Here is a 56,394-nt window from a genome sequence, read left to right on the forward strand (position 1 = left end):
AGGGAAGGGAAGGGAAGGGAAGGGAAGGGAAGGGAAGGGAAGGGAAGGGAAGGGAAGGGAAGGGAAGGAAAGGACCAGTCTTGGCTCCAGCACCAATCCAGCTGGTAGGGTGTTCAGGGATCTGGGGCTGCCTCCTGGAACAGGAGTGAAACATGCAGCAATAGAGCCACATCTAGATGCAAATGAGACAGATGTAGGTGAGGAAATGGATGGGCCTTTCTACTTGGGGAAAAATGATGTGAAAACAGAGAGAATAAGAGTATACTTTTACAATGTAGACTTGGGAAGGAATTCTCTCAAAGAGGATGGGATTTTTGGAGAAGACATTAATATAGTACATCCAAAATCATACCATCAGAGAGGTAGTGCACATATAAATCTAACTGTAGCTTCTCTTACAAATACAATACAACCACCTTTCTTGGAAGTATATAAAAAAGGAATTGTAGCTGAGTACTCAGTTTATTCCTTCAGAACTGTTCCCAAGTTCTTCAATTCTCTAATGGAGCTGATTTTCTTCTTTATTTTTGCTTCTTATGATGCAAAATTTTGATAAATTTATAATTCCACAAAAAGCTGCGTAAGTCTTGCAATAATTATGCATTCCCTGTTCAACATAAAGGTCACATCTAAGACAACTGTCTCACAGAAGTCTTATTTTAAAACTATCTTTGATAAATTCACCATTTCAACAGATGGAGTAGAGAGAAGACTAAGATACATAATGGTAAAAACCCTGATGCAAAAAAGAATTCCACAAAATTTCATGTCATATGAATTACACCTTCTATACAGCTATGCAACCCAGTCACTCAGTGTATGGTAAGTAAAATAGGAAGCAAAAAGTAACTAATAAATATAAAACAAACATGACAGTGCATTTGATAGCTCTGGCATGTTTATCTAGAACAAAACCAACACCATAGTCAATGCTGCATTGTTAAGAATGCAGAGTAATGTACACACTCAAATGATTAGTCCATGATGGCAAAAAATGGACATAATTCTATGGGTACTTCATTAGTACAAAAATTATATTGAAATACTGTTGAGTAGGAGTTTCAAAATGTTCACGGTTTTGTGGGAACTCTTCTCCTTCTGATGAAATGATCTCACATTTTACTAGCTTTTTTCTATCTTCCATGCACTGCATGTTTTTAATTCCCATCTAATTTTGGTGTTCATGCCTCAACAGTGATCAGAGATACCTCAGCCTGACTGGCATTCTTTAGACGTACAGCATCAACCATACCCTTCAGCATACCCTTCCCATCTAATTTTGGTGTTCATGCCTCAACAGTGATCAGAGATACCTCAGCCTGACTGGCATTCTTTAGACGTACAGCATCAACCATACCCTTCAGCACAGGCAGTACTTTTAAAGTCTGACATTGGTTTTGGCTTCAAACTCACTGACAGGACCTCTGGAATGAATTATGCAATAGTTTTAAGTCAGGACCATGAAATTAACATCTGTATCGATATATCAGACTCGCTGCATTTCATTGTATTACATTTGTATTGAGACAAAGAAACTTTTGACAAAAAACATTCTTTCAGAGTAAATTTGATTCAAAGATGATTATTCACAAATCCTCTTCAAAGCTTTATTTCAGTGCTTATGTTTAGTGCTGTGTTTTGTCTCCAGTTTTATCTTCCAGACACTGGTTCCTTGGAACTTTTTCCTACTAACTTAGAGACCATTGTGATACCTACTTTTTTCTCCCAGCAAAGATTAACAGCAATTAAGTTATGTCTCAAGCATCTTTTTTCTTTTCTCTTTAAATTATATGGCATTTTGTTCAAGTCTGAGGTAATTTTGTGACTTTCTCATGTGTTTTAATGTCTTGGTTCTTTGAAATGAGTCATTTGCTGTTGACTAATTTGAGACTCCCCAGCACCACATGTAAAAATAAGATCATGTCTGAGCCCCTACTCACTAACCACATGATTTTTATACATGAGAATTGAATAATTTGGTTTTGCAATGCCATCATAGTTCTAAGTTTCGGTCCTTAAAATCCTCTCATATAAATCTCAGAGTTTCCCAAGATATATCAAGGTTCTGGAGCAAGAAAGACTTTTTCTTGGTGGATGAGGGTAATGTTAGGGACTATTTAAATAAACTGGACATACATACTGGACCTAATGGGACACACCCACAAGTATCTTTGGAAGGTTGTGGCCACTGGGACTGATAACTGAGGACTGTAAGAAAGCAAATTTCAGAGAAAATGGTTCTCTCTTCAAACATCCAAAACAGTCCTAGAAAATGTCTTTTCTGGCCTTTACAGGGTATTCTGCAACATATTTTCTCAGAAAAGGTGTATTTTATATAAAAAATCAACCTGAAAATAATTCCACAATAGCATTAGAAAATACTTAATTTAAAGTAATCAGATCCTACCACTTTTAATATGTAGCAGCATTCACAAAACCAGAGTTTAATATGCCATCTCTGTAAATAAAAAGGGAAGTATTTGCTTTGTGGAGAAATCTTGAAATATACCTTCAAGCTAGATGCTGTGGGTTTGCTGAATGGAAATAATTATTCTTCTCAATTGTAGCTACTGTCCCTGACCTACAAGCAATCAAACTTAGGAGAACAGCAAGGGGACAGATGGCAAGCAGTAATCTAGGGATCTGAAGCCCCCACATATCAACTACTCATCAGTATCCCCCTCTGTGTCTAATCTTACCTTGTGGTAAAAGTGAGCTCACTGAGAGGTGACCTGTTTACCACATTCTTTGGAGGTTAAACCAGACAGGAGTGCATGGTAACATGGGCAATTAGGCTAAATTCAGAGCCCATCTTATCCCACAGTAACTGGCTGATATGTTCCTCTCTTCAATGTACCCTCATGGTATAAATATGTGACCACATGTGGTTTCTTATCGGAAGACCTGGAAGATAAAGACCAGGGCAAAACCAGATCTGATGTTATTGGTTGCTCGGCCAGTCTTCTGGCCAGCTAGTATAAAGCATTGTGGTTCTACACCTGGGAATTCAGATCCCAATATAAAAAACAAAGTTAAGTGTAATGGTTTCAAATGTGAGAAAATTTTGCTGTGCCTGCCTAATGATGGGTGAGAACTAGGCAGACTTTTAAGGTGCTTTGTGGGTCTTTTTGGTGAAGAAATGTAATAAATCAGGGACTCAGATATCATGACCTCAGAGAGACAGCAAGCACTTTTTTTGACAAAATGGGACTTGGGGACTCAGTATTTTGTAGAGTGCTCACAGAACAGAATATGCTCTAAGGAATGGGATTTGTTCAACCATGGACACTTGATTCTTTAAGTTTAACATGGAGAAAAAAAAAATCTTCCTTCCTACCCATTTAGATTATGTTGAATTTCCTCACTACAGTGAATAATTCACTACTGTTCTAATAAAATGTTAAAATCTAACTTCTATTATTTTTAGTTTTAATTTATTTTTTGAAGTAATAACCCTGGTGAATAAGACAGCTCTTATTTGTAATCTGTTTCTCTAAACCATCTTGAAAGTATTAGATTACATTTTTGTATGAAATAGCTGGTAGTGAGGCATGGGATATGCCTGTATTGGTTAGTGGCTGGGCAAGCAGGAGTGCCTGTAAACACTCAGGATCTAGGATTTACAGAAATTATAGAGATCATCTGCTGAAACCAATTTCAGCATCCATACAGTAGATTTCCTTTACATCACTCATTGACAGTTCATATTAATTGCTAATTCTAACATATCCCATCATCTCCTTTGCACGCTTTTTCTTTATGCTAGCTCAGTCCTTGAACTTTGCTGCTGCCTTGTTCAAAACTCAGGCCATCTTCAATGGGCTCAGTACTTTCTAAACATCCACTGGGATTTAAGACATTAATAGCCTGAAGTTTCCAACATAATCCTTCAAACAGTGTTAAGCCTGAAGGGTTCCTGACAGGTTTCTCTATTTGGAAGACAATTCTATTCTTTCTCTATTCGCATCTCTTCTTGGTGTTACAGGATCTTAATTTTTCTCAATCAAGATATTTCATTTGGTCATAATTATATTTCCTTCTCCTCACTGCAAATGGGGACAGGTTTTTCAAACTAGTTTTCATGCTCATACACTGGAGCACCACATGGCTACAGAACCTCCTCACTGAGAATGAGGCTAAGTGCCAATGTCCTGCCAAGTAATCAAGTTTCAATCAAGTAATCAAGTAAGTTGCCAATAATCAAGTTTTCCTAGTGTATATGTAATACATACTAGGTAGAGTCAAAATGCCAGCAACCTTGCCTACCTGTGACTGTTACTCCAGTTTTGAAGGATTTAATATCAGTGATGTTAAGAACATTTGCTTGCTTAAGACAATGGTCTTAAGGTCTTCTAAAGTGTCATAATCTTGAATTTCGACTTTCCCAGAGCATAAGGTAATAAACTGGACAACTGATGGGATTTCTCTGCAACACAGCATCAGAAATGTGCACTGCCATGGTGATGCCCCTTCGATTACTCTTGTATTTTTCTCCCTGGGGACAAATCCTCTTGTGATGCACCCTAGGTATGGGATAACTGTTTATTCACGGCCTTACTTTTAAAAAGAAGTTTTGTTTTGTCTTGTCTTACCTCTGGGTATCTATTCCATGCACAATGTAAACAAGTGTTGCTGCAAGACTACTGCATGTAGGTCAGCCCTTCCAATGAGCCTGGAGTTACCTTGGCAGGCAAGCAAGAGTAATGCTCTGCATAGCATAACCCACTGCCTCCACTGGCCTTTCCACATGCTCACCCACAAATGGGATGGACAGCAGCAGCACTGGTAAGAACCACAATGTGGGCTGTGCTCTGGGTACCTCAAACAACTACAGTGCTGATAATCGTACCACCAGCAGTTGCCGGGGCTATCCAGTGATTATCAAATACATTCCTTACTGGCCCACACTCTACTGCCATATCTTGACTGCTATTTTACCTCTGCTTACTGGATTATCCTAACTTGTGCATGTCTCTTCATGCTGCTCACACACCCAGTGGAAAAAGGGTGGACAAAGCCTTCTAATCTTTTGTCAGTATCGTGTGTCTGGACATTTGCTAATTGCTAATTTCAGCTCTTGTACCTTGGATTCAATCGCTCCTGGTGGTTGTTTCCTTCGTGCCATAAATCTATGGGTTACTTTTTGATTAACCTCCTCCCTTAAGAAACCTTGGGAGGAGGTGTTGCTGCAGTGACTTAACACAAGCACAATTTGCTACTGAAACTATTGTTCCTTTCCTAATTTTCTGCTGCTTTCATACTCCATCAATTAGGGAAGCGTGCAGTCAACCTGCAACATCTGATTCTCAGGGAACTCTCCTGATTTTTCATTATAACCTTTGTTTCAAACCTGTCAGGACAGAATAGGAGAGACGTCTCTGCACAAAATTATTGTAATCTCTTAAATTTGTCATATTCTTATGGAGAAAGCAACACTTCGTATCAGGCAGTAGTCACTATTGTGCTATATAGGTATTCCTTAAAAAATGCTATATGGGTACCAGAAGCAACAGTGACAGCATGGAGAACTGTGCAGGGTAGTGCATGGCTTCTCAGCTCAACAGTTCCCAGCAGTGCATGTGAACCCATGTTGCTCTATGTTGCTGCCCTTGGACTGCTTTCAATAACCAGGTTAGCTCATTTAAGATGAGCTAAAATTAAGAGCTATAACGAGGATGTCCTGAGGTGGATCTTTTGGCACTCATGCTGGTATTTACAGCTGTGATAAAAATCACTTACATATTTTTCTAGTAATAAGATCTTAAAATGTACTTCATGTTTGTCAGGCTTAGATCCAATTTTTTTCTTTTAAATATCTCCTGAGGCTCCATTCTGGGCAATCTGCCTACTAAAAACTTTCATTCACTTTGCTTTGCTATGTAATCTTCAATCATATTTTCAGCTAAAAAATGCCAGTTCTTTTTGTGGGAAAACACCACTCCGTATCACAATTTTTGCCCTTTCAATAATGCAGTATTGGGGACGAGACTGTCAGTACTGGTATGTCCTTTGGACAATTGTCCAGAAAGACATCTGGAGATTTGTATTCAGCAGTACATCCTGAGAACTGGATGCTAGATCACAGTCACTTTTTTTTTTTCTGAAAGAGATAATAAAAACAACAAGGGACCAACTAATGTGTTGCAGTAAAACTGACGATAGCAGCAAGCTGCATTAATTCAAGCTACATAAATTGTTGCTTGAATAATAGCAATTATAAGTAAATCTAATCAATTTCTTCTCTTCAAAGAAAGAAGAGTTTGAAGAATGGGACTGAAATGGGCATCTCTTGGAGCATCACAGAGAAGACCATCCACATCCCCCACAAGAGAGGACTACACCATCCAGTTCCTTCTCTTGCTTAGTTTTCAGTCTCTTCTGAAAATTAACAAGTGAAAGACAATAAGAAACAGTATCAAGTTGTGCCAGAGGAGGTTTATATTGGATGTTAGGGAAGATTCTTCCCCAAAAGGGTGGTCAAGCCTTGGAACAGACTGCTGGGGATTGAGTCACCATCCCTGGAGGTATTTGAAAGGCACATAGAAGTGGCACTTAGGAACATGATTTAGTGGTGGACTTGGCAATGCTGGATTAGTGGTTGGATTCTGTGATCCTAAAGGTCTTTTCTAACCTAAACAATCTATGATTCTATGTCTTTTTCCTTCAGTATCAATTTTTTGCTTTATGTTTTACAGAAACAACATTTAAATCAATTTTGAGTCTATTCTAAAATTTCAGTTTGCTCCTCTTTTGCTGAAGTTTAAAATCTATTTTTAATGCCAGCAATGGAAACAATCCCTGATATTTCTAATCTTACCATTCTTCACTGTTTACATATTATGAAAACACAAAAGGTTTTTATTTCTGTTTATTGGAACATATCCCAAAAATAGCTGAAGACTCATTCAGTTGTCTTAAATTATTATCTTCTGTTGACTAAAGTTTTATTTTTTCATTAAATAGGAAAAAAAGCTTTCATTTACAACCTATCACACTTAAAAACTCGCAGAGAATATATTATTTTATTGAAACATTAAAATTCAAACCATAAAATTCAGCTCAAGGGCAATACTAAGAAAACAATTTCTACACTATGCGTTTTGTGGAGAGTGTTGATGAGATTTTATTTGGCTGTATTGGTAATTAAAAATCTATGTAACTCCATCTTAAGCAGTATCTACAAGCAGGTATTTTTGGAGACACTTTGAATCTCAGGTCCTGTCTTCCTCCCTGGTAAAATTTGACTAATCCCCATTTTCTATAGGACTGGAAATTACAGGCTTCTCTTTCTCAACAATACATATGGACAGTAATTACAATGTACATCCAAAGAGTGCTCAAGACAATTAATAGCAACATGATGCAACACAAAGCTGACCTATCTGTATGGTACTAGGATCTGCTGTCATTTTAAATATTGGTCCAATTGAATGTTATGGTATGATACTTTCCTACTTCTTGTCTGTCTTCACAAATAAATTAATTAGATTTTGCTCCTATGTAATTTTTTTTTTACCAAATGCCTGCATTTTTAAAAAACTCTTTCCAAATTGTAAATATCTTTGTAATTACAATAACTTTGTGATGAGGTGGTAATCAGGAGCCACCATGATGCTTTTGATGCAGTCTGTCCAGGGCTGCTAAAAAAGATCAGAAAATTTGAATCGGATCTCTCTCCTAATTTTGGCAGCAAAAGTTTTGACCAGCTTCTTTGTTAGCAGATCATTAATATGTTGGATAGTTGTGGTTTGTGCATGCTCATGGGTCATCTAACACAGGAAAATCTCCTGTTGAAATGAGCAGATGAGTGCTTTGTGTCAGTGGAGTCTTCCACTAAAGCTAAGTGTGAGACAAATGTCAAATGCTGCATGCTGTTAACATCAGAGTTGTTTTCTCATTATTATCAGCAGAAACAGTGAGAACTTTCAAGGCAGAAAATAATGTATCCATTTCCAGGGTTAGGAGATGATTTTGAAAGTAATTGGCCTGGAATGTTTTGATCATGCTGCTGAGAAAAGGGTGAGCCAGTCTGAGATACTCCTTTCATCCCATGGCCTCAGGTTACTTTCCCTGTAGCAGACTGCATCAAAAGGAATGTGTATTTGAGCTGCACTGCTTCAGTGGAGCATCCCACTTTCACCAGGATTGAAGAACTACTCTGGATTCTTTATCTGCATTATGAAAATAGGTACCTCCAACAGAAACAGGAGAAATCAGGTAAGGGGTGAAAAACAAGATTCATGAGAACTTCTTCAGAGTTCAATTGCATAAAATGCCATTGCTTTGGGGGGCAGTTATGACATACGTAAGTCCTTGTGTAACATCACCTTCACTTCCCTTGCAGCATTACTGATTGCCCACTTAGTTGTTTTTCTTTAATGCTTACAGGGTTTTTTTTATAATTTTGTTTTCTGATCTGGTTTAATTTTTATTCTTCTGAGGTTGTTACATGTTACTTCTATTCCAACTCCTCCTAGTCACTTTTCAATTTCACTAATAATTTATTTACTTCCGTCTTAAGGCCATTAGTTAAGGTTTAATTAATAGGTCAGAAGTGCAATCTCTGTGGCTTAATGATACATTGTTTGAATGCATTGATAATTCAGAGGGTGGAGTATTAATGGCTGAGTATTTAAATAAATTTTGAACTCTACTTCTTCTAGTTATGAGGGGACACTTTGTCCCAGTACAAATATATTTTTATATATGCAATAATAAGGGTAACTTAATTTACATATTCATAATAGTATCTTCCACATGAGGCACTGAGATGATTACAATTCCATTACTATCATCATCATTTTTCATATACAAGGAAGAAGAATATACCACACTCTAAGCCTTAGCTGTATGTTAGTAAGACAGTGGAAGACTTGCAAAGAAAACACAGGCCTTTTCCTTATTAGCTTTTTGTCAGCTCAGTTTTTATAAAATTATTGAAAATGAATGCTGAGAAAAGAAGTAGCTGGCAAGTAAGAAGTAGCATAGAAACAGGGTCCAAATTACACCTGAGAAGCAGGGCAAATGTTACTATATGTTAGATTTATTCTCTGAAGACCCTGTCTAAGCTTCTGGGACCTTGACTGTGCTTTCTTGGATGTAGTTATCCTCAGATACATTCCATCTCTCTAATTCTCTAATTCTACTCTTTTTTTTCCTAGCAGATGATTTCTGGAAAATTAACCCTTTTGTTGTTGTTGTTCTTGTAGGTTTTTAACTTTTTTTTCTGTTACTAAATATCACAGGTACACTGGCTAATAGAAGCTGCCTATAAAACCAGTCTGATAAGAAATGGCTTCTTAGTTAAATATTTAGAAATAATTTCATGTTCCTGTGGTTAAGAGCTAATTTAGGTTACTGAAATCTAGATATTAACATCACTTTTTCAGGCCCAAATTCACAATTATATGCAGTATCTTTTCTTACTTTCACTGTTTGTGGTAAAGGAGACTTTTAACAGTTGCAATGGTATCAGCAGTCAACAGTCTGTGGAGCACCATGGCCAACACTTTATAGCTCTCCCAATTTCCTAAAGACCCCACATGGCCACATGGACTCACAAATTAGCAGAAACAAATCTGTATCCTATTTTCTTTGCAAGATCCTATGATCTGGCAAAAAACAATGTGGTTTGCTATTAATATTTTTTTTTTTTTTTTTAGACAGTGAAACAAGAAGTGTCTGATACCATACCTGTATGTCCCATTACAGCTATAATGGTGATTGCTGTTCAGATGTCTATTACACCTCTTTGGAAAGAAACATGTTAAAATGACTGATACACATTATTGCATTATGGCCACCTCCTCTCTGAAATACTCTAATAATGCAATGAACAATAGTGATATGTTGTAATAACTTTAAACCCTAATCTGGTGTTGCACACAAATGCATCTTTCACCCATGCACATCCTTAAATTTATCACTTTGAGCTCCCCAAGTAAAACTACTTTCACTTGGTTCTTTCTGACCGTCTAAGTATTTTCTCCAAAATCTAACATTAGCTAGGTCTCAAGTGAGAATTTATGAGGAAAGATGTCAAGAATATATGTTGAAAAAATTCAGGTCTCAGATTTCTTAAACTGGGTGACATTCATTGATTATATCCCTCTGCCCACACCCCTTGTTTTCATCAAAAAGTAAATGGGAGTCTCTCAAGGCTTTCTCACTCTTTAGGGAGTGGCAGAAATAGATTCAAGTTTCTCTTGCCATGCTTAAGTAGTCACATAGGAACCACATGCAGTCTAGGGGCTGTGCAGATGAACTCTGCACAAACTAGCATACGCTGCTTTCTAGGCAGGTGTCAGAGGACTGTCCCAGTACAACTGTGTCTCTTCTGAACTGGACTTTTTTCATGTCTCACTAGACCAGAATGTAGACAGGAAAGATTATAACATGTGTCTATCTAACTAATTTGCCTAAACTGATCACTTTTACCAAAGCTTTAATCTCAGAAGTAGTAGTCAGCATTACTTACAGTTTTAAAGATCAAAACTCAGATTTAAAATTTCACTAGAGAATTGAATTGCATCCTGTGTAACAAGCTTGATAGGTTTTATTGCAGTTAATATATATATTATCTGACAATTTTAGAAATATTCAAGAATACACTAATATAAAGTATGCTGAAGTACACATGGGAACTGTACCATGCTTAGCTTCTACAAAATGGACACTGTAAAGGAAATTTCTGACAGATACACATATACACATATATATATATGTTTTCTTTTGTTTTTTTTTACATGGACATTCAACAGAACCCATGGATCCATCAGGACCCAAAGCTGTGAACCTGCACAAGCAACATTTTACGATTTCTCAACTCTGTTCTTCTCCAGTTATTTCCAGCCCACATAAATCTGTAACTCAGTTTGGTCATAAATGAAATAAGCTGCTGAACAGCACCAGCTGGATCTGATGAAATCAGTGTGTACAGCTGGGAATTATCCTCCTACTGGAGGTACCACAATTCTCCTATCATCACGGATTTCCTGTGTGGCCTCATACATGCATTATACTGGCCAGATAACAGAACAAAACACAGAAGAGCTCCAGCTGAAAAGCCATCCATGGCAGATTACTAATTATCTAACAGGCAGGTGAGCAATCATCTTGTTTGTTGTACACAGTGTCAACCTGGTTTACAGAATCCCCTGAGAGAATCCTGAGGGCAAAGGAGTCCAGGATGGTTGGACATTCTTCAAGGAGGAACTCTTACAGGCGTAGGAGCAGGCCATTCCCATGTGCCAAAAGGTGAGCCAGATGGAAAATCAGGCCTGGTAGAGCTTTGGCTGGAACTTAGGGTAAAAAAATAGGGTGTATCACCTTTGAAAGAAGGAGCAGGCAGCTTGGAAAGACTACAGGGATGTCACAGGGTTATGAAAGGACAGAATTAGAAAGCCAAGGCCCAGTTAGAACTTAATCTAGCCACTGACATAAAAGAAAATAAAAAATGTTTCTATAAGTATACCAACAAAAGGAGGGCTGAGGAGAATCTCACAGAATCTCACAGAATGGATGAAGTTGGAAGGAACCACAGGGCATCATCTTGTCCAACCTCTCTGCTCAAGAAGGGTCATCCTAGAGCACTTTGCACAGGATTGCATCCAGATGGGTCCTGAATATCTCCAGTGATGGAGACTCCACAACCTCTCTGGGCAATCTGTTCCAGTGGTGGCCACCAACACAGTGAAGAAGTTCTTCCTCACATTTTGCATCCTTTACTTGATGCAGGGGAAACATAGTGACAAAGGATAAGGAAAAGCCTGAGGTATTAAATGATTTATTTGCCTCAGTCTGCAATAGTAAAACCGGTAGTTCTCTCGGTATCCAGCCTCCTGAGCTAGAACACATGGACCAGAAGCAGAACGAAGCCCCCATAATCCAAGAGGAAACAGCAATCTGCTACACCAAACAGACACACACAAGTCTATAGGGCCAGATGGGATCCACACAAGGATACTGAGGGGACTGTCAGAGGCCAGCCACTTATTTCAATTATTTGTCATCCATATATTACAGGTGTTCTGGAGTTCCAGTGCAGTCTGGATCACTCTGTGGCAGATGGCAGGCCTGTGTCCCCACTCCCAGGACAGTCAATCCCAAGTGTACTGGATGCCCTGTGAGCAGCATCCTGCACTTTGCTTACAAAGGACTGAGGAAAACACACTAGCAATGTCAATTGTGATATGCTTGTTGGCTGCCTTTGACTTCAGCTTGTGCTGAAGTTCCAGCATGTCCAGTATGGCAGCACTGAGTGGTGGTATGACTTCATTCAGGCCACGATAGTCCATTGTTTGTCTCCTTTCTCCACTAGACTTTCACACTGTCCATATTGGACTATTAAAGGATGAGTCCCGTTGATCGCTCCTTGGCTCTCCAATTGATGAGTCAGCTCATGGATGGGAATCAGGGAGTCTCAGTTGGTGTGATAATGCTGCCAATACACTGCAGTGGTAGGAATCAGCACCTGCTGCTCTTCAGCCTTCAGCAATGCAACAACAGAAGGGAGCTCTGAGACATCTGGCAAGGTAGACAGCTGCCTAATTTCCTCCTTCTCCAAGGCAGTTATACTGAAAACTCACCAATACTCTTTTAGGTCTTTGAAATACCCTCTCCTGAGATGTCTACATGGCAGATGCACAGAGTCTCTGGGCCAGTTGCAGAGGGGGACTGTTGCCACTCATTCTCAGTTAGACTTAATTCAACCTTCAACACAGACAGATCCTGTGATCTCCCATTACTCCAGAAACACAGGTGGATTCTGCCTCTTTGTGATCTGATGGCATTAGTGTACACTGTGCACTGGTATTTCCTAGAGCCTTACACTCCCGTGGATCTGATGTACCAGGCCATTGGGATCCACGTAGTTCAGTAAACCAGGCTGTCCCCTTCTTTTGCCCATTTGCAGGCAGGGCCCCTCTAGTCCTGGTGACAGATGTCTCCATTGACTTGTAAAATCAGGATTAATTCCCATAGGATCAGAAGACCAACCCTTCCACTCTGACTGGGGAACTGCCCACTGAAGACTAGAGCAGCAATGTTCCTGGAAGAACCCCCATTTGTGATTGCTTTTCTTTGCAACCCATGTACCCATGTCTCTAGAGTCAAGGTAGATTTTCCATCCTATTTCCTCATGTCTTCTTTGTGGTCCCTCAGGTAAAACCACAGGGTGTCTTGTGGTGTACACCCTCTATATCCTCCCTCTTGAGCAAAAGAATGCTCACTGCAATAGCTGAGATACTGGTCTGTACAGGTGAGGAGTAGGACCTATCCCCTCTTTGTTGCTGAAACTCCTGGAACAGCTTTTCCCAGTTTTGGACAGGTTTTCTATAGCCAAGAAACAGGTTCACAGGGAGGAACAGAGATTTTCTTCATATTGCTGGAGTTGGTGAGACACTAAATCCATCATCAGTGCCTCTTTGTCTTTCCAGATAATTACTGCCAATGAGGTACCATACACAGATAGTGCATTCTGTACAAATTTCTGCCACATAGGTCATGTACATTAGATTTCATCTTGATCTGTGGGTGATTGCATATTGTTTGGGTCAGAATAAATAATCTCTAGCATGGCTAATTCCTGAAGGTACTGGATACTTGTCTTCATGGTGGTCCATTTGTCTTTCTTGAAGGGATTCCTTTCCTTCATGCCTGACATGCATGACATCTCCACCAAAGGCTGAGGACTTGTGTTCCCCTTTCCATTTGCCTTATCAATACTCCCTTTATCTACAAAGTGATCCCAGCTGCTTGGCTTCCTTACCTTCTAATTCCCAGATACTAGATCCATTATCCCAGCACTGGAGCAGCCAAGTGACAAATGTGCTCATCTGGATGATCGCTGAAATCTTCTCACACATCCTGCAGATCATCAAGGATAGGGATCACAGGGTCACCTCTTGCTCTGCTTCTTCCTCCTTGTTCTTTTGGTAACCCTGCTTTGTCCTTTACTAAGTGTGCTTTCATGTCCATTTCTTTTTGTCTACAGGAGCATCTGACACCAGCACAGGTTTGTTCTCAAGTTCAGCTGCAGTGCCTGTCAAGGGAGATGGATTAGCCATGGTATCTGTCCCCAGGGTTGGGGTAACCACAGTGCCTGTTGTTTTGCTCTCTCATCCAGAGACTATTTCTTCCCTGCAGAGTACTGAATAGTAATGAACTTGGTAGGTAAAAAAGTTATCATTATTAATATTTCCAATAGATGGCTCCCAAAGTACAGTGGTGACAGCGATGCTGAGTACAAATACTAGATTTGTTTCATGACCAGCAATTCTGTCATACCATAAACCAGTGTCATACCAAAGTACAGCAATGTGATAACTTTAGCTCAGTTCCCATGGGTGAGATACTGCAAGTAAGGTATGACATAGCACAACTAAAAGAACAAGCACGCCAACTTTGAGAGCAAATAAATCAACATTGTGACCAGTGACTATTAAACTGATATAACAAATTATTGTAATAAAATTGTTCGAACAATTCTAATCAGATTTGTCATTGTCTCAAGACATAACGCTCCATGTTGGGAGCAAAAAAGAACTGCTAAAGACTGTTATGGTTTAACCACAGCATCTCTCACCACTCCCCACCCCACCATTGGTGGTATGAAGAGGAGAATCAGGAAAAAAATGGTAAAACCCATGGGTTGAGATATGTACAGTTTAATAATTTAAGTAAAATAAAAATAAAATAACAATATAATTTTAATGCAAAAAGGGAGACAAAAATAAACCAGAGAGAAATAAAACCTAAGAGAACAAAGTGGTGCACAATACAATTGCTCACCACCTGCTACCAAATGCCTGTCCCATCCCTGAGCCGAGATCAAGCCCTTCCAGCCAACTCCTCCCAGTTTATATACAGGGCATGATGTTCTCAGATATGGGATATCCCTTTGGCCAGTTCAACTCAGCTGTCCTGCTCATGCTTCCTCCCAGCTTTTTGTGCTGCTCCTCACTGGCGGAGTATGAGAAACTGAAAAGTCTTTTACTTAGGGTAAGCACTACTGAGCAATAAACAAAACATCAGGGTGCTATCTACATGATTCTCCTACTAAATCAAAACCACAGCACATTACCAGGTATAAGGAAAATAATTAACTCTATCCCAACCAAAACGAGGACAATGTGGCACTTAGGGACATGACTGAATGTTGCACCTGCTTTTCTCTGTGTCAGTCTCTCCCATACAGAACCCGTCTCTAATTCCTTTTTCTCCATTGGTCCCAGTTTTGATAAATCTACATTCACATCTGGCATGGCTGGCACCATCACCAAAGTGACCTTATACATCTGTGGTGGTGGTATTCTTGATGTGCTTGTGCAGGTGCTCTTCATGGTGTATGATCCTGCTACACGACAGATGACCTTTACAAAATATTCCACTTCAAACACCTGTGAAGTTTGGCTGTCCCTCACACAAAATGTCCCCCATAACGACATGTGAGATCCAGCCAACTTTCACAGTTTGATCTGTAGTTTTCATCAGCTGCTTATGTTATGCTCAGCAACTTCTCATTACATTCTCTGTATTTCCACCTCCCCTCAGTCAGCCTAACCTCCATCCAGGCCCTAGTCAAGAGCCTGATCATTTGCCTGCAGCCTTAACATCATCTTTGTATCAAGTTAATCAGCAAAAATTTAAAATCACCACTATAATACACACATCACTGTTACAGCCAATCCCTGTGGTATCCTTCCTGCCATGAACAGCTTGAACACTTCTTATTGACACTTCCTTTTTGAAATGTTGACTAGCCAGTTTTCTACATCAGTATTCTGTGTGCATGATAAACTGTGTATTTTATAGACCTCCAGCAGAAATTGAATCAGACAACACAAAGAAGCCCAAAAGTTCAATGGTTCTTATTATTTTATTGATTAGATATGACCATTAATATAGAAAAAAGGTTTACTTTCCAAGTCCAGTCACAAAGCATGCATCCATTCTCTAAATTAAGAAATACCATAGGTTAGATCCACTGATACGCAAAAACAACAAAAAAAATTTACACATTGCCGCTGTGCCCACCCTGAAGCTCCCTGGCTTCACCTGCCCGGCGGAGGCACGGTCAGCTGCAGGGGACAATCCCCTGTTTCTCGAGAAGATTCGGGGAGCGGCTAAGACAGAGCACTGCTCTGTCTGCCTTGTATGGAGGAGAGGTGGCGTGTGAGGAGGTAATGAGGGAATTGACTCATGGCCGGGGAAAAAGTCTCAGGTTTAATCCGAGCTCCGAGAAGCTCCGAATGCCATCGTATCCAACAGGTGAAAGTGCCCCTGAGGCTTTTGCAACAGCTCAAATACCGGGGCAGTAACCAGGGGGAAGGGACGCCCACTAACCAGTGGGGGGATTCAGGGGAGTGGAAGGCAGAGGGACAGACAGACACACAAACCAATGGGGGAAGTTCAAGGGAGGGGTCCCTGGCCCTCGTCCAGTCACTCGATGCCCAAGGTGGAAGATTCTGGGAGAGTGGGATGGGGAGCTGAGTGATGGACAGGGTACCAGGGAGGGGACAGGGGAATGACTGAGCATTTTCAGGGAGATTGGCATTGAGGGAAAGGCGGGAAAGCTCGGGGTGGAACCACCGGGAGAAAATGGGGGGTGAAGGGGCAAACCATCACAGAACTGTTACAGAGATATAAAAACACATTACAACAACACATAAATCTCAAAGTAGTCAGTAGTGACAAATAGTAGTATGTCATGGAAACATAACATGTAGGAGGACTGACAATACTAGACATCTGGTGATTGTTTTTGCTGCTCAAAATCTTAGTAGTTGTTACTTACTCACTGCTTTCAGAACAACTCAGTTGTTGGGGTGACTCTAGAATGTTAATGTGCTTCTTCTCATGGACATCCATAGGGTGTAGCAATGCATTGGGAGTCAGGAATAGTCCAGATGCTCTCAGTAAATGCTGTCCATGAAATACTCAGCAAAGCTTTCTCCAAATGCACTTTCCACCAAATCAGCTACACTGAATGTCTGTCAACAGTTGCAACCAAAGACCTACCATTTTTTTTTCCTTTTAGATAAGCCCTTCATAGGCTTCAGACATTAAACCTCAAGCACCAAATTGAGAGGATGGGCTAGTGGCTGCCAAATTTTCAAGAGGAGGAAGGCCTCTCTCTTATATCTATCACAGAAAACACCATAATGTAGTATAAAGATTTTACCAACATTTGAAAAATCCTTTGTGACTCACCTGTACATTTGCTACATTTAGATTTACAATACCATTATCCAAAATGATACAAAATCCTACCATAAGATGAGGTATTTAAAAGAGTCAAACAAGATTCCCCTGATAGTGACTCATTACAAAAGACTGACCTCTCTCTCCTAACTAGACTGTTACCCAGTCTAGTACTTGTTTTTGCAATTCACAATTCACTTCTGTCATTCAAAGTGGAATTACCTTTAGGTGGAGACTTCATATACTTCTTAAATTCCCTATGTATCTATGACTTTATATTAAATAAAATGAGAATCATAAACATTTATAAGCAAATAAAGAATGGTTCTACCAACCATCCAAAACCCATGCATATTTTATGTTTTGTTGAAGAATACTAAATGGAGGTTCATTTATATTTTTTCTATGAGTATCACAGCCTTTCTTTCTCTGACTCTTTTTCTCTTGTTTGTTTGGGTTTTTCCACCCCAAGATCTACCCCATTTTCTTTCTCCTATTTATTTTAGTTTTGCCAGGGATCTATATGGTATCAAGATTTCTTGTCACAGCTACAGAAATCAAATGACAACTCCTTATGGCATTTTTTTTTTACTTACTAGAATGTCGTGGTTTGACATGGAAGTGATTTTTTTTTCAGGAAGTTGGGTCAAACCAATCAGTGGTCAAGTTTGGATATTGGCACCTGAAGTGACCACTGAAGATAGGGATACGCCTCTGAGAACACAGGGGGTTAAAAGCAAGAACTCCCAAGAGATCGTTCTCTTTGGTTCCGGTCAAGGTGCTGTGCAGATCTCCCCTGCCCAGCCATGGGGCTGGGTGGGGGAGGGGGAGCCATGAGGCCTGGTCGAGGTGAGCCGAGGGGTAGAAGGACTGGAACCGAGCCAGCTCCTGTGGACGGAAGGGTGGAGAGTAAGCAGAGATGTCTTTGTCATCCCCCCCCAGAGGGAAGAGACAGAGAGTCCGGACGGCACCTGTAACTTTGCCGGCGCGGAGGAGAAGGAGCGGGGGGGAAGGCGCCCAGCCTTGGCCTTGGGAATCGGCTGCTGGGCAGAGATATCAGCTGTCCAGGGAGTCTGAACTTTTAACCCTTTCCTGAGAAATGAAGGCTTTGTAAAATATTGCTCCTCCTTGATTTGAAGTAGAAGAGAGACAGTCTGGGATCCGAGATGATGGAAGAAGAAATTCTCAAGTTGGAAGGAGATGATGGAGTGGCTTGTGGCTGGACTTCTCTTGTTAGCCATAGACTGAACCAAATTCTCCTAACAGAAGCTGCACTTAGGGTGGTGCGTTGGTGTGCCAGGAGACCTGTTTCAGTGATTACCAGCAGAGGAGTAGAGAGAAGGTGTGGAGAAGCCCTCTATCTTCAAGGAAGAAGAAGAGGAGAAGAAGACCTCTGTTCTTGGACCCTCAGCCCCAGGGGAAAATGGGGGGGACTGTAGTCCCAAAATGAGAAACTGAACTGTTGTCTCTTTTGGTCCACGGCAAAGCATCCTTAAAGGAGCCCTGTGAGCAGTCTGTCCATGCACGGTGGTGAGAGCACTGTGACATGGAAAGGAGAGTGTCACCATGGCAAATTTTCTCCAGGCGGTTGCCATGTGTGACATGGAAACACAAGGGTGGCAATTGTGTTTCCTGGGGCGGGGGGGGGGGGGGTCTGTGGCACAGGAGAGACTCCTGTCTCCCTTGAAAGACTGAGTATTTGAATATCTGAAGGGGAGCAACTTGATCAGGATCCTGGGTGGTGTCTCACTGTTAAGTTCGTTTGGAAATTAGGTGGGAGGAGGAGGGGTGTTTTGGAAAGTCTTCATCCAGGATTTAGTGTTTGTAGTTTTTCTAGTAGTAGTAGTTTAATAAAGTTCTTTCCTTTGTTACTAAGATGGGCCTGCTCTGCTCTGTTCCTGATCACATCTCACAGCAATTATTTAAAAAAGTATATTTTCATGGGGGCGCTGGCATCGCGACAGTGTCAAACCATGACATAGAAGAATACCACTTTCCTCTCCTTTAACGCCTATCAAAACTCCTGCTAATAAAATAATCTCAAGTGAATCCAAATGCAGAGTAGATGCATGCAACTTGTGCTGGTTCTTTAAATTTTCACTAGATTTGGATTCTGGTGGAATTCAAGATCACCAACACAACAAACCCACCAAAAATATGGAAGGAGGAGTAAGACAATGCTGAAAAATACCATCTCACTTAGCCTTAGCTGAGAATTAGAATTGCTCTTATTTAGTAGAGAAACACAGGGACCTCCATGGGATCTTCCATTACATTCTAAAGAAGGTGTTTGGACAAAATTTCCTTGTTGAAATCTTTTTGTTGAGTGTAGAGTGAGCCTGTATCACTAGATGAGCTGAGATGTTTAAAACGTAGATGAATAAAGGAGGAGATAAATTTCAATGAAAGGCCAGTGTAGGTATCTTATTATTAGACATCATGTGTGATGTCTATGGCAAGCAAATGATTAGCAATTTACCAAATTAATAAGGAATAAATACACATCTGATTTATATAATGTGCCATCAATCTTGAAATAGACTACTAATAAGCATAATACTGAATACATTCTAAGCACCAGAAGAACCATACAGCTGCAAAGAACACAATTTACTGTGTACACCCAAAATGCAAACCGAGAGGCCGAACTGTTCTGCGCAGTGCGTTTGCATTACTGTAGTCCAAGAAGGGACAGCTCAGAGAAGGAGCTGCTTTTAGCAGCCTTAGGCACACTGCAGATACGGGATCGGCTTACGAAGGATCCCCCGGAGGAAAAGGTAGACGGGAGACGTAATGCTAATGTGAAAAATGCATATTATATGGCTCTACGCAGATATTTACAATATGTATTATGCTAGGTTGGAAAGTTATGTTGTATTAACATTTTAATAATATAGTAAATGTAGTTTTGTAGGCTTTAGCAGTTAAAATAGAAATTATGTGTGTATTTTTTTAATTAGCTCAAGAAAAGGAGAAGATAATAAAAAAATTCTTTGCACAGAGATAACAATTACAGAAACACATAAATTTTCCAAAGGAGAGGAGTTTATGGTTTTCCTTATCAACGGAAACGAACTTTTTCAAGCTGGACTTAGATTGGAAGGCACCTGGGGATTATAGAAAATTTTTGACACGTACCAGATGGATTTCTTGTTTTAAATAAAATATATGCATATTCATAAAGTGTTTTGTATATGCAACAGATTACCCTTTTTAAGGAGTAAAATTTCTTTTAACAGGGTCCCCCCTTTTCCTGGCTTACTTTTGTCCAGGGAGGGGTACCCAGCCCGGGCTGTAACTCTTTGCTGTTATTGTCTCATTAATTGTCCTAACTCTAATTGTGTAACCTTTATTACTACATTTGTATTATTTTTTTTATAACTATTTTATTTTTATTAAACTTTCTAAATTTTTGAAACAAGTGATTGGCGTTTATAACACTAAGGACACACAGCCCAGCTATTCCGTTACAGCTAAATGAAGCTTCAAAGCACAACCGCCTATGGCCAAACGAGGAAATCATTTTCAGATACCAATTTTACCGAAGCGGGCGCCGCCGCACCCCCGCGCTCCCCAGCCGTAAGCAGCGACCACGGCTCCTCCCCAGCGCGCCTGCGCACCCGCCCCTCGGCGGGCGGCTCGGGCCCCACAAGGCGCCGGGACTCGCGGCCGCCGCGCACGGCGCAGCCACCGGCCAATGGGCGGGCGGGCCGCCCGAGTTTCCCTCCTGCGGCCAATCGGCGCCCGCTTCCTCCCGCCTTCCGGCCAATGGGAGGAGCGCTCTTGGGGCGTCGCTCACGTTCAAACCGGGGGCAGCGCGCGAACGCGCTCGGTCGGAGCCGCGTCCCGGCCCCGCAGCGGCGGCGGCGGCCTCGGTGAGGGCGGCCGGGCGGGGGCCAGGGCGGCCGGGAAAGACAGCGAGGGTGAAGGGACCGGGCCGGGGAGCAGCCGAGTGAGGGAAGGTGGGTGAAGGGGTCGGGGGGCAGCAGAGGTGCTGGTCTGCGGTGAGGCCGCGGAGGAGCTGGGCCGGGCTCCTCGGCACCCCGGGGCTGCGGCTACGCTGGGCTTCCGCCCCTGAGGGCGAGGAGAGCTGGGTGCGTCTTCCGCCTCACGGTCTTTGTTTATGCCACATTGCCTCATCTGCTACGCCGCTGTTAAGTCTGTCTTACTTAGGCCAATTTTGCATCTTGGTGTTTTATCATTTTTGTGTCTTACGTTAGATTTTAATATTTTTCTATTTTATTTCTTTCCTAGTGTTGCTAATTTTTTAAAATCGATGACGGTTCTTCTTAGTGTTAGGAATTTTGTTTTCCTTAAAAAATAATCCTGCTTTAGGACTCGTAAATAAAACATAAAGAAAATTTTGATATATAGTATTTTTTTAAAGGCTGGGTAGATGCTTCAGAAACAGGTGGTTTTTTACCTCTCCTCTATAGAAAACATAAACAGAACAAGTAGTGTAATACAGTAAATACAGCATTTCAAGACTGGATGCTGTTACTTCTTTTTATTATCAATGAGTATTTTTGAGTGTGTTAGATGTGGAATCTTGCCACCAACCTGTAGTGCTATTTTATCCATTTGCTACTCTCAAGTCTCTGTCCTTTGGCTCCTTGTGTAGTGGGTCTGTATGAGGGGTTGAAGTAACTTTAACTACTACGCTTTATTTGGAGGTAGTTCTTCCTGATCTTTGCATTACGTGTTCTCCCTCTTCCCTCGTTCTCCCGAATCTTCTCTCCTGTAGGCATTTCTACATCACAGGCATGCTGCTGTGGAGCTGTTGCAGTCGCTACCTCGGTGCCTTGGTAACAGCATGTGGCTGGTTTAGGTCTTTGCTGTTGTCAGATTTTAAATAAATATATGTATATACACACCAGGAAAATTAACGGCAAATGGTTTCTTTAAGAGTAATTATGCAGCAGATTAAGAACAAATAAACCTCTGAATACTTGCTTATGGTTGAACATTGGCATGAATAGAAAGATTGCTGGCAAATAATGACAATATGTAGATGAATATGCCCTTAGTGTACTTTTTAGTATCTGAACGCAAGCTGACACTTTTGAAAGGGCTTTTCCTCATTCAAAATGTTGTCTTTAAGCCTTTTTTGTTCTGATTTTATTACTAACTAGGAATAGTTTAATTGATTTTGATGAAAGCTGTATTCCTGGGATATGAAGATTAGGCAAGCTTACACGATAAGCTTTCAATGTTTAACCCATTAATTTTTGATACATAGGAACTTCATCAGGATGGAGAACTTCATTTCTTGCCTTTGGGTTCTTGGGATCATCTGAGGCCCTCATCCATCTTACCTTTTTGACAAGGCATATCCATTCTTCAGGAGAGTTTTTCTTCATAACACGTTGAACCTAGAGCAGTTAAACAGCACACCAGAAATGTAAGTTTGATGTGTATTGTTATGACTTAAGATCAAATTTATACAGAAATTTGTTTTTCTTTTTGTCTACTGCATTTCGGAAGCTATCACTGCAGGAAGAATAATGAACCTTTGACATTGGTGAAGGAAAATATAAAGACTACGTTTAAGAAATCCAAAATCCACCTGGGAATTTTTAGCAGCTATGGTTGTGATGAGATAGTGTGGTATTTCTTAACGTGAGGTAAATTTTGTTTGATTGTCTTGGTGCTTCAGGTTCTGGAGAAGCTGACTTCACCTGTACTTTGGGGGAGTGGGTAGAGTTGAAAATCACGTTTCTATGGATATTCTCACCAATAAAGAGGTGATTTGGAGTATCTGATTTCCTGTAGCCCCTTCTACAGTATTTTTAAAGGGCAAACCCACAACGTCTACTAAAATTTTCTATATGAAATAAATAAGTATCGCCTGTACAATGGCATATGAACAGTATTTGCTGTAGTAATCACCTATGTAATTTTTAGCAGCGTGATTCCCAAAAGATGGGACAGTTTACAGACCCACTCTCAGAACAGCCTAAATTGGCTCTGGGGGGAGAAATAGATATTAAAGCAACTTCCAAAGAAGCATTGAAATTAAAATCTATTCAGTGTACATTTTTGAATAGAAATAAGAGGGGGGGTTCCTTTATTTTTTCTGTTCAGTGAAACAAAAATAGTATTTCAGATACTACTGATTTAGCATACAGTCTTTAGCTTTCATAGGATTTTGGGGTTTTTTCATCATAGGTCTTGCTTGAGGCTATTTGAGTGTCTCTCCAGCCCCTTAAGGTGCTAAGGCCTCTTCATAGTGGAAATGTAGCTGGTGCTTTTGCTGTACTAAGTCTTGGAATTTACACAGTGAAACTGTGTTTTGAGCCTACAAAACAACATTTCTATATAGACAAGAGCAGTCTTGGTATTCTTGGTGGGCCATATCTAGTTCAGGATGAACATGAAATACTTCTGCTTTATAAGCAAGCTCTTGTAAGCTTTCTGATTTATGGTCTTTGGGGAAAGCTGGGAGCCTGGTTCTTTTAAAGACATGCCAGCTTCTGGTGAATAACGCTCTAAAAATTATTTGTGGGACTTCCTGAGAGTGGTGCCTGGTGTATTTTTTAGATAGTGGGGTTAGAGGTAGATGAGCTTCACTCCATTCAATTCCTGCTGTAGCAATAATTCATCTAAAAGTAGATATAAAGTTTCTAGCCCTCTAGCAACTTTTTGATGGTTTGTTATACACAAGTACAAGAAGAACAAAAGCCAACATTTCACTGTAAAACTAAACTTAGTCTTTGAACCTATTTAGTCTGTCTGAAGTGCATTAACTTTCCCTGTTTCTGGGCCCAACTTCACAGTAATTAGGATGTCAAACCCCCTGAATATGCACTAAATTCACCACAGTTTTTACTAGAATTCTTATGTTCATTAGATGCATGGACCATTGATGTGGGAAAAGCTGTTCACTGTAAGCAGAAAAGGAAGAAATCATTAGGGTTTTTTAGTTTATTTTAGCAGTCTTACTCTGCTCAGAGTGCCTAAATTCTTATCTCTCAGCTATATACATGTATTATCTCAGCTGATGATAAACTGTCAGAATGTTGATGATTAGGCATAAGTTTCTTGTAAGAAATCTTTGAATCTCTAAACTTCCTTTCAGAAACTTAAAAATAGGTGTCACTTGTCTTTGTCGTTTGATCAGAGGAGAATGTGAATTCTTTTCTGCTTAGCCCACTGTGAGGACTAATTGCCGTAACCTGTGGCAAAGAGCTTGGATTAACACTGGGCTAAACTAAAGCCAGCCTAATTATGAGTACAGAATGTGATTTAATGTGATGGACTGGAAGCTATTTCAGGCAACACACTGTGCTCCCCATTTTATTCAAATGCTGAATATACCCTATTGGAAAGGGCTACTGTGAAGCATGGGTTAGGATTTGGGTGGATCAGTTAAGTGCTAATTCATTTTATTTGTCCAAGTTGTCTTCTGCGAAGAAGTTTACTTGTATGACTACATTGAAAAGGCTTAATAGAGTATTTGTTACATTATACTCTATTTGTTAATAGAGTATAATGTGGTTGAGTCTCAAGCTCCAAATTGTACATGAGAGGCTTTCCCATGGTAATTCCAATCAAAGTGAGCTACAACAGGGTTCTTCAGTAACTCCATTGTTTTTTAAACTTGTGCCTGCAGATGGAGGAGACAGACCTAAGTGAAAGAGGATTGCCACAGATTACATCAATCATGAATAGGGTTAGAAACTTGAAAAACAAATACAGAAATGAAGAGAATATCACAGATGAATTTAACTATACTAAGATTTCAGCTGATACAACAGGTATTTTGTTTTGTTATTCTACTGTCGCTTATGCAAAAGATCTTAACCTAGACTGAGTGAAAGAACCGTTAACTGAAAGGATTTCAAGTTTAGTGTTTCTTCAGTATTAATGACCACAAGGTTAATTTCATCTCTCCTTATGTCTTAGCTCTGTTGCTTTAATCTTGTTTAAAAAATAGTCAGTAGCTGTCTTGCACAAAAGCTTACTACAAGTGTTTTCTTCTGTACGTGCTTGCTGCTGTTTTAATCAATCTCCTTTTTTGATTTTCTGTCAGATAACTCTGGAACTGTCAACCAAATAATGATGACAACAAATAATCCAGAAGATTGGCTATGTTTTTTACTTAAACTAGAGAAAAAGGGTGTTCCTCAGATGGATGTTAGCCTACTCAATAGACTCATTGGTCGTTACAGTCAAGCAGTGACTGCATTACCTGCAGAAAAGTATAGTCAAGATGAGAGCTATGCTCGCATCCTTGTGAGATTTGCTGAGTTGAAAGCGTAAGTATAAATTTTCAATGTGAGAACTCATTCTGGTTTTGAATTAAGATTACCTTGTTTCATTAGTGTTTTCTGCAACAAATTATCATTTTGAGTGTGGATGGTTTCATTCTGTTTCCTTGAAGGTAAGTAGCTTTGGTTAGGCAGTTTATCTGTTGTCTCCACAGTACTTGGATTTTTGTATATGCTAATAAACATGATTGTTTAGAGCTATTTGATTTAACGATGTTAACACACCACTTCTTTTCTTGGTTCTGTAAGGTACAAGAGGGAATAGCATGAAATCCTTCTTTGAGCTTTATTTTAGTATGCTTTCTCTCTTATTAGACAAGATCATCACAGATTAAATTAGCTGCCTTAGGATAGGAGCAATGATAGGAACATCATTTTCTAGTTCCACACTTTGAAAATTAGTTTTGGTTGTGGTAATTTATTGTTTTACTCAGTTCAGATTTGAGCATTGTGGTTGTTCAGATGCGTTCAGATGTAATTTGGGACAGGGTTATAATTAAAACATTTTTTGTGAGGGATTCTTCTGTCACTTGAAATATTATAGCAAATATTTTGATGAAGAGCTGTATTTAAACAATGCAGCAATCTAACAATCAGAGCTGAGCAAGAAATTTTCCAGTGAACGTAGCTAATCTTTTTCTTGTATGTTCTTCCCCTATTTGGCTTTTTGGCATGTGAATTTCATCTTGCAGTATGATAAATATCTACTTCTCTGCACTGTTGTTCGCATGGATCTTGCTGCATCATTGTTACTAAAAGCATACAGTGGAAGTAATCTATTGAATCTCCTGTTGAGAAACAGGAGTGAATAATGACCTTGTGAATCTATAGTATCTTGAAGAGGGAAGGTGTTTTTCTGTAAGTGGAGGAAAAGAATCTCTTCCAGAAAGGTTTAAAGCTTTAAATGGCATTCTTATTCAAAGATCAATTGCTTTTCCTCAGAGCAGAAACTGTGTAATGTAGGCTTCTGGATCCTAGTTTGTGGAAATTCTTTTCCAGATCAGTGATCAAGTCATATCTGTTATTTGATTGTAGGAGGTTTTAAGTTCAGAAAGATTATTTCCTACCTCTCTAATCACTTGGACCTATTTTCACTTGATCTTTAGAACATGGTTTGAAAAATGGATACTGTTAATATGTGTGCAAGAGCTATGTTCAGTATTCTGTGTGATGTATTGCAGAAAGCAAAACCAAAGATGCTGTCAGTAGCTTGTTAATACATGAATAGTATGAATAGTTCTAGTTGTGGTGTCTCACTGAAATGTCTTCAGTTGTTTTACTGCTAAAGCCTCTAGGGACCTTTTTGGGAAAATTGTCTATCTTGTTTCACTATTAAAATGCATGCTACAGCTGGACTAAAATAACAAATACTTTAGTAGCCAGCATTACAGACTCTACCTACCTCACTAGGTAGCTCAGATCTGCTTTTTGTTTTCTGCTGCATATTTTTTAGTCATATGTTTCCTGACATGCCTAATAAAAATTTCTTTTAAAAAGATGAACAACCACTCCAAACTCATTTTAAAAAAATGTACCCACCAAAATCTGATCTAGCATCAATCCCACTGGAACATCACTATAAGGATCTCCCTAAATGATAATTCCTCATTTGGAAATTACTTTCAGATACTAGCTTGTTCTTAATAATTTTTACAAGCTAATACTTCATTGTCCAGACTAGCATATAATATCAATTATTTATATGAAACTTGATTTATGAACTACATGTGTAATCTCACCAGCAATGAAATTACTTTTGGCTGGTTAGACCTAAAAACCAACAATGTTGATTGTGTAATTTTTGGAGATTAACTTAATGAGTGGCTATTTAGTTGGATCTTTTGTGTTCGGCATGTTTACTTACTACTCATAATTTTTGTTTCAAATTTCCCTGTTGTTCTACACTTCTCTGTTTCTGGCTGTCAGTTTGTCCAGTACTATATATTTTGTCTTTACTTGGTTTAACTTCTCTTAAAGAAAATCCTCTCATCTCATGACTTTGAGTGCTTCTGGTTAATTTTTTAGTTATTGCAAGTAAAGAATACTGATACCGCAAGTTAAGTGACAGTGATAGGTGCTCTGATAATACTATGTTGGGTGGGAAAAGAAATTTGCTTTTCAGTGGAATTGTTTGCTGTTCTCCCAGGTGTTCCACCTAAACAAGGTGGAAAATCCAATCAGCATGACAACTTCAGAAGCAGTGGCTTGAGATTTTAGTATCTAGTGCCATCAATGCTGTTTTGTTCTGATAAGCATGTGAAGTGGTTGGAATGGATCTTAAAGATCATCTAGTCCCAACCTCTCCTGCTGTAGGCAGGAACGCTTCTCACTAGACCAGATTGCTCAAGGCCTTCTCCAGCCTGGCCTTGAATGCTTCCAGGGTTGGGGCATCCACAGCCTCCCTGGGTAACCTGTTCCAGTGTCTTACCACCCTCACAGTAAAGGATTTCTACCTAACACCTAGTCTAAATTTCTTCTTTCATTTTGTACCCATTTTTCCTAGTTCTACCACTAGAGTTCCTGACAATAAGCCCCTTTATGGCTTCCCTGCAGGCCACCTTCAGATACTGGAAGTTTGCTATGAGGTCTCCATGCAACCTTCTTTTCTTCAGGTGAAGAGCCCCAGCTTTCCCAGCCCATCCTCCTAGGAGGGGTGCTCCAGCTGCCTAATTACCTTTGTGGCCCTTGTCTGGACTTGTGCAAACAGATCCCTGTCCTTTTTATATTGGGAGCTGAATGTGGTGTCTCAGGTGGGATTTCCCAAGAGCAGAGGGGTAGAATCACCTGTGACCTGCTGGCCATGTTCCTTTTTGGTGCAGCCCAGGATTCTGTTTGGTTTTCTGGGCTCCAAGTGCATCTAGCTGACTCATGTTGACTTTTTCATCAGCCATCACCCCCAAGTCTTTCTCCCCAAGCCTGCTTGCAATCACATCTCTGCCCTGCCTTTAGGTGAGAAACTGGATTATTCCATTCTTGGTACTGGACCTTTTTTGTCCTGGTATCTTCTTTAGCTGCAGTCTGGCTGTGCCACTACCTTTGACCTATTATATACCAAATTTATCTGAAGAACCGTTGAGTGTCCTCTGAAATAACTGAAGACAGCAAATGCTTCTATGATTTTCTGTATTGTACATTTGCAATGCCAGACTGCTCTTGTGGAATGCTTCTGGCTGTAGCACAGTGCCACCAAGCGTGTGACAGTTGGTGCCTATTGCTAGTGTTAGGTCTTGTTCTGTCTATTGCTATCCAAGCTGTTGCTGCTTTCTACAAGAACTTAAATTTTAACTCTTTGAAAGTTAATGTAATACATTACAGCTTAATTTCTCTGGCTTAGACTTTGCCTGCAGATGGGTTAGTCTGTGCCTGTCCTATTGCTCTGGATGACCAGAGCTGAGTTCAGTAAACCTATGTGACTCTAGTAACACGCCTAAACTATGAGAAACTTCTTTCATTCAAAATTCCACTTTTATTTTGAACCATGGTCATAACTCTTTCGCTCTTCCCACTTCTAAGTGCCTGTTGAACCAAGAGGAACCTAGGAAAGAAGTCCTTTATCTCTTGGTTGTAGATGTTGCTGGTAAAAGTGTTAAGTTCCCTTTTATTTATGTCAGTTGAAACACAGCGTTAATGTATTTCATAGTAATATAGGTTTAGGCCTTTTGTATCTTGACTGGTATTTGAATAGGCTGTAGTTGCTCTTGAATATTTAAATGTTGGTGTGCTGTGTATAAGCTTGAACCTTCTCAGCAATCTATGGCTGAATGTAACACTAGGATGAGAATTTGCCAAAAGTAAATGAAGTGTGAAAGAGCATAAGGATTCAGTTCTTTGAGTTTTGGGAAGGTTCAGCTTGATATCTTTCAATTATTAGAGTTTTAAGTTCTTTGCTTATTTGTAGTACACTGATTGCTCTAAGAAAGAGGAAAATCTTTAGCCTATTGGTGGATTGCTTTTTCAAAGTTATTTAAAGGCTTCATCCAGTACAAGGAACTTCATCCTTCTCAGGCTCTTCACCTTGTATAACTATGAATGTGCTATCTTTACAGTCTTCAAGATCCAGAGGAGGCACGGGACCAATTTCATCTGGCCAGACTGAACTGCAAGAAATTTGCATTTGTGCATGTGGCTTTTGCACAGTTTGAGCTATCACAAGGTATGTTAAAAAAAAGCACCCAAAACTTGTCTGGTGTTGCTGTTCTCAGTTTTGTTTTAAATTTCTGCTCCTTTACATCATTTGTAAGGAAACTGATAGGTATTGAATCAGAAAGAAAAAAGTAGTGATTTTTTAAATTGAAATTTACTGAGAACATATGTTCACTTTTAAAATTAAAATATGCACACAGTTCATTGTTGTTTTCTGTCTTAGAAATAACTTTGAAACCAGGTGAAAATTGTTAGTAGTTTTTACTTTTCTAATTTTGATCTTGCAGTGGAAGGCTTTTGAGTAAGGCTCTTCCTGCATTGAAAATTGAGGCTCAAATACTTTGCTTGCTTGTGGAAGAAATTCTGTCTTCTTCCAAAAAGCATCTGTTGATTTTGTTTATTATTAAACCAATATACACTGTCAATGTGCAGTTTGGTTGCCCTGGTACTTACTAGCAAGGTGGTGTTGGCTTGTATTCTTGGGTGTCTCTTTGATTTCCATGGGTGATTTGAACAGCAATCTGTGTCACCCTGTATATTTCTACCTTTGACAGTTTGCTCTGTACAGAAAGACAAGCACATTCTGTGACAGTCATTTTCTTATTTGAATGGAAAAGACTTGATTAATATATTTTTTTGTGATTTGTTTTCCTTCATGTTTTTTTTCAGTATCATGCAAGTTGTTGTATACTGCCTAGTATGAGAAATTCTCCCTGAACTTAGCTACACTAAATAAATTAATCTATTCTACACTCTAGATTGTGAATACGTTTTACTAGTTATTCCTCTTTCTTTACTTCTGTTTATTTTCCACTGATAGTGGTTTTGTCTATACATTTTTGCTCCAGTACTACTTTTTAACTGTATTTTAGGATATTGTTTAGATGCTCAAAGTGTGGCACATGACCCAGAGCCATTTTGTTAAAATCAAAGTAGATACTCATTTGTCATCTCAGATTTTCCAGTTTTTCTGTGCTGGTAAAGTTGATTGGCATTAGAGCAGGAAAGGCTATGAACCCCCCCGACCCCCCCACCCCCCAGAAGTATGTGTTATGTTGTAGGAATGATTCCTGTACAGGATGGGGAAAACGAAGATAAAAACTTGCATATGTGTGACTTGAAATTACGCAGTTTCTGTGTTATGCATAAGTCAGTTATCTGACCAGTCTTGTTCTAATATAAACTTGTGGTATTGAACTTCTAAACAGTAGTAAAAAGAAGCTAATAATTTATTCAGTGAGCACTGGATGTTTATTTAAACAGATAATTAAACACTAATACTGCAATAACAAAGATATTGTTAAATAAGTGTAATAAAACCTATTGTGTAATTTAATAAAGTGTAGAAATGTTGCTACAGGTTACCAGTGACTAAATTAATCCTGTAGTTATGGGATGTGTTCATGCAGTAATTTATCTCACTTTGACACTAAGTAATCAACCTAGAATGAAGTCCTAATCCCAAAGGAAATAAGCCAGTTATGATTGGCTTTGTTTTATCTGCAGTGTGCTCTCTGATTTGTATCTGTTACCCTTGAGCTGATCTAGGTGTCCTTTTGTAATGTGTATGGAGCTACAATGTCCCTGCTGGGTGCTTCAAAGAGGATTAGTGGAACATGTGAGCTGTAAATTGTTCCTTAAGAGTGCTGTTCCTTTTTCGATGTGTCCACTTAGGCCAGAGGGAAAGAAGGAGGGTAGTGCTTTGCTTCTTCATCCCAGTGATGTCAGCAGTGGTTGGCACATCTGTCATTATTTTCTTTTGCATTAAGAAGAAAAACTTAATTGCACATTCTCTTCCTTAGCTCACAGTTTTGCTCAAGATAAGAGCTCAAGCTGAAATTGTGAAATTAGACTTGGCAAATTGATGTTGATTTCTTAATAATTGAATATTAGTGACCTGGAAATGGAGTGACATAATAAAGGTGTTTTTTGTGGTTTTTTTTTACTTAAATACTGACTACAATTTCATTTAAATACCTCAGATGTGGAGTTGTCTTGTCTTGGGTGGTGTACTTTTTTGTATATGATTTTTGTACATGATTTGCTGTGAATTGGTCAGAACTCATGACCACAGAAAAAACTACTCATGACTATTTCAGATTTTATGCCAAGGTGGTTGATTCAGACTTTTGGTATGTGATGAAGTGGACTGACTGGAATTCAGAAATACTTCTGGCTTTTTGGTGCCTTGGATCCTCATCTATTAAGGGGAAGAAGCAGTTAGTTTTCACATACATGTTTTGGTGTCATGTTTTCTTACTCAATGAGGCACATAATATGAAGAGGAATTTCGAGTAGCAGGTCTTGTTGAAGCAATGTGTGGTTACTAAATATAGCCAAAGGTAGAATCACAGAATGTTGGTTAAGGATTCTTAGAGCCTATCCACTTTGCTAATGATTTAGGAGAAAAAACAGTATTTGGCTATATGGTTAAAAACCAAATTCTAACAAATTATCACAAAACTGATTTAAATGAAATTATAGTTTATCTAATTTTGGTGCTTCCTTGCTTCAGTGTTTGACATCATCCTTTTAATATTCTTAAAATAAGTTACTTAAAGTATAAGTTCCGGATACCTACACTTTGCTTCCACCAGCCTGAACTGCAGGCAACAGTGATGTCTAACTTCATTTACAAGTGGAGTTTTGAGTGTGGGGGACATGGTGCTCAAAATAATCTCAAGTATATGCATAATAGCATATTTCTTATAATATGTGTGGCATGAATGTAAGAACAAAGTGGTTTGTTTTGCTGCTTTGGAATGAAGGAAGAGGAGCGTTTGAGGTTTCAGGGGCATTGACAGCTGTAGCAAAATATTGCATCATTTTGCCCAGGTGTTCTTCAAACCAAGTAAAGTATTGTGGTTACAGTACACTTTTTTCCGTATTTGACTTGTTTTAATAGATGCCTGTATACATGTTTACATGTGTAAATTGACTGCTTCGATATGTTTTGTTAACACATTTCCTTTCCCACCCCAGCTCTCTTCAAAGTTCTGTTTATGCCATTTAGTAATGTCTAACTAAAACTGTAATGAAAAAATATCCTTGCTTTTCTCTCCTCTTTTCTTAACTGTGCTGTCCAGAGTTGTTTTATTTAACAACAGCTGGTTTAAAATGTGATTTCTATTAAGTGCATTAAAGATGTTTTATAATACATACATAGTAAAATTTTTACCTGGTCAGATCTAAATTGAAGTCCATAAAATCATATTTCCTTGCTGATACTACAGAAAAAATGGATTTTAGAATGAGTACAATTTTCTTACAGTTCCTATAACAATTAAAAATACTGAGATTGCATATTTTGTGACTTGATGTTCAATTTAATGTGACCACTTGTGTGATTCACTTGCAAGTATTTCCAGGCAGTTTCCTTAAAATGACAGTGTAAGAGGAGGTGTCCCTAATGAATAATGGCTTCATAGAACTATGCAAAGTGAATATAAGACAACATGCATGTAACAATCTCGTTAAAAATATCTTGCCCCACTGTAATTGTTTTTTTTACCTGTGTGATTTCTAACTCTGTTCTTCTTACACTTAGAAAATGAGAAGAAGTGTAAGCAGATCCTTCAGAAAGCTGTGGAGTGCTCTGCTGTTCCTCTGGGATTGTTGGAAACTGCTCTGCAAAACTTACATTTGAAAAAAAAGCAATTACTTTCAGATGAGGAGAAGGAGAACTTTGCAGGTGATTGCAGTTTCTTAAAATACTGGTTGGTTATGTGTGTTGTGATTCTAGATTGGAAAGAAATCACTAGTGTTTTTCCCTTCTAGATGCAAACTCAATCTATTGCCCAATAAACTGATACATTTGTCTATATTATCAATCTTATTCCTTCAGTGCTTGTTTTCTTCTTCAGTGCAGTGACTGTAGTTTGCAGGAGCTGTGGTATGGTTAATTCTGTAATTCTGCAGAGGGTCTTCTTCTGGCTGTCATCAGGGATTTGCAGTTTGTAAGAGCTACTGTTGGTAGAGAAGAATTAGGACTGAAATATATAGACTAAACTACACATATGTAGGTTGCTTGGAGGTGTGTCTTGTGACAGACTGGGAAAGCTCTGACAGTCATTTCAGTGAAGTCAAATCTAGGAAAAATAATCCATTTCAACTTTATTTTGGACAAAACCCATATGTTTATCAGTACAAAACTCAAGTGCTTGGCTGTATCATAAATCCTAAGTGATTGTTATTGCTGGGTATATAACTTCAAAAACGAACAGTTATTTCTTGAAGCTTTCAAGGGATAAATTTGTTTGGAGTGGAATTGAGCAAGAAATATGGTTTTCAAAAAATATGGACTTCAGCATTAAAGTGCGTGTAGCTAACTCTTTCAAGAGTGATGTCTAACACGTCCATATTTTTGCATTGTGTAAGGACAGAATTAATGTAAAATAGGTCTGAATTAATTTCCTTAGGGATATATCTTCAGGAGTGGTGTTTGAGATTTACTTGGCACCTATTGGATCAACCTTTGACTGAAACACTAGCGAGGGGTGAACCCTTGTAATAGTATTCAGCTATGGCATTCATTTTTAATAAACTCTATTTTCTGTCTTATTCTGTTTACCATTAATTGGATATAGAAATCATAAATGCCACTGCTGATGTACTGTGCCACAGGAGAATATCTTGAAGGATACTGATATCCTTCATGGATTGTACAATTTTTTGCTGACATTATTGACTTGCTGCTGCAGAGCTCAGGCAATGCCTGTGAGAATGCATGGCAAAACCCTGCCTGCCAGTTAGCAGTGAACTTTAGGGCAAGAGTAGGCTCAGTTATTTTTTCATATGAGTTTGTAATTAGGTATTTGAAAAATGCAAACTACTAATTCAGTTATTTGGAGATTAAAGTTTAAAAGGTAAATAACACCAGACTTGAAGTATCTCAAACTCTGGAACATACATGGCCTAAATCACTGAATTTGGTTTTAAGTGGATTTGTATGGTCCTCTGGAGCAACAGAGGCTTTTTAGTATATTGGCATTTAGGTATTTTCTGTTTTGTATTACCATTTGGAGAGCTGCTTTTGAAAGTTTATTTGAAAATATGAATGCTGTATATGTAAATGCATTTGTTTGCAGATTCAAAAGATTGCACAGAATGCATTTGGCAGTTATATGCAGTTAGTGTTGTGATGCAAATATAAACCATGGATAGTGTCAAGAAACCTTTGGTTTAATTCCTTCTTTTCTCTTTCATTCATGCACAGCAATCTAAAGTATTTGACATACCAGGTGCAATCAAACACATATAGTTGGGAAAAGGTAGTTAGTATTTAAGAAATGTAGGTTGCAGAACCATTTTAGAAACGTTTTGAGTGGAAGAGAGCCTTAGGTCATGGGGTCCAACTGTGGTAAAGAGTATCATGAGAAGCAGATGGGCTGTCTTAGAGTGTGAAGGAATGAAAGTATTGTAGATCACCAGCTGGGTGTGAGAGTCCAGTGGCCAGCTTGGTGGTGAAAAAAAAAATCTTTGGGGAAAAAAGACAGTGTGGGATGCATTTGTGAGGTGGTGATGGTCCTGGATTGGTAATAAAACGACACTGTACATTGAGGCACTTGTTTTATTTAAATGAGTAATTTGTTCTATTGGCATAAGTAGTTTATAAAACATTAAGTACTAGAAATAGCCAATACTGCACTGTTCTTCTACCAGAAGTCTGACTTCTGGCTAAAAGTAGAAGAGGGCTATGGGAGAATTCAAAAGAAAAGTAAAATCCATTTTAATGATCTGATACAAATTTAAAAATGTTAAGTGCTATATAAAAGAGTCCGTAAATTGTGGTTTCTTGGAAGGCTATGGATAGCTGTCAATCTTGTTGGTCAAGTAGATAATTTCCTATACTGATGTAATACAAGGCCTATGTGATGTAGATAGTCATATAATATAGTATCTTAGTTAGAATCTTGTTGGAAGGGACATTGCAGATCATCTAATTCCGGCCCCCTGCTATGGTGCAAAAACATTTTCCACTAGACCAGGTTGCTCAAAGCACCATTCAACCTGGCTTTGAACACTTCCTGTTGCCTTTGATATTTTTTTCAAATATGTTCCTTGGTGTCTCTTAAAAAAAAAAAAAAATCTTGTAGCATTGAAGAGATCTTAATCAAAATAACCAGATACTAATTTTATTTTTTTAAAAAGGGTTTATCAGGAAAGTAGCTGAGTTCAAGTGATTATTGTTAATCTGAAGGTACTTAAAACAGTTTATACTCCACATTGTTCACTAACTGAAGAATTAAACTGTGTAATGTGAATGTGTGTTCATTAAGGTGTTGATACACTGTCATTAGTATATTCTGAGTGCTTGTGGTTTCTTTGTCTCTGACAAATGACCTTCCCTTCACCTTTAGGGAAAAATAATGTGGAAGACAGTGTTGTTCTGAACTGTTTATTTGTGGGTTTGAGTTTCTAGAATGACTTCTCAACTTGATTTTGGGTTGTGTTTAGCATAAAGTATATCTGAAATATATACTTTCACAAAGTTTATTAAGTTGACTTGACATCTTATTTTAAGATTAATGTACAACTTCATAAAACTTCTGTTAAATCTTCAATAAATCAAGCAAGATTCTCTTCTGGATTAAGATGGGGCTCGTGAATGAGCTTTTTGCTATTGCCTGCCGTGATACTCCCTGACTTCGCACAGCTTATATGACCATGCTCAAATTTGCTATCAGTGCAATCAGCTGGTTTAATTTAACACAATTAATTGCTTAGAATAATTTAGTTGAATTTGTCTGATATGATCTGAAGGATTCTATTTTCCCTATTTTCCCTACAGTACCTAGTACACAGGAGTCTGGACTTCAGAATATAGGTGGAAATCACAGAAGCTTAAAAAAGAATGATTCTAGTGAAAATTGTTCTACTATTACCAGATCTTTATTTAGGTAATGTCTTAATTTCTTATTTAATGTCTTATAACATCATTTAAACCAAAACTAAATCCATACACTACAGTGCTGTGTGTTTTATTTTGTGGATTTTTTGTCTGAGTTTGTTTTCTCTTTTAGGGAAGAGAAGTCACAGGAACTGGGTGCCCTAGTTAATTACCACAATCCATTGAGACCACTAAACAAATCTAACCAGGTAAAACATGTTAAAATTTCTTTAAAATCTTAAACTCTTTATTCTGGTTTACACACGTGATAACTTTGAATTTGTTCTAAGATTTGCCCATTTGGGAGGATTCCTGTTACCCTAGTATCTGATGATGGTGATGACATGGAGGATTCAGATGTCCCACTCACAGCTAGTGTTACGAAGAGGTATGGTTGTTGGGTTTACCTACAGCACAACAGATTTTAATACTCCTTTTCAATGGTACTTTTATTGCATAGTGGAAATGTCAGATGTCAATGTTAAATTTGACCTGAAGGATAGAGAAAAATAGTCATAGTTGCAACAAGTACTGCAGTAACCTACTTCCAGTCTTGCTATGCAAATTCTTTGTATGAAAGCATGTAAAGATGAAGAGAAATCATGTTCTGGCTAATCAGTAAGCTCAAAAGAAATGGAAATTAAAGTGGAAATAAATGTAGTTCAAATATCTTTAAGTTTATGTAGTCCAGGTTTTAAAATAAGAGATAAGACATTCTTGTAATTTTCAAGATATGTTTAAATCCTCATAGGACTAATTTGTATTGTTTCTCACTTTGCTGTCCTAGTGGACCTGCTTTTCTGTATATTTGAAGCTTGTAGCCCAAAGTCTTTCACATAACTACTTTTTTCATCTCATTCACCAAAAAGACTGTTGCTACACTGTGTTGGTATGTGATGTAATTAAGACTGTTACTTCAACAGGCAAACTTCCAGCTCCAAACAAACAGCCTTTGTTGCACCTTTTCCACCACCAGATCCAAAACCTTGTGGCCGTGATTCGTACAGCCTGGGAGATTTGCAGGTAACTTAAATGTTTTTTAAATACATAAAGGAACTCTAGCTATCCTATCATATTAATAAGAAAGATAATATCACCTTTTTCAATTTAAGAAAGAAATAATGTAGCATTTCCCTTTAATCATTTGTGGATAGAAACATTGTGGCTTTTAAACTTGAAAATTGTTATGCCTAATAGGGCATTTTAAAAGAGCTTTCTCTGAACAATACATCTGATAGGAGCAATGGGAATGGTGTTTGGAATGTGATTTATGAAGAGGAGATAAATAAGATTTCAGCTTGACTACAGGACCTCTTTCAACTGTAGTCATGAATTTTACCATGGGAAGGACCCTATTTAATGAAGTCCATTTAACTAAGTTAGTGCTCTATTCAGCCATAAATTACAGCTTTTTATAGAGATTTTTTTTCATCAAAAAACAAATGTCTTACATTACTATGTCTTACATTTTCATGTCCCATGTCCTCATCCCCTAAAAGAAAATTCCAGAATAGAAAGCATTTAGGTCTTTATTATAGAAACTGGATTATGAAAATTCAGAATGTTGATGTATTTAAAAATAGCATCAGTAATACTTGTCTGTGTAACCTGCACAGTTCCCTGAAGCATGTTTGCTTTGCAGTGCACCTGCCATTTAATTACCTTATGGAAATGTCTTTTGTATGTTACTCCTGAGATCGCCTTTGATTCTTTAAGATGCTCTTTATGTTCTTTAGTCTTTACAGGAAAAAACAGCTTTACAGTTGCAGATGTTGGATGAGGGCAGCTCAGAAACAGCTACCAATTCAACTGTAACTCTTAAAACCAAAGTGGATGCAAGTCTTGTGACGAAAAGAGCAGGTAACTATTAATGTCATTTCTGAGTAGGTTGAAACAGAATAAGCACTGAAAATGTGCTGTTCTGTATTTTTTAAAAATGCATTGCTAAATAAAATGTTTTTCAAAAAGAAGTTACTGCATTATTAACATACTTTTGGAGAATGATTCTTAAAGTTCTTTTAAAAACAGTTTTGGTGTATTTCAGAAATACTTCACTAGATATTGCATGGATAAATAGGGATGGTATTAGATTACATTATGTTGTCTTTCTGGAAAATGTTGTAACCAGCTTGGATTTATAGCAAGGATTCATGGAATATGGAATACATGTACTATAACCTCCTATGGTTAGTTGCTAACTACTTCAGTGTTTCATCAGAAAGCTGGTTCCCTAAGTGGCTTTCTCATCCTGAAAAAAGTAGGTGAAAATGTCTAATATTGCAAGAGTTGGATTTAGGATTGTATACGTACATCTGTATTGTAGGAAAGAAACATTTCAGTTGAAAAATTGCAATTTTTCAACTGTGTCCCCTCAGCTCCCCTGTGAACTTTTCCCACTGACTTGCATTGGGAACAGTTTGGGTTTCAGGTGATACTTCCCTGTTTGTGCTTAATTCATGTTTCCAGGTGAGATGTTGTTTGAGGTAGTTCAGTATTTCAGCAGTTGACCTGCACTACGCTGCTCAGCATGAGATGCTGCTTTCTAGTAATTTGAAAAGACAACTTTTCAAGCTTGTGAAGGAACACTCTTAAGCTGTGCTGTTTGCAGCCTGGACTGTCACATCCCACCATTTCACTCTTGTACTACCTGTGCAAAAGGAACTAGGAGACAGAGTGCCAAGTCCCTTTAGGCCTCTGGCTTCAGTCAGTATGCTTGGATTATAGGTTGCCTATTGTCACAGACGAAAGACTTCTATTTTGGAGTATGATAATAAGCTTATCTTCAGTGCTTTATAAACCTGCTCAATATCCGGGGATGTTGTAGAGCAATTTGTGAAGGTACTCTGACTGTGTGTGTTGGTGAAGGAAACAGTTGCATCTCTGTTACTGTTACAGTATTATCCTAAGACTTTGAAGAAAGTTGCCATTTTACTACACTGAATTGAATATGGAGCCTGAGGACTTCATTAATGTCTCTTAAGGCCTAAATCTAGTAAATCATCTGTGTTTTAGTCTGGTCTAGAAAATGAGGTAAAACTATTCTAGAAACTTTTCAAGTGTTGAGTATTGAATCATTTTAATAATCTGGTTTTTGGGGGTTTTTTCCCCAGAAAATAAAGTTCAGCATCTGGAGCTGAAGACACCAGAGCCTGGGAATCTGGAAAGTCAACAGCAACCATCTAGTTTTGGTGAAAGCTATAGAAAGCAGTTGGAACATATTAAACTAAACTGTATTAATGCCAGAAAAAAAATGCCAACTCAAGAAGTGTCACAGAAAAGGTGCTATGGAGAGGTAACAAAGATACGTACTACATGTGTGCTAGCAGCAGCCTTCTCACTTTGAAGAAATTATTTCTGTGTTCATAATTGTGGCTCCTTGTGTGATATTATACCTTGCTTTGCCCTTTGTAGGGAAAACAAACAAACCTTGAACAGTCTGCTCATCCTGTTTCAAGACGATTATCACCATCAGATGCTGTTTCTAAGAAAAGTCACCCATCACATGTTCATGGAACACCAAGTACCACCACATCTAATGATTATATGGCCTGGTAAGCCTACTATAAGATGGTAGTTGATCTCTGGAAATGTTTAAGCAGATTTTTACAGGGTTTTTAAAAATTTTTCTGTTCAATAGCAAGCATTCCAAATGCTTCTGTAAAGTGTCTGACTTTGAGATTCAGATTGCATTTAGGGGACCTTTGCCTTTTTGGACAGCTTTTCAACATTTGAATGTTTACCATCAAATCAGTAAGTCCCTAGTAGAGCATTTACCTTTTTCACTGATCTCTAATGCGTGACACTTTCTTTTGGATAACTATGTGGCTGACAGGCTTCTTAGATTGATAACTATATATCAGTTTATTTCCCATGATGCAAGTGTCTGAGGTTTTTTAAAAGCAGTTTGAGAAATCCAGAGGCTGGCAGTATTAAGCACTTAATGTTAGGAAATCATAGCATTTGTTTATCCATGTTACCTTAAATAAGGCATAAACCCCTATGCCTGTGTTGGCAAATCTTTCCAATTATATGATTACTTACTGTTTTCATAAGTCTCTAGGATGAATCATACAGGTCAAGGCTGTATGCTGAGTAAGCACTGTTGCTGTTGGTAGGACCTCTGTCTCTATAGCTGTAGAATTCAGAGTATATGTAGGGCATGAACCACATAATTTCATGAAGGATCATGATAATAGTCCTTGATTAAATTCTCTTTACTTAGTTTATACATGCTAAATATGCAGAATTGCTGAGTGTTTCTGTATTCAAATAAAGTCATACTTTGCACTGCTTTTGTCCTTTTTTTTTTTTTCTTTTTTACTTCTGTGATTTTACTCTACCAAATAAATCCTAGTTATATACACTTTTTCCAGTTCTGATCTTGGCATTAGTTTCTCTAAATATGGTGGGGGGAAAAATAAAGTATGTTCAGAAATATAACTAAAGAGATGGCAGACACATCAGGAGAACAAATTAAAAAAAACCATAGGATTTTTTTCAATCTTTAGTTTTCTTAAATCCATGATCTTTCTTCTCATACACAGTGTAGCTAAAGCTCTCAAGGCAATAGTGAGAGTTTTTGAAATTCTGTCTCAATATACTTACTTTAAGAAATAGCTAATCTAAAAAGTTTTTGAATAAATAACAATAAGCTGAAGAAGAGTAACTGGCTCAAACTCTCTTATAGTCAGCTCTTATAGCTTTATAGTTCTTTCACTTTTCAGTTGCTGGGTAGTGCCAGCTATTGTCTGAAGATAGTGAGTTTGTGTTTTTAAAAACAGTGTATTTTTAAAGTTTCAGTGTATTCCTAAAAGGACTTCTAAATGAAGAAGTTGAAGTGGTCTTAATGATAATTATTGAATGAAGTGGAGGCTTGGGCTATTGCTAGTCAATAGGGTTTAACTTTCAATAAGTTAACAAGAACTTAACAAGAAACACTGAAGATTTCAACTTTGTTAAAATAATCTTAAGAAAATACAACTAATGCAGATATTGTTAATTTTTTTTTGTTAGTTTCAACACACCAGTCATAAAGGACAGGTTTCTACCAGGATGTCAAATTTCTACTCCCTACAGTCAGTTCCCTTATTATTTACCACATACTCCAGCAACTCCATTTCAGAATCAAGCTGGCTTGCAGGTAACAATTTTCTGTCATTCTTTAGCACGTATTTTCATTGGGAACTACTTTAGGTAAAATAAATGTGTATATCTTTTTTTTAATCTGAAGTTGCTGTTCATCTTCCTGGATGAATAATGGAAAGTAGTCTAGTATTCCTAAAATAACTTTCTTTGTGTGTATGTCTGAATTTAGATGACCTAAGTCAGGTGCTGAAAAATCAGTTTAATTTTGTCAAAATGCTGGAGCCTTTATGTCTGCAATCTAAGCCTTTTCAGATCCTACTTAATGACAGAGAAAAGAGCTAGAGCCTGTATTTTTGTTCTGCAGTGCTTTTACAGTGGTAGTAGCCAATATAGTACCAATAAAGAGAAGTAGTGTGTTTGAGTTTGAGGGAGGTTAAAGATTTTCTCCTCCATTTTTGTTAGATTTTACAAATTTTGATACATTTGTTGTGACCTGACATAATGTAAAAATGGGTTACCTTCGATGTGTTGCATATTCAGGTAGGAATCTTCCCAGTTGCAGATGATACTGGGGAATAGGTTTAAGCTTCCTACCAGAGGATAAATATTGATAAATTAATAAATCAAGCTTGAGGCCTTTCTGTGGCTTGGTGTAGCAGATATGGGCAACGCAGGCTGTTTGAACTTCACATTACTGCAGTCTTCTAGCTAGTAATGAGCTTCAAATATAATGGTAGATGATTTCAGTACAGCTCTTAAGTTTCATGCTGAGACTGAAAGTCTCATGGATAATGTCGTTTCTGATGTTATATGTAAGGAGGGAGGTGTCTCTAATGATCTGGGAAGCCTTATTAAAGAACATCCTTTCCTTGATATCCAGTGTGAGGAGCATTGGCACCTTTTACAAGGGTGCAGTGATGTCACATGCCAAATGATGATCAGTATATGGGGATCTAGCTTTCATTTGAAGCTTTTTTTACTGCTTCTAAACAACTTTATCTCCTTCAGAAAGAGCAAGACAATTTAAAGCATTTTAACTTAATAAAAAGTAGAGCTCTGTTGCATGTACCAATGGTTATTTCTTAACCTTTTCTATGTGTACACAGGTTCCAGCTTCTGTACCTTCGCATGAATGCCTTGTCATCAATGGAAGAGTTTATACAGTGTTAAAGCAAATAGGTAGTGGAGGCTCGAGTAAGGTAAGGTGCTCCTTTATTCTTTTAGGCAGTCACTCATTTACACAGTAGTACAATCTATTTTAAATACACATTGAAATCAAGTAATGAGTGCCTAGTGTTAACACGTACACAATGTTTGACCCAGGGAATTTAGAACTTTGCGGATTTAGTGCCATGCTTAGACTTTTTGCTCTTGAAGATAATTTCTATGGTAAACATTAAAATTCCTGGTAGAATCAGCTCTTCTGTTATAAGAGATGTACTGCACTGTGTACATCCTAATGTGAGAGGCTGTTGTTTAGAGCAATATGACTACACAGTTGGGAAATGGGTGACTTGTAAAGCTGATTGAGAGCCTGAAGGAGACAGACCATCTCCTAACTATTTCTGTAACTTGTGTGAGTAGTTGTAGCTATGTCAGAAGTGGTGAGTGAGCTGCTTTTTACATGGAAATTTTGGGTTATGGGAGCTTGGGAAACAATATTGGCAAAATCTCTTGTGTTTGTTATAGGTCCTTACTTCCTTAACAGCATAAGCAGTTTAGCTGGACGTTGTGGGGGACATACATGAAAGGCCTTACACAAGTCCAGATGGATGACATCTGTATCTGTTCCCTTGTCCACTGATGTAGTCCCTCTCTCACAGAAGGCCCCTGGATTGGTCAGACTTGCATGTGGTGAAGCAGTGCTGGCTCTCTCAAATCACCACCCTGTTCTCCATGTGTTTTAGCATAGCTTCTAGGAGGATAGCTAATTAACTAATTACTTAAGAGGTCTTTCCCTTTGTGAATCCATGTTGACTGTGTCTGATCATTGCATTTCAGTAGTACCCAGTAGGATATTTTCTGTAATTTTTCCAGCAACTGAGGTTAGGCTAACAGGTTTGTAGTTTCCTGGGTCTTCCCTCACATCCTTCTAGTCAATTGGACTAATATTAGCCAGCTTCCAGTCAGCAGAGAACTCCAGAAAGAAGAGCTCTCTGTGTTGCCTTTGTGTGGTTGTAGAATGAGGTAGGATGGCAGGGGCTTTTGTGTCACTTTATCATAATCTGCTTAAAACGGGGCCAAAATAGATCACATTATGCGTGGAGTTTTGTGTTTAAATATAGCCAAGGATGGAGATTTCATAGCCTGTCTGGACAAGCAGTTTTCCTGTTGGACTATATGACAGTGAAAAAAATCAAAATATCCAATTGTAATTTTTTTATTGTTAGCTATGTATGTTGCATCTCATACTTTGATGGTTCAAAAGGAGTCTGTCGTACCTTCCCTTTAAATAGCCGAGGACAGCAATAGGATTTCCTGCAGCCTTCTCAAGTTAAGACTGAATGAGACTTTGTGCTTTCAACCTCTTCTAATGTGCCATGTGATCTAGCCTCCAAATGATTTTGGTGTAACAAAGTGAATGTGTGAGGGCAAACCAAACCTCTATCTCTGGGAGTGTTATTTTGTAGTCTTTATCTTAGGAACCATGCAGACTCATGATGTACTACACCTGGTGAAATATGTGTCACCAAGATAACTTCTGATAGAGGGTTGCTTCTGTTGTAACTGTGTCTTTCGTGATTTTATCATGCTGATTGTATGAATTTTTGTATTGTTTCTTCCATTTGAAAAGGTATTCCTTGGTATTCTGGCTGAGTTGAGATGAAGTACCATAGTACATCGGAATTAGGGATGAATGAAGGTATTAACTGATACTGTTTTGCAGGTATTTCAAGTACTGAATGACAAGAAGCAGCTGTATGCTGTCAAATATGTGAATCTAGAGGAAGCTGATCAACAGACTGTTGAGAGCTATAAGAATGAAATTGCTCATTTGAGTAAACTGCAGCAACATAGTGATAAGATCATCCGCCTTTATGGATAGTGAGTAAATGCTAACTTTATGCAATCAGTATTTCTCTATAAAAAGATATTTCCTTCACTTTTAACATACGTGTTTTATTTTTAGTGAAATTACTGATCAACATATCTACATGGTAATGGAGTGTGGAAATATTGATCTCAATAGCTGGCTTAAAAAGAAAAAAAAGATGGATCCATTGGAACGAAAGAGCTATTGGAAAAATATGCTGGAAGCTGTTCACACAATCCATGAACACGGTATTCTTAAATAATTCTAGATATTTGTATAGGATTTAGGGCAGATAATAATGGATCTGGTTTAATTTTGGAGGTGGTATTGTTTTTAGTGTTGGTGTAATCTTAGTGATCTTCAAAGATGGGTATTTACTGTATTTTTAAAAAAGCAGTGAAGCAAAAAACCAAGGTAAATCTTGATCCAGAGATAGACTTGGCTAAGTTGAGAAGGATCTTACAAATATCACTGTTTATGTAATGCTATCTGTTTTCTTTCAACAGCCAGGATTTTTTTTCTGGTTCAGACTACCTCGTATACTCCCAATTCCACTTGTTCTCTCTTAGACTCAAATTTTAGCCACTCAGTCTCTCCAGATGTAGCTTTGACATTAATGACAGCTCTTCCATCTTTACTTTGACAAAGTGTTTCAGCTTTTTCCTAGAGTTCTTCAGGCCTTCCTCTCATCTTTACCTATATAATAGTGTATGTATCTATATACTGTTTGTCTGTGTAGTATAAAGGAGAGGGCAGACTTGGATCTTTTCCTATATAATAATGAAGTGAAGACTAGTAGCAGAAAGCATCATCTATTTTCAGGACTAGAGCATTCAACAATATAGCAAACAGCAAGACCTACTGAAATTCAGGGTGCATACATACATACGATGTTTTGAAAAAAGACAGTGATTTTTGAAAAATATCACGATAGATTGGGTTGATCATGTACATAGTAACCAAAATTCATGTTACATTGTGCAAGTAGAGTTTGTGAGAAGCTAGTTGTGTATACTCCTCAGTGAATGGTACCTTTATTCAGACTAAGCAATATAATTCTTCTATTTTCACTACCTGCTTAGCTAATTAAAGAGAGAATTAAGGCATGGACAGGCCACTGAATTGCTCCAGAGCAGCAATCCAGTGTGGCCATGCGCACACAAAGCTGGAGTGTCTGTCCCAAACTGAGACAAACTGTGCAACTCAAATTTCTTGGAGTTGTTCTGGTGTACCTGCAGGTTTGAATAAGTAGCAATTCTAACTGTAAACTTATGCAAGTGAAGAACTGTTTAGGAAGAAATGGAAGCACTTTTATGAAATCTGCAGAGACTCAAATAAAGCCAATCTGCACCTTCTCTCTGTGCAAGGGTTATGGGAGTTGAGTAATGCTAACCCTTGTGGTGGTAATTTGGATTTACTTTAAACTCTTTTTTACAGGCATTATTCACAGTGATCTGAAACCAGCAAACTTTCTGATAGTTGATGGAATGTTAAAACTAATTGACTTTGGTATTGCAAACCAAATGCAGCCAGATGTGACAAGTATCATTAAAGATTCTCAGGTGAAATACTTCTGGAAAATTCATGTTCATTTTTCTGTCAAGTACGATTTTGATTGTAATAACCTCAATTACTATTGAAATTTTATGCTGAATAGTTTTATATGTGTATATGAATATTCATGTGTACTGGTTTTTACATGTTTTTAATTAACAGAATAATAATGGCATTCAGCCTTAATAGAAACAAAGTTTTAAGATGCTTTTCAGTGTTTTGGGACAGAAATCTAAGCTTTTATTAAGTTAATTAAATTTAATGCATGCTTTGTTTAAAAGAATATTTTTTCATTTTTATGGCTAGGCTGGCACAATGAATTACATGCCACCTGAAGCAATAGAAGATAGGTCTTCCTATGGAGAAAATGGCAAGCCTCGTTCTAAGGTAGTATGATCTTTTTCCTCCTATTCCCTTCATGTTAAGAAGGAAGTAATTCAGTCATGTATCTTCAAATGTGTTTTTTTCAAAATCTTCCACTGAAACTTGAACATAAACCAATTTACTGTGCCATGATGATGGTGTGCAGAGTTGGAAGGTTAAGCCTAATCTCCCTAACTACCTAAAAGCGTTTGGCAGATGGTGTTTAGAAAAATGTAAGTGCTCAATTACTGAGTAAAACTGAAAGTAAAACAGAGGCACAGGCTTGGGCATTTTAGGGCCACATGTATGAGTTCACTGTATCCTATTAATTTTTCTCTGCTACAGAGTATTGTGTATTGTAGAAAATTTGTTAACATCACCAGGGCAATGGAACATGAATGATGAGAAAGGTTCTGAAGGGAAAACATTTTTGACTTTGGCAGTCAAACTTCAACTGAGGGTTATGTGGTTTGGTGAAAAAGTATTTGTATGTACATGAAGATTAACTTTTTAACAGTTGAATGGAAGTATTATTGTCTAATTAAATGCAGTCTTGTCTTTCTAAATAGTGTATAAAATATTTTATAAGTGGATTTCTTTTTTAAGGATTATAATTTCTTACCTTTTGTACTTGTAATACTGCATGCAAAGTGCAGATTTGTTCAGCTCATCTAAGCAAAAAATCTAACCATTGTGCTGGGAGTCAGGTTCTCTGTATGCATCTTTCTCCACTTCCCTCCTCTCCCCTCTCTGTGCTTCTCTTAAAGTGCTTCAGCTTCAACAGGACAATTGCAAAGTTGTCCTGTAAGGAACAGCCTGAGTGTCGGGTTGAAATATGGATCTGAATCCTTCAAACCCAGGGGAATTGAGTTGTGGCTTTCCACTTTGGAGACATAGCGGTGATCTCTCACCATTTCCTGGATTTAAATAATTTAGTATGTTTTTACTTGTATTTATTTTTAAATCTGAAATTAGAATCCTGCAGTTTGACTTGTTGAGGACTAACTTTAGGCTTCAGTTTTAACTTAGCTCTTCAAGTAAGTTGATTTTTCAAAAATAATTAAGAATAGTTTTCTTATGGAATATCAGTGAAGGAAGCCACATCACTGTCTTAGCAGATAATGGCATGCTGCCTCGGTGATTTTGTATAATAGTAACAAAGATCTCTTATACAATGAAAGCTGTACAAATACATGATAAATTGACTGAAGGGCCAGTTCCTTAAGTAGAGAGTAATGTTAATTTTTTTTTTAAATGCTAGATAAGTCCCAAAAGCGATGTGTGGTCACTGGGCTGCATTTTGTACTGTATGACATATGGAAGGACTCCATTTCAGCATATAACAAGTCACATCAATAAAATGCATGCTATTGTTGATCCAAATTATGAAATAGGGTTCCCAGATATTGCTGAGAAGGATCTTCAAGATGTGCTGAAGGTAACTGTTCTTTTTGTTTTAAATAATGGTAATTTCTTTAGAGTATATTTTCTAAAACTGAATGAGTTGTGCTTGAGAGACTTTTTCCACAAAGAGATGCTCACTGCTACTTGTAGTAACAGGCCTTATTTTAAAAGAAAAATGAAGCTAGAGCTACTTCATGTAGTTTCCATATTAAAGGCTCTTTTCAGCTCAATACCAGCTAAGTAAGTACTGAAAGCAGTCTGACTTAAGTCCTTTGGTCCAACAACCAAATACTGTTAATTCTCATGACAACTCATAGGCAAAACATTCTTTCTCTCTTTTTATTTGCAGCGCTGTTTAGTAAGAAATCCTAAAGAGAGAATTTCTGTTTCGGAGTTGCTGGTACATCCCTATGTTCAAATTCAAAGTCATTGTCAAACAGGTACATTTATTTTAAAATACATTTTTATTAAATAATATTTGTAACTATGCTTTAAAAAACACTTTACTCTTAAATGTACTATGAGCTTGGCAGTGTGATTCAATTTTCTTTGGCACCTACATCTGCTTCACAAAAGACTTCAATATTTTAATTTTTGAACTTCTTCCAAACTGTTCTGGCAATTTTTACACTGATAATGTATACAATTTCAGCATAACTATAAATTAACTGCAGGTGTCCCAAATGCAAAAGGAACAACAGAGGAAATGAAACGTATCCTTGGCCAGCTTGTTGGCTTGAATTCTCCCAATTCTATTTCTAGAGCTGCAAGGGTAAGTAAATTGTCTTTTCTATTTTGTGTACTAGTACATGCTCATGCAGACAAAGGTTAGAATGCTCAGTAGTGAAAGCTGAAACTATATATATATATATGAAATCTTTAGCCATAGCTGGAAAAACATTGCATATCTTAATGCTTTTGTTTGCAAGGATGCAGAATCTCTTTACATTCTTCTGAATTGGAAGGGTTGAAAATGATGCCAGTAATATTTACTTTTAATTTTTTCTTTCCTTTCCATCTCCCAGTAGATCTGCTTTGCTTTTAATCTGCCCCTATGCATCAGTCTTCTAATTTAAGAACCCTCAATATGGAGGAATTATCTAAATTGATCTGTTAAGTGTACACACTTTTGGACTGCAACTGTTCCTGGAAGTTGCCGAACTGTTAATGCAGTGCTATGTGTAAATTAGTTCTGGTGGGTTGAAGTATTGCAGCCTCTCTTGCAGTTTATTGCCTGAAAGAGATGCTTGATAAATCTTCAACTGCTCTTTCTACCTGTGTCTTAGAAGTGATGGTGGTAAAGTATACATAAGACCTTGAGAATGCAAAGCTGCTTTCATGGGCAGGAAAGCAAATTCAATGTATATTAAAACTAAAGGAGTTCATACATACACTTCTAGTTGCACTTGATCCGTTTTAAATATGAAGGTGAACAAGTAGTTAGTCTGCTAACAAAATGGTGATGTGGCTGTTTGTGGGCATCTGAGTATCTCATGTAAAGTTTGCATGGCCCCAGTACACAACTCTCCCCTTCCATGCTGGGGTTTCCATAGTGGTGGCATTTAATAGAGTAAACTTGATTTTAGGTCTTTGCAGCTCATTTTTCTCCTGACTTGTGAAGCTCTGTAACTGCCCAAACTACTAAGTCAATATATGTATTCTCTTCTGGGCACTGCACTGCATTACAGCTGGTACAACTAAGCTGTCTTAAATGTGTTTCTATTTTTTTATTTGACAGAGCAATTTTAGTATGGAATATTTCAGTATGTGATGATTTATTTCAAGTGGTAATGTTTGTTATATAGTTTGAATCCATATGGAGTGCAACTGTGTTCACCTGAATACCCTGTGTGTTTGTTAACTTGCAGACTTTATATGAACAGTGCAACAGTGGTAAAACTCTTGATGTATCAGCATTTGCAAAACCTGGAAGTCAAAAAACATGGACAACAAAATGATGTACTACTGTTCAGGAGGCAACAGATGTCTGGTCTGTTCAAAAAGTATTTTGTGCTGCTAGCTTTTAAAGGACACTTAGCATAAGGTTTGCATTTTTATATGTTCTTTGTGTTCTTCTGAAAATGATTGCAGGTCATTAAAAAGAATTTAATTGAATGCTTTTTACTGTGGGCTCTTTCACTCCTTTCATGCTGCTTGGGTTGAGCAATGACAAAGGCTACTTGTTGATTATGGTCTATGTTACTTAAAAAGCACTACAGTGTCTGGAGTACAAAAACTTACATGAGAATCTTTTAAGATGAGATCTTATGAGAAGCTAATATTAAGAAATTCCCCAAAAATGCCAATTGATGTACATGAAAAACATGGAATACCTTTTGAAACATCTCCTAAGGCAGGAACAGAGTGCTATGCTGTTCTGTCCTTTGCTAACACACACCTTGGAAATGAACACTCTGTATAAACCACCAGATACAATATTGGTAGATGCATGTAAATGTCACCCAGTTTTTGAGCTGTTCCTGTGGTTAAGTGTTACAAGGGAATAATCAGTACTGTGTTGAACTTATGTGAATAAAATGGCTCTTGTTGTATTAAAAATGCTATTATAAGTGTAGTCTACTTTTCAAATTTCAAAATAATAGAAAATCCTTCAGGATTCACAATGGTAATAAATTACTAATTTGGGTTTTTAAAAGCATTAATACTAAGCATTCTCTAAAATGTAGTGAATGTAAGAGAAGTGGATTTTACATGGTTGTTATTGGATTGGTCAGGTATTAACTGAATCACATTTCTGTTGCAAGTGTATGTTCATACCTGCCCTCCTTTGTTTTGGGCTAGCTGTGATTGTCCACATTGCACAGGGAGAGTGACCAGAGTGGGAAATATTCCTGATAAGGAGGAGGGCTGAAGCAGGGATAGAGAATGTGTGCTCCACTGTTGTGTTGGAGCACACAAGAACAACACATCTCCTTCCTAACAGCAAAGCTGGAATGATAAACTTAAGGTGTTGGTCTCACTGTCATTATGTGAAACAGGGTGTGGAATCTCAATTAGTCATCTGTCAGGATGGGGGTAGTTGTCCCATATTTCTAGTGAAAAACGTTTGTTCCCCATAGTGGTCTTGTTCTTGCCCGTTTTATTAAAGACTTAGTGTTGTTACTGCAGTAGTTCAGTGGTATTTCAGGCATAAGGAGTACCTATGCTAATTGTACTCCACCGTTTGTTTATAGTTTGTTATATAGATTTTAAAATTTTCAAAGTTGAAGCCAATGAAGAAAAAATTTATTCTGCACATTTCATAATCTAAACAGTTTGAGAGACTGCTAAGGTATGGGTACTGAAGCACTTTGTCTTTCTCTAGAAGTGGGGTAAAGAAGTATCAGCATCTTCAGAGAACAACTTGTGAAGAAAATCTTTACTCTGCAGAAATGTCTTTTCAGAAAGTTTCCCAAGTACTTGTCTAGATTACAGCTCTTGAAATTTTTTGTCATTATTCTAATGTTGCAGTTGTCAGCTTTTGCTGTTTTGCTTCTCTAGTTTGTGTTGAATATTGAGAAGCTGTGCTACATTACTGCACAGTAGTGCTACAATAGCTACAGCTATTTTTCTTTTGTAGTGTATGGTTTATCAAACCTTTCTCTTATTCCACAACTGTTGAAGAACCCACAGGAAATATAATTGGCATGAGAGGGAGCTTATGAAAGCCTTGGGGCTGATGAGAGGCACTGGGTTGTTATCAGTCATACCTGTTAAATAATTTTTTTCCATTGCAGATGGGCAGTTGATTTATACTCCTTCCCCACCTCAATGACATGCTGCAGGATGTCTGTCTACCTTGGTAGCTGCCACTTACCAGTCTTCAATCTATTCCAGTTTTTTTTTTTTTCTGCCTTATAGACAACTGTTTCCCTTTTCACGTTCTGCTGAAGTCTTAAAAGCATAAATGAATTACAGAAATGTTGTGTGATTAGCTTTAAAGGACAAAAAATAACAATCTCAAATGTTGGGTAACAGGTAACTGCTAGAAGCTTTTTCAAGGTGACAAAGTGTCCATCCTGCATTAGTGTCACCCTCAAGGCTGCATTTTGGGGCAATTATATATAATGGAGAGAGAAGATGGCTGGTAAAGCAGAGAATGTCTCTGTAAAAGTTGTTACTGGATACATGTACAGTATAATACTATATCAACTATGTGAAGTGTACAAAGGTAAAGGAGAACACTTCAGTAAGTTCCCTGTTGTAATTCTTGTTGGGAAAATGGGTTTGAGAACTTACAGCCTTTAGATCTAAAACTGTGGTCCAAAAGCTCTGCTCAGCAGCTGGCACTATAAAAGAAACCTAACTGCAGAAGGGCGAGTTCCCTTTTCATTTATGAATGGGTATAGCATGGCTCAGTCTCCAGATTCCTTATGAGGGGAAGTGGAGGGGCAGGCACTGACCTCTCCTCTGTGGTGGTGGGAGCTGAGGGAATGGCAGGAAGCTGTGTTGGGGAGGTTTAGGTTGAATGTCAGGAAAAGGTTCTTTGCCTAGAGGGTGGTTGGGCACTGGAACAGGCTCCCCAGGGAAGTGGTCATAGCACCAAGCCTGACAGAGGTAAAGAAGTGTTTGGACAGTACTCTCAGGCACCTGGTGTGACTCTTGGGGTGTTCTGTGTAGGGCCAGGAGTTAGACTTGATGTTCCTTGTAGGTCCCTTCCACTTCAGGACATTCTTTGATTCCATGACTCTGCCTGAACTCTGCTCTGTAAGGTTAGTTGGAATTCAAACACTAAACAGTTTGTTTTGAAGGCTCTGCTCATGTAGTCGTTCTTGTTGAGACAACACTTAGAATTGAGTCCTTGAAGTACAAGAAAAGGAGGCTGTTTGCTTGCATGGACCTCTGCTCTAAGGACACTTGATCAAGGAACAAGAAAAATCTATTCAGAAATCCATCACCATGATGCTGGAGGAGTCAAACTCCTGCTTCTCATCTAGTCTTGTGGAAGGCACTCTTAAGGTGCTACTGCTGTACATGTAGCTTTGTGGGAGGGAAATAGTAAAATCTCTAACAGCAGAGTGCAGAGCAGAGTGTGTGAGTTTGTCTGAAGGTAAGTTGTCAAATTGCCACTATTTTTGTCCTTCCTGTGGATTTCTGTTCTTCCTTTAAGTACCTGATAATGGTTGCATGCTAACTAATTTTAACTAATTTTGGGAGTGGTGATAAGTATCAAGCTAAAAATTCAACAGTTGAAGAAACTTGAGTTCTAGCCCAGGTGTGAAGTCTAGCTTGCTTCCTGAACTCCTCAGCAAGGATCCCTGGCTAATCCTTGCAGGTGCCAGTTATGACAACTTGCTTCTGTCTTCCAGTTGTTTACACTCTTCTTGCCTTGCTGCTCACAGAAAACTGAGTTCTCAGCAGCGACAATAAAACAAATACCACTTTTTATCATATTTCTCTTTTCAACACTTATTGCTAAGGCACATTCTGTTTCAGCTAAGGGTAAACTGCTAATATGGGAGTATTCCCTTCCTTCTTGGGGTATATATCTCTTCCCAGCTTGGTTATCTGTCCCACCTGCCTGGAGCACAAGGCTTGTCAGTCTGTCAGGGAGCTGGTACAGTATGCCCTTGTTTGCTTTCTGCTTCACATAAAGTAATAAAGAGATAAATCTTGCAAGATAAAGGCTATAAAGAATGGAGCAGACATGCAGCATGATTTACTTGTGGGATATATAGAGGTGTATACCTGTATGGACACAGAAGAAGTCTTTATACAGTCTGTCCATACACTTTCATGGGAGTTGCTGAAATGAAACCTGAGATAAAAATCTGACTCCTTACCTCAATTCCTTCTCTTGGCAGGTAGAGTATTCACAGCTAAACAATGATGCAATTTGAAGGTTCTGGCTCTAATCAGATGAATTGCTAAAATCATGGCAGATTTTGCAATGAAAGATGTGACTGATTTGATGTGGAATAGTAGTACCACTGTTCTGAACCCTGAATAAACACAAGGAATAGGTCAGTTTTGAGCAGTTCTGCACCCTGAATAAACAGAAGGAATAGGTCAATTTTAAACAATATCTGTCCATTGGTTTTAACCCTTATATGTTGTAAGGCTCTGTGGCTTGTCTCTGTACCCACTTAATGTGTATGTTATGTGGTAAGTGCAGGCAAGCTTTGAATCCCTCTTTGTTACATGCTCTGTGTCTCTGGCAATTTTATGTCACTGTTAATTGTATTTTTAATTGGTTTTTAAGTAACTATATTTAAGGAAATATGAATTGGATTTGCACTTGCTTCCTTTGTAGTCTTGAATAGACTAAATCTTAGAGGTCCCAAATGATTCTGTTAGCCTAGCACTGCCAAGTCACAGATAAAATATTTCTGTGAGTCTTGGCTCTTTACATTCCTTGTCTTGTTTGCTTAGAGTTTGGCAGAAAGCTGTTCAGTACCACAGATCTGTACAGTGCTGCTTGTGTTCAGTGACTCATTGGGACATAAAGCTCTTCTCTGCTATTGCAGAGTGGCATTGTACGTTGAAATACTCTTATCAGGCATAAAACGTGTATTTGGATGTTCACGCAAGGGGACACACAGTTCTGTGCAGCAGAAGGCAGTGAAGTCCCCTCCACAGTAGTGGGGAAATGCTGGGTTCTGCAGCAGCTGCTGTGTGGTGGAGGGACTCCCGAGCCATCCAGCAGGAAGCACTCACCAACATTTCAGGAAGGTACTTCAGTAATGAGAAGTTCTGAGTCTTCAGCAGGTCTTGGGTACCTGAGTGAAAGGTGAGTGTCTGCCTAAATCGCTTTCAGTCTGATCTTTGGACTTATCAGACTTTGGTCCAGCACTGCAAAGGTAAAGACACTTCCTAATGCAGTGATGGATGCTGAGCAATCCAAATGTGGACAAAGCATTGGTTTTTGGGACAGCAGATGAAGCTTCAAACAAACCGTGGCCTTTGGCTTGCTGTTTGTCGTGGGTTAGGGAATGCTCCTGTTGCTGCTCTAGCTTCTCATCTGGAAAGAAAAGCCAAGTCACATGTATCAGTGAAAAAGTTGGAAATTTTCATGTCAAGCTGTGCTCTGTTAGATATTAGTCCAAGGAACTGCTTGAAATTGATGTGCCAGTAGCAGTTTTTTAGGGCCGTTGACAAAGCTCTCCAGACCCAGGTGGCTTTGACTGCTGGAGTCTAAAGGAGATTGTAAGGGTGAAATGTTGTCCTGTGTGATTTTTAAATTAGCCTTAAAAACACAGAAAGGGAAGGTAGCAAATATGATACTTGTCTTCATGCATATTGAAGCTTGTAAATTAGACTACCAAATATGTGTTCCATAGTAAATAAAGCCTATGTTGACAGAACACAAAGGAATTCACATTGGAAAAAAGTATCCTAGCATACATATAACACAAGGGGCTGTGGAGTGGTATTTGGTGATGATTCTTCTGTATTATGAATAGTTCTCTGAAAATGTGTGCCCAAACCTTGTACCAAAGGAACCAATTAGAATATTAATTATGGGGAAAGGACAAGAATGCAAGAAAATATTGGTATGCTGCTATGTAAACATATTTGGTTTGAATGCTGTCTGCAGTCATTGAAAAGGTTTCATAAAGCTAGAGAATATGGAGAGAACCAATGCAGGTGTCCAAGGCGATGGGAATGACTTCCATGCAAGACTAAAAGCTGTATGACTCCCTTAGGAAACTCTCACTCTGGCTGGCTGCTGGATAGGAGGAATCAGCATTGCATAAGGCTAGGAGCTGATGAAATGATCAGTCAGATTGTTAGAAAAGGATGAAAGGAAGATGCTAGGGTTTAGTATGCTACATGTAAGTACCTCTGAAGTATTGTGGAAGCCAAAGATACTAGTGTATTCAAAAAGAGATTGGACATATTCAAGGAGGTCAGGATGATCCTTGGCACTGTAAGTGGTAAGATGTAATCTCTGGCTTGGGAATTCCCTATATATATATATATATGATTCCAAATGCCTGGGATGTTTTGCCGGAAATGAAATTGCTTACCTTGCTCAAAGGGTTCATGATAAAGTTTAGCAGACCACACTGCCTTGTGCTCTGACCCCTGTGACAATAGATTCCTTAATTGGTTGGGTTTCTTAGGGTCCTGGGCAGTTGATTTCTATCTCCGTGCCTGTCAGTGTGGCACCTTTCGCAAGCAGCGTTTGAATGTATTTGCTCCATCCCTGTCAATGGAAGGCATCATGTTTTAGCAGGCACTGTGTACCAGCAGCAGCTTGGCCAGAGCTGTGCTGCCTTATCTTGCTTCCCACCTGCCACCTGAGCAGGTGCCTCAAGGAGTCAGGCAGGTTTTGTAGCTTTGCTGGAACTTCCCTGCTGAGATCATAGCTGTGCCTCAGAAGGGCACCTGGAAGCTGGGACCATGGCAGGCTGTTGCCTAGGTGTCAGCTTTGGAGCAAGGCTACAAGAAAGCAAGTAGCTAGAATAGGCAACTACAGCAGTGGTAGAAGCAGGGTTCAGATCTGC

The 56,394-nt window shown here is 38.4% G+C and overlaps 1 protein-coding gene across 2 annotated transcripts; it reads left to right on the plus strand.

Annotated features, from left to right (window-relative positions):
* The first annotated feature begins 20,984 nt into the window (after window positions 1–20,984).
* Window positions 20,985–50,503, plus strand: TTK (TTK protein kinase). 2 transcript variants are annotated; one of them, XM_068183919.1, is made up of 24 exons: window positions 20,985–21,077; window positions 22,454–22,603; window positions 24,815–24,959; window positions 25,235–25,460; window positions 29,519–29,625; window positions 33,163–33,306; window positions 36,406–36,514; window positions 36,638–36,713; window positions 36,795–36,892; window positions 37,428–37,527; window positions 38,241–38,364; window positions 39,615–39,796; window positions 39,916–40,055; window positions 41,518–41,644; window positions 42,696–42,788; window positions 44,477–44,634; window positions 44,720–44,871; window positions 46,061–46,185; window positions 46,484–46,564; window positions 47,802–47,978; window positions 48,294–48,384; window positions 48,619–48,716; window positions 49,813–49,947; window positions 50,048–50,503. In XM_068183919.1, exons 3-23 carry the CDS (start codon window positions 24,815–24,817, stop codon window positions 49,900–49,902), a joined length of 2,643 nt encoding a protein of 880 aa, XP_068040020.1. In that variant the 5' UTR covers window positions 20,985–21,077; window positions 22,454–22,603; the 3' UTR covers window positions 49,903–49,947; window positions 50,048–50,503. The 2 variants fall into 2 exon arrangements, with proteins under 2 accessions (XP_068040020.1, XP_068040019.1); XM_068183918.1 differs by having other exon boundaries at window positions 49,813–50,061.
* The last annotated feature ends 5,891 nt before the right edge of the window (window positions 50,504–56,394 follow it).

The sequence above is a fragment of the Anomalospiza imberbis genome, chromosome 3 (assembly GCF_031753505.1).
Source record: "Anomalospiza imberbis isolate Cuckoo-Finch-1a 21T00152 chromosome 3, ASM3175350v1, whole genome shotgun sequence".
NCBI lineage: Eukaryota > Metazoa > Chordata > Aves > Passeriformes > Viduidae > Anomalospiza > Anomalospiza imberbis.

Coding starts and splice junctions, on each gene's coding strand:
- TTK (XM_068183919.1), top strand. CDS start 24,815: ATGGAGGAGACAGACCTAAGTGAAAGAGGATTGCCACAGATTACATCA. Junction 36,893..37,427: donor ACAGCTAGTGTTACGAAGAG/GTATGGTTGTTG, acceptor TTACTTCAACAG/GCAAACTTCCAGCTCCAAAC. Junction 44,872..46,060: donor TCACACAATCCATGAACACG/GTATTCTTAAAT, acceptor TCTTTTTTACAG/GCATTATTCACAGTGATCTG.